The 72,089-nt window shown below is 46.4% G+C and overlaps 3 protein-coding genes and 1 pseudogene across 3 annotated transcripts; 3 read left to right on the top strand and 1 right to left on the bottom strand.

The window, feature by feature from the left end:
• The first annotated feature begins 12,056 nt into the window (after nucleotides 1-12,056).
• LOC4344958 (uncharacterized protein Os08g0218700/LOC_Os08g12160-like) lies at nucleotides 12,057-12,386 on the top strand. Its single transcript, XM_015794083.3, has one exon. It carries the CDS (start codon nucleotides 12,057-12,059, stop codon nucleotides 12,384-12,386), a length of 330 nt encoding a protein of 109 aa, XP_015649569.2.
• Nucleotides 12,387-18,670: 6,284 nt separating this feature from the next.
• On the bottom strand, nucleotides 18,671-27,039 carry LOC136351425 (uncharacterized). Its single transcript, XM_066303526.1, has 4 exons — nucleotides 25,246-27,039; nucleotides 23,923-24,021; nucleotides 22,538-23,643; nucleotides 18,671-18,965 (listed from the first exon to the last, which is right to left on the bottom strand). The coding sequence occupies exons 1-4, from the start codon at nucleotides 27,037-27,039 to the stop codon at nucleotides 18,671-18,673; spliced, it is 3,294 nt and encodes a 1,097-aa protein (XP_066159623.1).
• A 20,947-nt stretch (nucleotides 27,040-47,986) lies between these two features.
• Nucleotides 47,987-50,382, top strand: LOC112939905 (enoyl-CoA delta isomerase 2, peroxisomal-like; annotated as a pseudogene).
• An 882-nt stretch (nucleotides 50,383-51,264) lies between these two features.
• LOC4344957 (Uncharacterized protein Os08g0218700/LOC_Os08g12160) lies at nucleotides 51,265-52,424 on the top strand. Its single transcript, NM_001422503.1, has one exon. It carries the CDS (start codon nucleotides 51,326-51,328, stop codon nucleotides 51,998-52,000), a length of 675 nt encoding a protein of 224 aa, NP_001409432.1. The 5' UTR covers nucleotides 51,265-51,325; the 3' UTR covers nucleotides 52,001-52,424.
• Nucleotides 52,425-72,089: the final 19,665 nt, after the last annotated feature.

Below are 72,089 nucleotides of genomic sequence, written 5' to 3'. Positions count from 1 at the left end.
GTATTGATTATCCATATAAATCAATTGATGTATGGCATATGTTAATTACGCACGATTATTAGAGGTTTCAACAAGTTTAAATCATGTATATGCTAGTTATATGTGATACTTACAATTTTTAAAAGTTTTAAATCACACAGGTGGCAATTTCATATGTATGTTAATTAGAGTTTTTAACATTTAATTTACTAGCATTCATATGCTAATTATAATTGACTAGAGGATTTTTAAAAGTTTTAAATCACGCAAGTGGCAATTTCATATGTTAATTAGAGTTTTTAACATTTAATTTACTATCATTCATATGCTAATTATAATTGACTGGAGAATTTTTAAAAGTATTAAATTTAATATATTTTTAAAACTATCATTCATATATTAGAGTTTTTCACAATTTAATTTACTATCTTTCATATGCTACTTATATATGACTATTCGAATTTTTAAAAGGTTTAAATCATGCATGTGGCATTTACATATGTTAATTAGAGTTTTTAGCATTTAATTTAATATAATTCCTACGCTAAGTATATATGATGATTACAATTTTTATTAATTTTAAATCATGCAGTATGTACATACATATTTAATTAGAGTTTTTACCAATATAATAATATCATTCATATATATGCTAAGTATATATATATATATATATTGGAATTTTTATTAATTATAAGTCATATATTTGCTTATTACGATTTATCCACTTAATTTATTACAGACAAAAATAATTTTTCGAAGTAATTGTCATTAATCTTTGTACTTTAAATAATGTTAATGCATTAACTTCTATTTTATAAACACATATGTAAGCGAAAATTATATGCAGTGCTATAATCTTTAGTCCCGGTTCTTAACCCTAACCGGGTTTAAAAAGAATTTCGAAATAGCGGGAAAAGATATTTACTCCCGGTTGTTGAGAACAACCGGGACTAAAGATATCTTTAGTTCCGGTTGTTCTCAACAACCGGGAGTAAATATCTTTCCTTTACTCCCGGTTGTTCTCAACAACCGGGACTAAAGATATCTTTAGTCCCGGTTGTTGAGAACAACCGGGAGTAAAGATCCGGGGGTATATATATTCCCGGTGCGCCCTCGTCTTCTTCACCAACACTTAGACGTTTTCGGCCGATCGATCTTTCTCGGCCTCTCCTTCGCCGCCACTGCCTAGGGCAAATCCCCGCGCCGACGCCGCCGTATCTCGCCGTCGTCTCGAGCTCGTCGTCCTCGCCGCCGCCTCCGCCTCCTCCGCTGCCGCCGCATCTCTGGGGTGAGAGCCGCCGCCGCCAGATCTCCCTTCATCTCGATCTCTCCGATCTCGATCTCTCTCCGTCGCGCCGCCCGCCACGAGACGCCGCGCCACGACGACGACGCGCCACGCCGACGCCGCGCCAAGCCGCCGCCGGCACGCCACGCCGCCGCCTTCGCCGGCGTGCGCGCAATGCCGCCGCCGGCCCGCCACGCCGCCGCCTTCGCCGGCGCGCGCGCAATGCCGCCGCCGGCACGCCACGCCGCCGCCTTCGCCGCCGCGCAACGCCGCCGCCGCATGCCAACGCCCCGCCGCCGCCGCCGTCGCCACGCCGCCGCCGCCTTCGCCGCCGCGCGCGCAATGCCGCCGCCGCCACGCCACGCCGCCGCCGCCACGGCCCCGCAATGCCACGCCGCCGCCGCCGTCGCCACGCCGCCGCCGCCGCCGCCACGCCGCCGCGCCAACCGCCGCCCCGATGCCGCCAGAACGATCGAACGAACGTGAACGAGCTAGGGAACGTGAACGAGCGAACGAACGAGGACGAACGTTAACGTGAAATGCAATATATATATATATATATATATATATATATATATATATATATATATATATATATATATATATATATATATATATATATATATATATATATATATATATTACTTCACATTTATCCTAATACATCTTTTTGTATCTTGCAGAAAAGACGTGTTGTCGGAGTCGTCCGTCAAGCCTGAGTGGAACAGCTAGCCCTAGAAGGAATTGGAGCAGGCAAGTGACGTAATAATATAAATGATTGTTATATTTGTAATGCAATTAATTAAGATTATTAGACCTGTAATTAGACTTATCATATAAGATTGCGTAGTGTTCTAATATTATTTGAGTTTTAATATAAGATTATTTTATTGCAAATTAGACTTAGTATGACATTATTGACTACGGAATTGGTGCGACTCCTAGCAATTGACTATTGTAGTCTTAATTAGACTTAGCATATACACACGAAACACTTAGCATACATGACTATTTTAGTCTTAGCATGCAATATTATTTGAGTTTTAATATAAGATTACTTTATTTGTAATTAGACTTAGTATGTAATTATTGACTACGGAAGTGGTGCGACAAGTAGCAATTGACTATTGTAGTCTTAATTAGACTTAGCATATACGCACGAAACACTTAGCATACATGACTATTTTAGTCTTAGCATGTAATATTATTTGAGTTTTAATATAAGATTACTTTATTTATAATTAGACTTAGTATGTAATTATTGACTACGGAATTGGTCCGACAAGTAGCAATTGACTATTGTAGTCTTAATTAGACTTAGCATATACGCACGAAACACTTAGCATATACATGACTATTTTAGTCTTAGCATGTAATATTATTTGAGTTTTAATATAAGATTATTTTATTTGTAATTAGACTTAGTATATAATTATTTACTAGCTAGGGTTGTATAATATACGTCACCTAGACTTAGCTTATATCACGATTTGTAATTGGACTTAGCACGTAAGGTTGTGTAGGGTTCTAATGTACGACATTTACACTTAGCATACAAGACTTAGATTGTTAAAACATAAATGTCTCGTGACTTAGCAGATGTTTCTTGTATCAACAGATGGCTGACCGCGATGAGGAACAGATATTGTACGATACAATCGCGGAGGGAAGCAGCCAGTACTGGAATGAAGAAGAGGGGAACGAGGATCCAAACCAGTACTTGAACGAGGAAGGGAACGTGGAGAGGGATGCGGAGGGGAACCAGCAGGGGCACGTGGAAAGGGATGTGGAGGGGAACCAGGAGGAGGAGGCTAGTGGTAGTCAACCCTCCGTTGGACAGAAGAGGGCACGCGGGCAACGAGGTGCAGCGAAGAAGCTTGAGGGTCGGCACATCATAACGGAAGTGGAAGAAGATGGACGTCCTAGTGCCCCGGCCGAAGCCGCCAAGAACTATGTACGTCACAGCGGTTGGGTTGTGCGGGATAACGTGCCTGTCAGTACGGTGTACTGGCGAAGAACAAGTGCACGCGGAGATCATGAGAGCTTTGTCCCAGATTCGGAGAAAGAGATGCTGTGGACCAGAATGCTCGAGACATTCACCCTTCCTGCGGGTACAGAGGACAAAGTGAAAAGGTGGACTCTGAAGAAAATGGCAGAACAGTTTCAGAGCTTCAAGGGAGATCTGTACCAGAAGTATATACTGAAGGGGCAGACACCGAACTTCGACACATTCCCAAAGCTAAGGGATCACTGGGACGAGTTCGTTGCATATAAGACAGGTGAACAAGGGCAGGCGATGATGGAAAGAAACAAAGAAAATGCCGCCAAGAAGAAGTACCATCACCACTTGGGGTCAGGAGGCTATAGCGTCGCGATGCCGAAGTGGGAGAAGATGGAGGCTAGCTTGATTGAGAGGGGTATCGAACCGGCAACAGCCAATTGGCCGGAACGATCGAAGTTCTGGTACTATGCTCACGGTGGAACGCTCAACCCAGCTGATGGCTCACTGGTCTTCGGCGATCAGATACGAGAGGCTGCGCGACGACTAACAGATGCAGTGGAAGCCTCCTCTCAGGGCACGTTCCGACCAGACAGAGATAGGGACGAGCTGACACTCGCCCTGCAGACTCCAGAGCATCCAGGACGAACACGAGGGAAAGGGGTGATTCCTTGGAAGATTGATTTCAAGGAGGACATCCACACGTACAGGAGTCGGATGAGGAGCAAGAGAGATACCGAGGCGAAGATTGCAGACCCAGAGTTCCGGGTATCGAGCTACGAACTCAACATGCAAGAGGAGGTGGCAAGGAAGGTTGATGAACGCATGGCCGCACATCGGTCCCATGATCCCCAGCCGACCATTCCTCCTGCAATGGTGAGCCCGTCAGGAAACCGTAGCAGCTGCGCCTCAACGGGGCAGGTAGGATCACAGAGCATGGACGCCATGCAAACACAGGACGAATCGACCTGTCCCGTTGATGACATCACTCAGCGGACACCATGTGAGCTGCATATTCCTTTCAAGAACTTATCAATAAAGGTAAGATTTAGCCATTCCGCTAGTTGCTGCTTATATATGTTGATTACTAATAAATAATCTCTCACAACATGAAGGTGGCGTCGGGCATGGCCATCCCAACGGACCCTTCAGGTACTTACCACTGCAGGCCGATTCCAGCAGGATACTCGAAGGTCGAAGTTGAGTTGGTCGAAGGCGCGTACGAGGACCTCGAGCTGGATTACCCTGGAGGAGACGGTGAGACGCATCTACGAGACACAAGCCATGCCATTATTCTATGGCGCAGGCGGTACATCATCCTCCCTGGGCGACAAGCGGCGTCTCGTGCACCATCTCCTCCGGCTCCGCCATCTCCTCCTCAGGATCCTGCACCGTCTCCTCCTCATGCTCCGCCAGCACCGTCTCCACCTCAGGCTCCAGCATCGACTCCTCCTCAGGATCCTGCACCGACTCCTCCTCGTGCTCCTACACCTACTCCTCCGCAAGCTCCTCTTCCGGCACCTTCAAAGTCAAAGGCCCCCCCAGCTCCACCGCCTGCCCACACAAGGGCAACGAAGAAGGCAAAAGTTGACGCCGCCAAGAACAAGGACCCGGGGTACGATTGCACGCAAGAGGAGCTTGACGCTTACGTTGCGTCAGAAGTCAAGAGACAATTCAAGCCTCGAAGTCCAGAAAAGAAGATTCCTATAGACCCCAGTGTCATGAACTTCTTCAGGGGTATGTCTGCACTTGTCAAGGAGGCCATCAAGCTATCGGACTATGAGCGAACGCTGAAGAAAGCATCTTCTGGAAAGTCCAAACCAGTCCCTCAGCTTGGAGAGCAACCAAACCAGGAGATCGAGCCGTTGGTGACCGGGAAAGACATGACGATAGAAGAATTTATTATTGACACCGGTCTAACTACGGATCAATTGCTAGGAGTTGAACCAATAGAAAAGGCGGAATTGAAATACATGTACGAACTCGGTAAACCGCTTGTCAAGCCTGAGCTGGTGCAGTCCCTACCCACACAAATGTACAAGTTCCATCAGCTGTACGTGGAGATGAGCGCCACCGGTAGAGAGATGATCGGAGCGAGGATCAGGGACCCGGACTTCTTGCAAGGAGATGATATTCTCTGGATCAATTTCAAGGGAATCTACGAAGTATACCAGCTGGACGCCCTCGATGTCTCTATTATGAGTTGCTGGACTTTGTAAGTATATTGTTCAATTATAATTCTTAATTACTATGTCTCCTTTAATTAATTAGGTCCTTGTATATAAGTAGACTATATAAAATAAAATACTCCCTTTTATCGTTGTAGAATGGAGATTCAAAGGGCCCGACGGCGGAGGGTTTTCGATACTGGATTCATCGACCCTCGGAGAGTAAACGTTGGAATGCTCGACCAATATCCGCAGGAAACAGAGGACAATCTCGTCCATCTCCTGAAGGCGCAGCATTACAAGACGTTCATACTGTTACCGTACAACACAGAGTTAGTTTAATTTTACTGTCTTCCTACATACCAAATTTCATTCCCGTACGAACTTGCTAAGTGTTTCATATGTAATGCATCCCACGCACATTGCAGATTCCACTGGGTGCTTTTACTCTTCGACCTGTCGGCCTGCACCGTCAATGTATATGACTCAATGGATAAAAAAGAGTCTACGTTTGACAAGGTTTTCGAACTTATAGACAGGTACTGGCATAAGTTTCTCTGTTAATTAAGAAATTCTTGTTATGTTAATTATTTCTACTACGAATCATATCTTTAAACTCCATGTAGGGCTTGGTATCGGTTCCGTCATTTGGTCCGCGGCAACTGGAGAGAAAGACTTAGGCGGAGGTTCAAATTTCCTGTGAGTACACATGCTCTACATTTATATTTCTCCGATTCAAATTAATACATACAACTGTATATTAATTAGATCTCACGCCGTTAATTTGTCATTTATTTGTAATGCGCAAAGCAAAAGCAGGGAACTAACTTGTGCGGCTACTACGTGTGTGAGTATTGCCACTGCCTTGCAGACCAAATTATCACCACAAGAGAGCTCGATGTACGTACAAATAAATTCAAAATTTCATTACGTAACGATTTCTTGTTTAATTACTAATCAATTTCATACATTCATATAGTTTATTCGCATGAGGGATAACCTGACCACACACAAGGAATTTATCGCAGCGGTTCAATAACAACTCATGGGATTCATCAACGAAGAAATCCTTGATCCCAAGGGTGAATTCTACTACGACGGAAACACAATTCACCGGTCCTTAGCTTCTGAGCTAGCAGCGACTACTACTACGTCGAAATCGTAGCTAGCTAGGACATATAATGGATTGTAATTAATACATGACTACATATGTTTCTATATGCATGTGTACACATTTTCTATAATGTAAATATATTTTGGTCATATATATATCTATATACATATGCATTTGCATAACATATATATGTATAAATACATATATATTATGCATGTATATACATATAATATAATATAATATATATATATACATATATATATATATGTATGCATATATATGTATTGAAACATATATATACATGGTTTATATATATATATATATATATATATATATATATATATAAACCATGCAGCAACAGGGCCATGCAAAAAAAAAAGGTCAGCTCGATCTTTAGTCCCGGTTGGTAACACCAACCGGGACTAAAGATCGATCTTTACTCCCGGTTATTTCACCCGGGACTAAAGATAGCGATCTTTAGTCCCGGATTGGTACTCCCGGTTTGGAAACCGGGACTAAAGGGGGGTTACGAACCGGGACTACAAAGGGTTTCTCCACCAGTGACTACTGATCTAGAAATAGTGGTATATACTACTGATCCAGAAAAAAGTGAAATATAGTACCGATATAGAAAAAAAAAGTATATACTACCAATAGCCAATGTATGGTGGTACATAGTATGATCTAGAAAAAGCTGTATGAAGTGCTATGCAAATTTTAAACGTGCCCATTCCTCGGCAGTGTGCATGCATGCAAAAATTTGAAAAAATAGAACACCTACGGATGGACATGAAGAAATTTGAAAAAATAATATTATTTATTTCTTTTTAATCTAACTATTCATTATCAACTAATGGATATCCAACAAGGAAGAGGGAGTACATACACATACACCTAGGTATACAGAAGAGTAAATGATTCCATACACCTAGGAGTACGTACTCCACTAGTGGAGAAATCATCTTTGCCCGGTCGAACAAAAACCACAATAGTCTCGGATGCAGTAAAAACCAGGACTAAAGATGGTTTTTAGTCCCGGTTTATAAGTAGAACGGGACTACGTGATCTTTAGTCCTGGATGGTGTTACCAACCGATCTTTAGTCCCGGTTCACATGCTATCAGGTGTTGTCAGGCCTAATCCCGGTTCGTAACACCAGCCGGGACTAAAGATCACGTGATCTTTAGTCCCGGTTGGTGTTACGAACCGGGATTAAAGATCAAAACACACTATATAATCCCTATTATTTATCATCTTTTCTCGTCCACTCTTTTCTCATCCACACCCACTCCTCTCTCCCTCCATCTCTAATCTTATCTCTTCCCTTCCTCCTTATCTCTTTTCCTTCTTATCCCTTCCCAACTCCCCTTCCCAACTCGATCCAGTGTGCGCAGCAGGAGGCGGTGGGCGGCCCGGCGCGGCCGCCGTCGTGGAGGGGCGGCGTGGAGGGCCGCGTGGCGGCGGCCGGGGAGGAGGGGAGGTAGTAGCCGGCTCAGCCGGCCGGCGGCTTTGCTTCGTTTTTTTTCTTTTTTTTTCAAATAATTTGTGATCCATGTGTAGTTTGAGATGAAGAATCTGTGGTTCATTGTATGGATTGAGATGTATATTTTTTTTTTGAATCTTATGGTATGGATCTGAGATGTACATGATTTGTGTATGATTTATATATTTGGGATGTTTCTTTGATTTGGGGTTTGACTTGGGTTGTATAATCTGTAGTGTATATGATTGATTTTTGTACTTGGGATGGTATGCATCCCACCTAATTTGGGAGAAAATAAATTAGAGATTAAATAGTAAGTAAATGAAAAAAAAAACTATTGCCCACTCCCATCTTTAGTCCGGTTGGTAAATCGATCTTTAGTCCCAGATATTTGAACCGGGACTAAAGATTAGGGATCTTTAGCCCCGAATTCGTAGTCCCGGTTTGAAAACCGGGACTATAGGGGGTTATGAACCGGGACTAAAAACGATTTCTTGACTAGTGCTCCCGCTCCCATCTACCGTCCATCATAGCCACCCCGAAGAAGCCCGTTACCGGATTCACAGAACGGACCCGTTTTCATTTTTAACAAGAAAAAAAACATAATCTTAATTAACCCGCGGTAATCGGAAAACCGGATAGATAAATCCCTTTTCCCAGCTCATTAGATCGATAAATCAGTTATCAGTGGAGACCTCGATCTTCGGAGGGGTTGGCATCGTTGCCGACAAGGGCAGCATATCTACATCATTGATTTGGCGTCAACGACGAGTCGGAAGCGACGGCGTGATCCATCGGCCTGGTGTCTTCTGCCCTACCGGCGTCGGAGGACCACGGAATGGCATTGGCTGGCTCCGCTCGACAGAACGAGAATAGGTCTAGGTATTGGCGATGCGCTGATCTACTCCTTTTCTCCAGTTCGTTTTTCTTTCCGTTGTTTCTCGCTTATTAAGCGGAGATCAGAACGGGTTATAGGTCAGCTGCTAGAGTGCCGCAAGGATTAAAACGCACAGAGATCACGGTGGCCAGGTATTTTGTCTAATCCAATTGATCGTCTCGATCTCGATGAGATCCGGTAAGCACCTTTGTTAGTTAATTTCACCATTAGTTGTGATTTGTTTTCATATATGTCTAGTCAAGGCAGCCGTGGCGGCCTATCGCTACTACCAGATCTCCAGGATGGTGGTGTGTACTGTTCTTAGTTTATATATGAAATTCTGAATCACAGATCCACACTCAGATGAGTATACACTATTTCTTATTCTTCTTCCTTTTAATCTCTGTACGTACACGTAGATAAAAATTAATCCTAGAGTTCAGAATGAAAAATACTGTGATTTGGATGAAAAAAATGTCATCAACAGATGGTAGATTAATTGTCCTTTGCATGCGTGAATGTTGTTCCAGGATAGTGGTTTGTGATGGATTTCTTTAGTTCCTTGAAATTTGAATGAATAAGCCCCTAATCTTTTTGTTGCTTGCAGGTGGTGTCCGGCCGCGCCGGCCGTCTGCAGAACATGTCGACTCAACGCCACAATCCAACGGCACCAGCGGAGAGAATATACACGCAAGGGGAAGGATCCTTGTTTGACAAACTGTGATTTGGATGTACATTATTACTTTTCAATCTGCGATTCAGCATGTTCAATTTGTGTTCTTGATCATGTTTTCTCGTCTGTGAGGCTAGTTCTTTTGGAACTACATATATCTTTGAGAATATACTAAAACTTTTGGATCATAATACGTGCATGCAGCACGAACACTGAGTTCTGCGACAGGGTAAAAGCAAGTAATAAAAATAGCATATATACTGCTACTATCTTAAAAAATAGCATATACTGCTACTGCTAAAAATGGTATATACTGCAATTATCTTAACAAAAGTATAAACCTGCACCTTAAAAAGGTATATGTTACTACCACCTTAAAAAGAAGTATATATGTATATTGCTACCACCTAGGAAACAGTATATATACTAGTCTTAACTGAAGCACAGTACTTAAACTACTTTGGTGAAGCACAGTACTAAGTAAAAAAAAGAAGTATATACTATTAAAAAAAATAAGTATATACTGTCATAAAAAACACGTATGTGGGATATTTATCTGTATATATTTCTCTACATCAAAATGAAGTATATGGCAGCTGCCTATAAACTGCTGCCTACTACAAATAAAAAAAAACAGTATATACCGTTGCTTACTAAAAACAAAAACAGTATATACTTTCATGCAGAAATGGCAGCATATACATAGCTAGGAAATATACTGCACGAAAAAAGAGTATAAACTGTTACCTACTACTAATAATAAAAAACAGTTTACTAAAAACAGTATATACCCTATATGGGCTCTTCTGGCCCCAGCTTCCTCCAGGAGACTTCCATGTGGGCCCCTAAATCAGTGACATACATTCTAGGCCCATTTGTGATTGTTAAATTGGACTTTTGGGCCTTCTCATGCAATTGCAGATCACCAGCAGACTTTCGACTGATTGATTGATATATTTCCACATCCTTCTCTTCATTTATGAGTGCTTCTCCTGCATACATGTTAGTAGCATAGCATATAGTGGAAGTAATTATTTTATTTGGGAATTATGCATTGCAACCATAGGTAGTCTTCATATATTGGATAATATTGACGGTCGAAACTGGTCGACAACGACCGCTTGTTCTTGTACATAAGCGAGGTTGACACCGGCCTCAACATCATCGACGTCTTCGCCAAGCTAATCCTACAGAAGTTCACCGACACGATGAACAGGAGGGAGCTACTCCTCCAGAGCGACAAGAAGGCAGTTGCGGAGGCCTTCTGGCGGGGCATCATGGATGGAAGGGTCGATGACATGGTCCCCACGGAAACGATGAGGACTCCGTGGCGTAGTGGCAGCCTTTTACCTCACACGCAGGGGTACACACATGAGGAGCAGCAGCATGATTGCGCAGCTTTGGCCGTGGAGCCCTCGCGGCGGAGCGGTGTAGCAGTGAGGACGGGGCAGCGGGGCACACGTGCGTGGTCTATGACCTTACGCACAACAGGGGGCGCGTGAGAACTGAGAGGAGCGTCGGAAGAAGACCGGAAGAAGGGAGAAACACAAGCACAAAACTATTGTTTTATGTGGTTTCTCTCTCATCAATTGGGTTGATATTATATTGGCAGGGCCAGAAAGTTTTACAATATAGAACGGAGGGAATAAAAAAAATTGATAGATGGAAAATAAATTGGTAAAAATTAGTAGATGGGAAAAAAGTAGCACTAAGTTGATAGGTTGGGTATAAAATATCGTCGCGGATCACAAAATATATATCTTACATTTGGGACAAATTTAAAGGGCAAAATCATTTATATTGTGGGACGGAGAGAGTAGTTATATAGCTGAATTTTGCTTCTGGCCTGTGGTGCAGTTGCTTCCAAAATAATAATTCTCTCCGTCTAACAATATATTTGGAGCTTTTTTTCTGGATATTAACAATGAGTATGTGAATAAAGAGTTAGTATTGAATGAGATGAGTAGTTATGTGAGAAAATTAAACGAGCAGTAGTAGTTGTGATTGGTTAAGATAAATAGATTGTTGTAGATATTCGTATATTATATTAAATAAATTTTAAACTATATATCATTATATTTCTAGACCTAATGATTAACCAAGGAAAAATGCAAGGATTTGACAAAAATATAGAAGCCAATGCTAGGCGCCTAAGTGAATGGATATGAAACAAAAAGCGAGCAGGCTGTCTATATATGGGCAATTAGTTGCATTAATATAGTAGTTTATAATTGCAAGCATGGCACTACATCACAACACCAAAAAGACATGCCGTGATGCTAGAACAGCCATTGAATAAATTAGAAAGAAAGGTTGTGGTTAATTAGTTAACGACCAATCGAGCCTACTAGTATAAATTGTACCTCGTTGTTATGAAGTAATTCATCCTGTAGTAACGAAACAAGCAGAGAGAGAGAGAGAGAGAGAGAGGGAGAGAGATAAATAATATACAGAAATGAGCAGGTCGAGCTCGAGCATGGCCACCGTCCTCGTGGTGTTGATGGTCGTCAGCGCCGGCGGCTTATCCCCACCATGTGCGGCCGCTGCGAAGGAGGAGAAGCCAGTGGTGGTGCTGCCACCTGCGGCGGCGCCAGGGGAGGCGCCCTCCGCGGACGCGGCAGCGTTCGTCCGCTCCTGCTGCGACACCGCCCTGCAGGCCGACCGCGACGGCTCCAGCTTCTGCTATGACCATCTCCTCCCCTACGCTGCCTTCTTCGAGGGCAACCAGGTGAAGGTCGCCGAGGTGGCCGCCACCATCCTAAGCACCAACCTCTGGGTCTACGCATGCTCTCTAGCTACCTACTAAGTGGAAGTACATTATTTTATTTATTATACTTGTTGTTAATTCCCATGATCGATTAGTGGTGTTGTCCACGATTTTTGGTAACATTGTTTTTCTCAATTTTCTATTTCATATATTCCCAACTCTCAATTCTACATTATATATCATTTTTTCATTCAACTTCATACATACAATTCCTCAGTTCTTTCTTATATATAGGCCTTACGCTAAATTTCTTTTGGATACACACCACCGTCGATTATATCGTGCATACTTTTGTATTTCAATTAATTAATTGTGATACTTGCTTCCCACACATTGATCGCATGCACGCCACATTTGTAACATTGTTATCAAATTTCGGAAATAAATTTATCTATCGTGTGAATTATTTCAGCTTGCATGAATCTTTCTTTTTATTTTAAGCAACCTTTTTCTGGTCAAAACAAACTACACAAAAAGATGACAACCAAAATATGTTGATATATTATTAGGAGTATCCTGATTCACACCAATGCTAAAACAAAAACATAAAATTACAATAGAAAAATGTAAGTAAACATCAAGGCTAGAGCTAGGCATTTAATGCTAAAAATAAATGTCAATGTGTAGCTGTGTGAACCAAAATAGAAAAGAGAAAACAGATAGTTAGTTATTGATCGTCCTTGTTCCTGTAGAGAAACTTGTGGAGAGTATGCGTACCGGGTACCGACACGGCCTCCATATTCGACTAGAGATAGGAGTGGGCCGGATCCATCTATTATGTACTAGAGTGGGCTGTCTGGCTTGTTTTCTACTTTGTAACCCTGCCCCCCAACCTATATAAGGCGGGCAATGAGCCCCTACAAGGGCATCAGCACGGATAACCACAATCAGATCATCAGATCAATATCCACCTGGCGGATACAAATCCCCAAACAGGTGTAGGGTTTTACCTCTCATCGAGAGGGCCTGAACCTGTCTAAATTCTTGTCTTCACATCCATCCACTTTTATGTCTCGTGCGATACTCTTTTTCATATTGCCGAATTCCAGTTTAAACAGTTGGCGCGACAGGTAGGGGAAGCGTCGAATTATCCATCAAGAAGTGCAATGGAAACAACTTCAGGAATCAAAGGCATTGTTTTTGCTCGAGGGCAATCTCAATGAGATCGATGATTCTAATCTCTGACGTCGATTGGTTTGTCGTTTCAATCTATATGAAATCTTTTTTGACCTGAAATACTGCCAGGGCTTTGCCGAGCAGTGTAATTTTATATAACTCAAAAAATATTTACAAAGTTACAGTCGAAGGAGTTAAATAAAACTATAAAGCTTGCAACCAATCAAAAACAATTTGCTTTAAGGGATCCTTCATTCTGCACATATACAGAAGAACTTCTTTCACAATCTATATAATATTATTAGCTTGATTTATAATCATGGATTGATCTGTCGTACGATGTCTTCTTTGCATGCATGTACGGGTGGCTGATGAGGTCCATGGGCCGCCGAACCAGCACGTCTGCCCGGGAGGGAAAGCGAAGTCGGTGATGCCCGAAATGAATCCCATCGCACTAGTCGGCGAAAAACATGGCGCAACCCCTACCTGACGCGCCAACTGTCAAAACAAGATTCCGGCAATACTAAAAGGGGTAGCAATCAAGCTGGAAAAGTGGATAGGTTAGGACGTAGGAGGCAAAGGTTTATACAGCCGGGGAATTATTCCACCGAGTGTATTATTGATCTGATGATCTGGGAGAAAAGTTATGCCCCTAGGTACACTTGGACCCGACCTTATATAGGGGGAGGAGCCAAGATTACAATGTACAGCCCATATGGCTTACGTACTAGGCTAACGAATATGTATTACAACTGTAACTAACTGGCACTATTGGATATTTTCTTGACATACAAGTTAACATAATTCCCGAGTCATTTCCTAAACATATTCTATCTGTACAAGCTATCACCTATAACCAGTCGGATATACGTGCCATGTGGGTATGTGGTACCCAACTACCCATAATCTCCACACTGCGTGTAAGATGAATCCCTTCATTTGTAGGAGTCAAGTCACTATCTTTCTTCTTGTGATTTCTTCTAGCAGTCTTTGTCACATCCTTATTTTCGTATTAGGATTTATAAATTATTTAATAAATTATTATTAAAATTTATATTAAATGTACATTAATAAACAAGTGAAGTTAAATGTGGGAAATAAAATTTCCTAAATATAAAGCATGGATGGATTAAATTTTATTAAATTCTACATGGTTAATTATACTCTCTGAAATTTTCTCGGATTTTTTAGAGCTCAATTACTAATTTTAATAATACAAAGAACATTTTAGGAATTATTTAAATATTAAATTAGTCATTAAATGATCTTATCTTAAGTTTGTTAAATACTCTAAGTGTCCAAGTAGTTGCGAGATTTTTCTTGAACATATTTCAGTATTTGAAGTATTTTTAACAATTCAAATATCATTTCAGTGATTAATTTAGTTGGAAAAGTAATTAAAATCCTTTCGAAAGCTCAGGTCTTAATCTGGCCCATCTCTCCCCTTCAGCCCAGCCGATCCAGCAGCCTCTTTCTCTCTGTCGAAGTCTGCTTTGGGGCTATTTGGGGGAGCTTTAGATTCTGAGAAGCAGCTGTTTGGTAGCCAGCTTCTGAGAATGTGGAAAAGCTCTGAAACCCATCTTCTCCAGCTTTTGGCTTCTTAGTTCATTTTTCAGAATCTGTAACTACAGATTCTCAGAAGCTATGGACAGTTTGAGGCAGCTTCTAACAGAAGCAGCTTTTGGGAAAAGCTGCAGCTGGGAGAAGCTCCCGTAAACCGGGCATTTGCTTCCCTCTTTAATCAGGCCTTGGAATATGAAGCCCAGCTGAAAGTCTATACTTTTTCCCTCCAGCTACAGTGTCGTCTTCCAGCTCCAGATAGAGCCCGTGCAGCTGCCGAGACGCTGCCGTTTCCTCCGCCCGATTCGCTCGATTCTCTCAGCCGTTTCTTGAATTGGTTCTCTTCCGTTTCCCTAGACTTTATCCCTTTTAATTCGACACGGAATCGAGCTCGGATTGAGTTTATCTCTGCAAAAACAAACCCTAATTTTCCTTCAACGAATCCATCCGTTCCCGAGCCGATCTCTCTTTCCCACTCCTATAAATAAAGTCCCCTCCCTCTCCTCTTTCGGCCGCCACCTCTCCCTATCTCTGCCGTCGCTTGTAGCGCTGCCGCCGCGTTCGCCTACTCAGTCTACCGCCGACCGCCGCTCCAGCCGCATCTCGCCGTCGCCCTGGCCGTCCTCGGTCTTAGCTGCTTCCTCCCTCGGCTCCGCAAGGTCAAGAGCAAGCCCGGCAGCCATCTTCCCGAAGCTGAAACCCATTGGAATCCCCTCATCGACGTGAAGCCGATCTACTCCACCTCCGGTCGAGCCCTGTCGATGACTCCGTGGTGGTCGGTTTTCGCCGTCGTCTTCCTCAGCATCGCAGCGCCAAGCTGAAGCCCGGCCATCGGTTTTCCTTCGCCGAAGATTGCCAAAATGTCGCCGTCGTCTTCTCTTGTCCCCAAAGCAGTTGTTGCTTCTATGGTGGATGCTAGTTGTTGAGCTGGAAGTAGTGGGTTCCTAACAATCTGGTATCAGAGCCAGCCTGGTTTCCCCCATCTAGCTCTTGGTCTAGTTGAGAAAGTTCTCATCAAGTAGGGTGCCATGGCAATAGAAGACAAATTGGACTTGCTGTTGAGGCGGATAGAGGAGTACGAGCTGAGGCGAGAGGAGGCTGATCGGAGAACTAGAGCTGATATACGGTCTCTCATAGATGTGGTTGAAGCATGCACACCGGAAGTTGGGAAGAAGGCAAAAGACTTGCCAGCGTCAATTAAGAAAGAGCAGTCAAAGGTGACGCCCACCACATGTTTGACGAAATGCTCTAGTCCCGACATCGAGCCCAAACTCACACTGGTTGCGATGGTCAAATGTGCCGCCACTGCCATGGCCTCCATGAAGTTGGTAGCTGATAATGGTGCAACCAGCACCACCAAAATTCCCACCACTGACTATTCCAAGGAGACGCACGCCAAGTGTTCGATGTTGGGCTTCGATGTCAAGTGGGACGCCAACAAAGCCGACATCGCGTTCCTGACCAAGACGGTTGTACTTGAGACCGTTCCAGCATCCATTGCATCATTGAGCGCCTTCTCACCAAGGATGATCGCCGACATCAAGCATTACACATTGATGCCCACCAGGTATTCAGCGAAATGTTCTGGGTCTAACAACTCTCAAGTTGTGTCTTATTTGTCCTTCTTAAGCACCCCAGTGTTAGTGGAATCAGTTGAAGGACATTTGTTAGTTCCATGGCAACTGCTGTTGCAACACTTTGAGGTTGATCCATGGCCACCCATAACATCAAGGGATCAAGAGTTGATCATATTGGAGTCACAGTTAATGTCATGGCTGGCATTCAACTGCAGCTGTTGTAAAGTACATATACTGCCACCTTGGCCCCCTCCAACCGAAGCGAAATGGTTTCAACTCTTTGTGGGCAAGCAATTTTCATTGGTAAACTCGCTGAACATTATACATGTCATGTTTGGGCCACTAGAGTGGGATCCAGGTGATGGAAAGGTCCACCTTCGCAAAATATTAATATGGATGGATGATTGGTTCCCACAACATTATTTTCATTGGAGGTAAATTTTGTGGAGCAATAAGCTGAAATTCAATGTTGGAGTGAAAAGTGAGTTGTCCTTTTTGATCAACCTTATAGCAGCCACTAGCAAGGAAGGTATCTATGCTGCTGGTGAACCTGAATATTTACTTTTGGGGCTATCTTTTGTTGAAATGGAAAGAAAGGGCAACTGCTACTTAAGTTGGAGTCACTTACTTCTTGCAAGAGTGATGGTTGTGGAGCTGAGCAGTACTGGGCAATTTGGTTCTGTGAACTTTTCCTTCAAAGGAAAACATGTTGACAAGCTCAGACTATTTGTCATGCCACCTTGGCTGCCATTAGTTTGTTTGCTGGAAGTTAGAGAAGGGAAATGTTGCACTACTGATTCTGCTGCAAGTATAATTCCTTGGAATGAGCAAAAGAAAATGATGATTACTGAAACTTGCACTTGCTTTGAGCAAAAAATGCAGAAGTTTTGGGATCTGACTTTCCAGGTCAGTTTGACATCACTTGATAGCAAGGAAAGCAATCTAGTTATTTGTGATCCTAAATCATTATCTGTTTGGTTATCATCTGTTGATCTTCAGGGGATGTTGCTCAACTACTACCAAACTAGAGTGGAGAAATGGAATATGAGAATAATTTGCATGGTGATATCAGAATCTGAGTCATGTTTGGAATCAAATTACATTGGTTTGAATGTTGAAGGAGATTTGCTATATGTGATTGCTGATGAAAAAGGCCGCAAAAGGGTGAAAGAAATGGAAGAAGATGCTAATTCAATTCATGATGAGAAGTATACTTTTGGGTTAGTTCCTATAGTGGTGTTGATCAAGCGAGGTTGTCACTGTTTGCAGCATATCAAATTGTTGGGAATCAATGTTGGCAAGCGATTCGTAACAGTGCTATTGTCATGCATCACCCAGGTGTACTTTACATGGAGTAAGCAGTTATTCAAGCTAAAGCTACTTGCTCTATTCTTCTTCAATGATGGTTCATTGTCTAACACCAAATATTTGGAGGAACCATGGGATCCGAGAGGTGTATTCCATCGGCTTTTGGACAAGCCAAATTTCAAGAAGAGGGGATTGTCAGGATCCCGGGTGGGCCGCACACGGGCTGGTCAGCCCATCGCCATGAGGCCCAAGCAAACGGAAGGGAGCAGCATATAAGCAGCAGCATCGACAACACCAGGGGGCATCGAAAGATCATTTGGACTTGGCAGAGCAGAACCTCCCGGCGGCGGAGGCGACTTGGGTGGCCGGTGGGCACCCTCGTCGATCTCTCTCCCCTACCTCTCCTCCGATCTCCAGCCTTCCCTCTCCCCTCGGTTCTAGAAGTTTCCAGCACTTGTATTCCATAGCTTCTTCTTCTCTTGTCCCCAAAACAGTTGTTGCTTCTATGGTGGATGCTTGTTGTTGAGTTGGAAGTAGTGGGTTCCTAACAATGTATAACAGAGAATGTTTCTTTAGAACACTCACTTCTATATATGTATAGATCTTTTAAAATTTCCAATTATGATATTTCCAAAGAGAATGACCATATATGCAATGTAATAGAAAAAAAAAATGTTTCTGCAGCCTACCAAGTAATGCAAATAGACATGGCGAGCTTGTGCACTGTGGAGAAGTGCAGCCCTGTATGTCCACGTCATCACCCTAACTGGTGCTGGCGAGCACTGCCTTGGCCTGGCCCTCATGTCTGCGCCACTGTGGGTGCCAGTGCACCAGCGATTGCCACCATGGAGAAGTGCTTCTCCAACGGCTTTGGCCTGCCTGGGCGCGCATGCGCCAGCCGAGCTGCACGCCTCTATAGGCGGTGCCCCTCGGGACCTCGTTGCCGACCTCGTCGCTCTCCTGATGCCAACCGTTGCCGCCGTCACCGGCCACACGTTCGCAATCGCGCATGACGCGGTGGACATGAGCGCCATGTTGGTATTTCTTAGTAACACTACTGGAAATATAATTCCCAGCAATAGCATTAGAAATAATCCTGGTATATTATGGTTACAAATATGATCCGCAAACGCACGGATATACCATTGTAGCATTTCACCCGGGAGTATTCGAAGATATCGTATTTATTTTATCCCAAGGAAATATATGATAAAAGAGTACTATGCTAATAGTTTATGTATTACCTGTATACATTAAGGTCTATGCAGGGGTAAGTTAAGCTTAAGGGTAGAGTGACACACAGCCAAGGATTCCGCTAACTCCTCCTTATCCTAAATATGAATAAGTGGAAATAGAATAGAAATGTCTCACTCATGTACTTCTAGTATACAACATCCTAGTCTATTCTAGCTAGTATACTCTATGTAGTATATTCCCTTTAACAATGCAGCATAGCTAAGCCGGAACTCAGCTATTGTCACGCCCAGAAATTCACGAACCAGAATTTCTAAGCTGAATGTGCATTAAACCCCTGTCCAGGACCAGCCAGGGTACACAAACGACAATTGTTGACATACAGATCCACGTCTTACAAAAATATAAAAGATTACAAATGCAGCGGAAAAAGATAAAAGCGAGCTAAGCCTGAAGACTTGACTCCTGCAGCGGGCGACTCCATTCCACAGGCAATCCTTGACGGCAGCGACGAAACCAACCTCTTCGAGACATCTTCAACTGGGAAGGACTTCAACTCTGGTGTGGGGGAAAAGAGAGCAAGACTGAGTACTACCCACTGTACTCAGCAAGTCACACCGGAAGAGGAGGTATGATGCAAGATATATCCAAGGGAGGCTAAAGGTTCTTTTGCATAAAGCCGGCATTTCAAAGCAGTAGTTGAAAGCAGTAAAACAGTTGTAGTAATTAATCCATATTAACCAATCACTGTCCAACGTTACACCACGTTGCAACAGGCCCAAACCACCACCTGAACTAACCAGTTCCAAAAGCTAACTAGGGTGAAACTAATCACGGTGAATCTGGTCGACCGCCCATAACCGCGGGCACGGCTATTCGAATAGTTTTACTCTGATCAGAGGTGTACAACTGTACCCACAAGACACAGCCCCACGACACGTTCCCGTGCGCCGACATGCCACCACGACATACCGGAAAGAGGCCGTGACAGGACCCTTCGCATAACCCTCTCTAACCGATCGCACCACACCTTAGGGTTCGCCCCCGTCCCCAGCAGGCAACGGGCAGCCCCCCTTTCGTGCCGCGGTGAATCCAGCAGCCGATCAACCGGACACCCCGGCCGACCCAACTCCATCACGCCCACCCTCGCCTGGGTACGTCGGCTAGAGAAAAGCTACACTACAAGCCCAGCCGTTGCCCACGCTAGCTTGTGGTAAGTACGATAAATTCTTCCAGGGCATCCCGCGAACCGGTCCTTAATCGCCATGGGCACGTCTAGCAAAACCATGCACCCACAGCCCACCATGTAGTGTATTTTAATTAGCCAACACCATTGCGGTGGCACTAATCCAAAGCTATTGCCAATAATCAAGTCTATGCTTTAATGTGGTCCCCTTTTGTGCACTAGTTGAACTAAGCATGGCTAAGCATCTCCTAAACCAACATCTAGTCATTTTAATACCCAAGTTATCAATGGCATAAGGGAAACAACATATAGCTGAGTAATAGGACCCATCCCACATGATATTGTAAAACAATGCAATATTTAATAGAAATGCGGGACATTTGTAAATTAGGTACAATATGATCAATTGCAATGTATGACTTGCCTTGCTCTCGCACTGATGGAACCACAGCAACGTCTTCGAGAAACCACGAATCGACGAAACGGCCGAAATCTACGCGACAAACAAAGCACACAAGCAAAACATGCTATAAGACTACTGAAACAGGAAGCAAAACCATTTTTAATGGATTCTACACATTTTTATGAATTTACTGAGACTTGAATGGACTTAATCGGAGCTCGGATGAATTAGTTATGATTTTTAGAAGATTCTCTGTGTTTTTACTATAAAAGAAAAACCCTTAATCGATTTATTGCGCAATATTGCCCCAGGGCTGACGTCAGCAAGGGGTGGGGCGGCGCCGACATGCGGGACCCGCGGGTCAGTGACTCAAGGAGAGAGAGGGGCGGCTGGCAAGCGGGCCCCACCGAGCGGCGGCTCAAGAGAGAGAGGGAGGGGCGCCGGCACGTGGGCCCCACTGGCAGTGGCACAAGGCGGGAGGGGCGCCGCTGGTGGCTCGGCTTGGCTTCAAAGCCGGCAGGCCAAGCATGGCGAGCGACGGCGGCACGCGCGGTCACCGGCGACGGCAACCGGCGGCGCGGACGGCGACGGCAGACGGCGCGAAAAGCGGCGTCGGCGGCCGAAGACGACGGTGCGCGCGCGGAGGACGGCGACGCACACGGGAGAGAGGGAAAGACGGAGGAGGGGGAGTTTTTCACCGAGGTTGGCCGGCGCGAGTGGAGACGACGGCGAACGACGACGACGAGCGACGGGAGGATGACGGCGACGGGCGAACGATCTCCGGGGCCTCCTAGGGAACAAAATGGAAAGGATTAGAGGGAGAGGGGTGGTCTACGGCGAGCGGATTCGCCGGTCGAAGGCGGCGGCCATGGTGGTACTCACCGGCGCGCGGGGAGAAGCGGGTCCCGACGGCGGGATTGGATGGGGATGCGGCGGCCGGGGTAGCTTTGGCGGCGGCGAAGCTAATGGCGGCGGCAGATTGGCTCGGCGGCGGCTCCAGCGGCGGCGAGCGGCGACCGGAGGAGTGGAAAAGGCGGCGGCGGCGGGTGTAGCGGTGCGGGAGTGATGGAGGGCTCGGGAGGGCTCGGCCGAGAAAGGAAAAAGAGAGAGGAAGGTGCGGGCGTGCTTAAATAGGAGGGGAGGCGGCGAGTCGTGGCCGGGAATGGCGCAATTTCGCCGGAGTAGTGGAGGAGGTGGAGGAGGAGAGAGAGAGAGGCGGGATTCAAATTTGAATCCCGGCCATCTCGCGGGCGCGGGGTGAGCGGGAGTGGGGCGTGGGCGCGGGGAGTGCGGGGCGCGCGGGGGAGTGGGCGACGTGGCCCGGGGCGGCAGGGAGCGCGGGGCGGTAGGGAGGAGGGAGGCCGTCCCTCCGGCTGGAGGTTGGGGAAGGTGCTGACAGGTGGGCCCCACCTGTCAGCGCCCGAGGGAGTGAGGGGGAGGCGACCTGGACTTCGGGAGGGGGCGGGAGAGATGGGCCGGCGGCCCAAAGGAGGAAAAGAGGGGGAAAAAGGAAGGATAAAAAGGAAAAAGGATTTTCCCAGCGATTTAATATTGCACTTTGCTTATTTTAATTGGTTAAAATTATTTCCAATGCTCTGAAAATTCCACTAAAAATCCTGTTAGCGTATTTTGACATGTAGAACCCAAGAAAAATTCCACATGCCGATTCCGATTATTATTTGCATTTATTAATTTAGGGTTTCTCTCTAGGTTAAATTAAACAATTTCTTCGAACGATTTATTTTATGAATTTAGAGCAAGGGAGGGGTACTTCAGGGCGTGACAAACCTACCCCCCTTAAACGGAATCTCGACCCCGAGATTCGGAAGAGTTGGCGAAGAGGTGCGGATGAGCGGCCTTCAATTCATCTTCTCTTTCCCAGGTGGCTTCTTCTTCCGAGTGGTGGCTCCACTGAACTTTGCAAAACTTGATCGCCTTGTTTCTGGTCCTTCTCTCACTAGTCTCGAGGATACAAATCGGCATCTCCACATAAGTCAGATCTTCCTGGATGTCAATGTGCTCTGAGCTAGCTTGTTCCTCAGGTACCCTCAAACACTTCTTCAATTGAGATACATGAAACACATCGTGGATTCCAACCATATTAGATGGGAGCTCAAGCTGGTAAGCGACTTCACCTCTGCGTTCCAAGATCCTGTATGGTCCCACAAAGCGTGGTGCCAATTTGCCTTTGGTTTGGAAGCGGTGTACTCCCCGAAGCGGAGTGACACGAAGGTACACATAATCCCCTGCTTCGAAAGTAAGCTCTCTTCGGCGGTTATCAGCATAACTCTTTTGCCGAGACTGGGCGATTCGCAGTCTTTCCCTGACGGTCCTGACTTTCTCCTCTGCTTCGGTTAACACTTCTGTCCCAAACAGTTGGCGCTCACCTGTTTGATCCCAGAAAAGTGGTGTGCGGCACTTTCGTCCGTACAATGCTTCAAACGGTGCCATTTGCAAACTGGACTGATAGCTGTTGTTGTAAGAGAATTCCGCATACGGTAGACTTTTATCCCAGGCTCCACCAAAGTCAAGTGCACAAGCTCTCAACATATCTTCCAAGATTTGATTTACTCGCTCGGTCTGACCATCTGTTTGTGGATGATAAGCCGTGCTGAAATTCAAACGAGTCCCCAATTCTTCTTGCAGTTTCTGCCAAAACTTTGAAGTGAATTGACTTCCTTGATCAGATACAATCTTCTTAGGTACCCCATGCAAACACATGATTCTTGAAAGATAAAGCTCTGCCAACCTTTTCCCAGTATAGGTAGTGTGTACTGGAATAAAATGAGCAACTTTGGTGAGTCGATCCACGACCACCCAGATTGAATCGTGCCCTGACGATGTTCTGGGCAAACCTGTTATGAAATCCATTCCGATTTCTTCCCATTTCCATTCCGGGATCTGAAGGGGTTGTAGCAGTCCTGCGGGCCTCTGATGTTCTGCTTTGACTCGCTGACAAACATCGCAGAGTGCGACGAATTCGGCTATTTCTCTTCTCATGCTAGCCCACCAGAATTTCTCTTTGAGGTCTTGGTACATTTTAGTACTGCCGGGATGAATTGAATACTGGGTTTGATGAGCTTCTGTGAGTATGAGATCCTTCAGTTCTTTGTCGTCAGGCACACACAATCTTTCTCCCAACCAGATTGTGCCATGCTCATCTTCATGGAACTCTCGGGCTTTTCCGACCCTCATATTCTTTTTTAGCTCAGCTATTTCAGGATCATTTACCTGAGCTGCTCTGACTTGATCCACGAGCGTAGGCCGTGCCTCTAGGGCAGCAACGTACCCGTGTTCCACGATGCCCAAATTTAGGTGCTCAAGATCTTGCTGCAATTTGTCACACATGCCTTCGGTGCATAAGGCATTGCAATAGCTTTTTCTGCTCAAAGCATCTGCTACCACATTTGCTTTGCCTGGATGATAGTGTATCCCCATGTCATAATCTTTAATCAACTCCAGCCATCTTCGTTGCCGGAGATTTAAGTCGGGCTGGGTGAAGATGTACTTCAGGCTCTTATGATCAGTGTAAACTTCACAGCGGTTGCCAATAAGATAGTGCCGCCAGATTTTCAGAGCATGAACCACTGCTGCCAACTCAAGGTCATGAGTGGGATAATTGGTCTCGTGTGGACGCAACTGTCGCGAAGCGTATGCGACCACTCTGCCTTCTTGCATCAACACACATCCCAACCCTTGGCGAGATGCATCACAGTAGACTTGGAAGTCTTTTGTCTGATCTGGCAGAATTAGAACTGGTGCGGAGACTAACTTCTTCTTGAGTTCTTCAAAACTTTGGTTGCACTCAGCTGACCATTTGAATTTTTCATCTTTCTTTAGCAACTGTGTCATGGGCCTGGCAATCTTAGAGAAATTTTCGATGAACCGATGGTAATAGCCCGCAAGTCCAAGAAAACTCTGGATCTGAGAAACTGTCTTTGGTGGGGTCCACTTTGTAACTGATTCCACATTTGATGGATCCACTACCACGCCTTGAGCAGAAATGACGTGACCCAGAAATTTGACCTCCGATAACCAGAAGTCACACTTGCTAAACTTGGCATATAACTGGTGCTCCTTCAATTTCTCAAGTACCAGACGAAGATGTTGCTCATGTTCCTCTTCTGATTTTGAATAAATAAGTATGTCGTCAATGAATACCACGACAAACTTGTCAAGAAACTCCATAAACACTTTGTTCATCAAGTTCATGAAGAAAGCCGGTGCATTGGTGAGTCCAAATGACATAACCGTGCACTCAAACAACCCATACCGAGTGATGAAGGCTGTCTTGGGAATATCCTCTTCCCGAATTCTCAACTGATGATAGCCTGATCGCAGGTCTATCTTGGAAAACACCTTAGCTCCTTTTAGCTGATCAAACAGGTCATCAATTCTGGGCAACGGATATTTGTTCTTGATTGTGACCTCATTAAGGGCGCGATAATCCACGCACATCCTCTTGGTCCTGTCTTTCTTCTCCACAAAGATCACCGGAGCACCCCAAGGTGAAGTACTCGGTCGGATGTACCCTTTCTGCAGCTGTTCGTCAACCTGCTTCTTGACCTCTGCTAGCTCATTAGCTGCCATTCTGTACGGCCTCTTGTAAATTGGAGCAGTCCCGGGTGCCAGATCAATTCGGAACTCGATTTCTCTCTTCGGTGGCATTGTAGTGAGGTCTTCTGGGAACACCTCAGGATACTCTTGTACTATAGGAATATCCTCCAACTTCCTGGGACTTTTCTCCACTGTTTCTGTCTGACCCTCAATAGCAGCCTGATTCAGACTCGCTACGGACTTCTGCGACGCTGGGGAACGGAAGGTGATCTTCTCCCCTTTGTCGTTGGTTAGGGTGATGGTGCGGCTTGCGCAGTCAATCACTCCCTTGTTTCTGGTCAACCAATCCATTCCAAGAATGACATCCAGGTCTTTAGATTCGAGAAGGATGAGGTTGGATAGAAACGGTGATCTTTTGATCTCTATAGTCACCGAGGGGCAGTAGTGTGCTGTCCTCATATCATTTCCAGGGGTATGAACCTGCATCGGTATTTTAAGTTCCACTACCGATAATCCATGTGTCCCAGCAAATCTTTTGGAAATGAAAGAATGCGAGGCACCTGAATCAAAGAGAACTGTTGCTGGATATGAGTTCACTGGAAACGTGCCCAACACGACCTCTGGTGCTGCCTGTGCTTCCTCTGCAGACACATGATTGGCGCGGGCCTGGATGAACCTGGGTCCAGTGCGATTCAGCTTCGGACACTTGCCAGCAAAGTGGCCGTGCTTGCCACAGTTGAAGCAGGGTCCTGGCTTTCCTACAGCCCCCTTCTTGGGTTGTTCTGACTGAACTGACACAGCTGGCGGATCTGACTGAGCTGGTGCCATTAGTGGGGGTGGAGTCGAGTTGTGGTTGTGCTGCTTACTGTTGTTGTGCCTGCCACCGTTGTAGTCGTTGTCGAAGTTACTCGGGTGATAGGGACGGTGCTGACAGACGATCAGGGTGGAAGGCCCACCTAGCTGTCCCGTCATGAAGCGAGGCTTCTGATTGTTCCCCTGAGGAAAGCTGATCTGAGCTGCCTTTCTTTTTCGGTCCATTTTGTTGCGTTGCTCTTCCTGACGAATAGCCTTGTCCACAAGCTTCTCAAAGTCCTCATAAACTCCGGAGATTAGCTGGTTGGTCAATTCATCGTCGAGCCCAAATAAAAACTTCTCCTGCTTCTCAGCATCGGTGCGCACGTCCTCAGGAGCATAGCGTGCAAGGCGGTTGAACTCATGCAAGTACTCTGTAACTGACATGGTTCCTTGTTGGAGCGCACGGAACTCTCTCTTCTGTTGTGCCATAATCCCTTCAGGAATCTGTGCCTTCCTGAAACTTTGACAAAACTCTGCCCAAGTAACCTCCGTTGCATCTAGACGGGTCGCCACGTAGTTATCCCACCAGGCAGAAGCGGGACCTTGCAACTGGTGTGTAGCAAAAGCAACTTTCTCTTGGTCGTTGCATTGCAGTAGGTTCAGCTTCTTCTCAATAGCACGGAGCCAGTCGTTGGCCTCCATTGGGTTGGTGGTGTTTGAGAAAGTGGGTGGCTGGATACAGAGAAAGTCTAACAGTTTGGACACGTGTGATGGTGGAGGACCAAACTGCTGGTTCTGTTGCGCCTGCTGCAACATCTGATGGTAATGTTGCTGCATCTGTTGCATCATCATTGTCATCATTTGAGTGACTGTTGGGTTTTCGGGCGGTGGAGATGATCTGCTGCCAGATGCACCACTGACATGAGCTCCATCGGTCTGCTCTTCGCTGCCACTGGCGTCGTTGGAGTCACGGGGATCATTCCTTGTCTTCACCATCTGGAGGAGGATAGGTAGAAATAAGAGAAAGGAAGAAAACAGACGGCTCGGAAACTAATCTTTCTTATAAGATTAAGTGCAATTATCTTAATCTTGATTAAAACACTGAAAAAGAGGCACACAACTCCTAATAAAGGCTGTCATACCACTCACACATGATATCGACCGCCGACTAACCCACAAGCAACAAACCTAAGCACGGAAACTAGCAAGCAAACAAAACTAAGAAGACGATAAAGCTAAGGGCGGCGACTCTGAAGCTTGGAGCGGCGCTTGCGATCGAAGAACATGTCTGACTTCTAAGGTAGACAAGGGATAGGAATCAATGCATGCTCAAATCCAAATTTAAACCAAGCAACAACTGGCCCAAACAACTAGCCAAGCATGATGATTTTTATGCATAGAACATTTTTCATGAACCCGGATAAAGACACTAATGCGACTGACTAAACTATAGCTTAATGCATAAACTAGATGCATGAAAAATGGTGCGCGTAACATTGCCCCATCGAACATAGACACGACCTAATGCATATCACCCGATAAATTCCCAACTGACTGTCAAATAAACTCCAAATAAACTTTTACCAAACCCTAGACTGTCCCTAGTCGAGAAATCCAATTAAATAAGCGACCAAGATTTTTCCCACAAACTCAAAAGAACAAAACCCCAAAATTTTTCCCGAAACAAATCCAAGTGCAAAAAGCATATGCAGATGAAAAGGTTTCAGAGGGCTCTTAGGGTTTCCATTTGGCTTGTCCTACGGTCAAGGTCGGCTCTGATACCAACTTGTCACGCCCAGAAATTCACGAACCAGAATTTCTAAGCTGAATGTGCATTAAACCCCTGTCCAGGACCAGCCAGGGTACACAAACGACAATTATTGACATACAGATCCACGTCTTACAAAAATATAAAAGATTACAAATGCAGCGGAAAAAGATAAAAGCGAGCTAAGCCTGAAGACTTGACTCCTGCAGCGGGCGACTCCATTCCACAGGCAATCCTTGACGGCAGCGACGAAACCAACCTCTTCGAGACATCTTCAACTGGGAAGGACTTCAACTATGGTGTGGGGGAAAAGAGAGCAAGACTGAGTACTACCCACTGTACTCAGCAAGTCACACCGGAAGAGGAGGTATGATGCAAGATATATCCAAGGGAGGCTAAAGGTTCTTTTGCATAAAGCCGGCATTTCAAAGCAGTAGTTGAAAGCAGTAAAACAGTTGTAGTAATTAATCCATATTAACCAATCACTGTCCAACGTTACACCACGTTGCAACAGGCCCAAACCACCACCTGAACTAACCAGTTCCAAAAGCTAACTAGGGTGAAACTAATCACGGTGAATCTGGTCGACCGCCCATAACCGCGGGCACGGCTATTCGAATAGTTTTACTCTGATCAGAAGTGTACAACTGTACCCACAAGACACAGCCCCACGACACGTTCCCGTGCGCCGACATGCCACCACGACATACCGGAAAGAGGCCGTGACAGGACCCTTCGCATAACCCTCTCTAACCGATCGCACCACACCTTAGGGTTCGCCCCCGTCCCCAGCAGGCAACGGGCAGCCCCCCTTTCGTGCCGCGGTGAATCCGGCAGCCGATCAACCGGACACCCCGGCCGACCCAACTCCATCACGCCCACCCTCGCCTGGGTACGTTGGCTAGAGAAAAGCTACACTACAAGCCCAGCCGTTGCCCACGCTGGCTTGTGGTAAGTACGATAAATTCTTCCAGGGCATCCCGCGAACCGGTCCTTAATCGCCATGGGCACGTCTAGCAAAACCATGCACCCACAGCCCACCATGTAGTGTATTTTAATTAGCCAACACCATTGCGGTGGCACTAATCCAAAGCTATTGCCAATAATCAAGTCTATGCTTTAATGTGGTCCCCTTTTGTGCACTAGTTGAACTAAGCATGGCTAAGCATCTCCTAAACCAACATCTAGTCATTTTAATACCCAAGTTATCAATGGCATAAGGGAAACAACATATAGCTGAGTAATAGGACCCATCCCACATGATATTGTAAAACAATGCAATATTTAATAGAAATGCGGGACATTTGTAAATTAGGTACAATATGATCAATTGCAATGTATGACTTGCCTTGCTCTCGCACTGATGGAACCACAGCAACGTCTTCGAGAAACCACGAATCGACGAAACGGCCGAAATCTACGCGACAAACAAAGCACACAAGCAAAACATGCTATAAGACTACTGAAACAGGAAGCAAAACCATTTTTAATGGATTCTACACATTTTTATGAATTTACTGAGACTTGAATGGACTTAATCGGAGCTCGGATGAATTAGTTATGATTTTTAGAAGATTCTCTGTGTTTTTACTATAAAAGAAAAACCCTTAATCGATTTATTGCGCAATATTGCCCCAGGGCTGACGTCAGCAAGGGGTGGGGCGGCGCCGACATGCGGGACCCGCGGGTCAGTGACTCAAGGAGAGAGAGGGGCGGCTGGCAAGCGGGCCCCACCGAGCGGCGGCTCAAGAGAGAGAGGGAGGGGCGCCGGCACGTGGGCCCCACTGGCAGTGGCACAAGGCGGGAGGGGCGCCGCTGGTGGCTCGGCTTGGCTTCAAAGCCGGCAGGCCAAGCATGGCGAGCGACGGCGGCACGCGCGGTCACCGGCGACGGCAACCGGCGGCGCGGACGGCGACGGCAGACGGCGCGAAAAGCGGCGTCGGCGGCCGAAGACGACGGTGCGCGCGCGGAGGACGGCGACGCACACGGGAGAGAGGGAAAGAGGGAGGAGGGGGAGTTTTTCACCGAGGTTGGCCGGCGCGAGTGGAGACGACGGCGAACGACGACGACGAGCGACGGGAGGATGACGGCGACGGGCGAACGATCTCCGGGGCCTCCTAGGGAACAAAATGGAAAGGATTAGAGGGAGAGGGGTGGTCTACGGCGAGCGGATTCGCCGGTCGAAGGCGGCGGCCATGGTGGTACTCACCGGCGCGCGGGGAGAAGCGGGTCCCGACGGCGGGATTGGATGGGGATGCGGCGGCCGGGGTAGCTTTGGCGGCGGCGAAGCTAATGGCGGCGGCAGATTGGCTCGGCGGCGGCTCCAGCGGCGGCGAGCGGCGACCGGAGGAGTGGAAAAGGCGGCGGCGGCGGGTGTAGCGGTGCGGGAGTGATGGAGGGCTCGGGAGGGCTCGGCCGAGAAAGGAAAAAGAGAGAGGAAGGTGCGGGCGTGCTTAAATAGGAGGGGAGGCGGCGAGTCGTGGCCGGGAATGGCGCAATTTCGCCGGAGTAGTGGAGGAGGTGGAGGAGGAGAGAGAGAGAGGCGGGATTCAAATTTGAATCCCGGCCATCTCGCGGGCGCGGGGTGAGCGGGAGTGGGGCGTGGGCGCGGGGAGTGCGGGCGCGCGGGGGAGTGGGCGACGTGGCCCGGGGCGGCAGGGAGCGCGGGGCGGTAGGGAGGAGGGAGGCCGTCCCTCCGGCTGGAGGTTGGGGAAGGTGCTGACAGGTGGGCCCCACCTGTCAGCGCCCGAGGGAGTGAGGGGGAGGCGACCTGGACTTCGGGAGGGGGCGGGAGAGATGGGCCGGCGGCCCAAAGGAGGAAAAGAGGGGGAAAAAGGAAGGATAAAAAGGAAAAAGGATTTTCCCAGGGATTTAATATTGCACTTTGCTTATTTTAATTGGTTAAAATTATTTCCAATGCTCTGAAAATTCCACTAAAAATCCTGTTAGCGTATTTTGACATGTAGAACCCAAGAAAAATTCCACATGCCGATTCCGATTATTATTTGCATTTATTAATTTAGGGTTTCTCTCTAGGTTAAATTAAACAATTTCTTCGAACGATTTATTTTATGAATTTAGAGCAAGGGAGGGGTACTTCAGGGCGTGACAGCTATGCCCTCCCGATATGATGCATCGCAAAGTTACCCTGGGTTGACGAGTTTCTTATGACAACCTGTCATAACCCTCAAACCAAAGTAGGATACAAAGGTGTATCCTACCCAAGGAAATTGTACGTAGAAATATAAACTGTGGGGAAGACGCACGTATTAAGCTGTCACCATCAGCGGCCTGCTACTCTCCCGGTGAATATATCCCAAAATAATGATAAGTGATAACCTAAACCCCATGCTTAAGTTACTACTTATTACTCTACAGCCTTGCAATCGGTGTAGAGCATCTGAGTCCCCGGGGCATAGTTCTCGGCCTAGCCAGAGCAGACTTATGACCTGGTAATCAGACATTATACCAGCATCAATGCAAATCCCAGAAGGTTTAACTACTAAGATTATACTGATTATAAATAAACTAATGTCACACCCTGAAAATTCAAAATATATAAATTGTTGTTTAAATGGAATTTTTTTAGAAATAATTTTAAAAGTCTTGAAAAGAAGATTTAATTTTAATAAATAAATTCCAATATAAAATGGGGCAAGATAAAATTTCGTTAAATACTTTGCTTAATTCTATAATTCCTAGATTTTTCTGGGGTTTATTTGAGCTAAGAAAGTATTTTTAATAAATGGAATTGCATTTAAGAAATAATTTAAATTGAAAAAGGTTTTAAAAAGTCTTCTTTTGGCTTTGGGCCGAAAGTCGGCCCAAAACCTCTCTTCTCTCTCCTCGGCCCAGCCGGCCCAGTCCGCCGCCCGCGCGCGCGCCCTCGCTCGCTGACAGGTGGGGCCCACCTGTCAGTCGTCGTCTACCTTCGGCCGCCGCCGCCGAAACCCTAGTTTCGCGCCGCCGCCGTTTCCTTTCCAAATCCGGCCGTTCCTTTCCTTCTCCGGCCGAATTGTTAGAGGGGAAACAATCTCCGGGATCTCCTCTACCTTTTCTCCTTTGGAATCATCGGCTAATTCGTTTTGGAAGTTCGTGGAATCGAGTTCGATTCGGATCGGCCTCTTTCCTTCAAGCCCGAGCTTTCCTTCGCCGTTGCCGTCGCCGTGGGCCTTTGCCGCCGCCTCCGAGCCCCTTTAAAAGGACCCCCGGTGTCTCCTCTACCCGTCGCCACCTTCGCCTTCGCCTCTCGTCGTCGGAATCGCTCTAGCGCCGTGTGCCCTAGCTTCGCCGTCGCCGCCGCCGCTCCAGCCGTGCGCCGCCGTCGTTTCAGCCGTCGCCGTCGCTCGGGAAGACCGCCGTCGTGATCGCCAAGTCGTCGCCGTCCTTGTCCGCTCCTTCGTTGCCGTCGAAGACCGCCGGAGCATCGTCGCCGTCGTCAAGCCGAAGAGCGCCGTCGCTTTGCCGAGCAGTGTAATTTTATATAACTCAAAAAATATTTACAAAGTTACAGTCGAAGGAACTAAATAAAACTATAAAGCTTGCAACCAATCAAAAACAATTTGCTTTAAGGGATCCTTCATTCTGCACATATACAGAAGAACTTCTTTCACAATCTATATAGTATTATTAGCTTGATTTATAATCATGGATTGATCTGTCGTACGATGTCTTCTTTGCATGCATGTACGGGTGGCTGATGAGGTCCATGGGCCGCCGAACCAGCACGTCTGCCCGGGAGGGAAAGTGAAGTCGGTGATGCCCGAAACGAATCCCATCACACTAGTCGGCGAAAAACATGGCGCAACCCCTACCTGGCGCGCCAACTGTCAAAACAAGATTCCGGCAATACTAAAAGGGGTAGCAATCAAGCTGGAAAAGTGGATAGGTTAGGACGTAGGAGGCAAAGGTTTATACAGCTAGGGAATTATTCCACCGAGTGTATTATTGATCTGATGATCTAGGAGAAAAGTTATGCCCCTAGGTACACTTAGACCCGACCTTATATAGGGAGAGGAGCCAAGATTACAATGTACAGCCCATATGGCTTACGTACTAGGCTAACGAATATGTATTACAACTGTAGCTAACTGGCACTACTGGATATTTCCTTGACATACAAGTTAACATAATTCCCGAGTCATTTCCTAAACATATTCTATCTATACAAGCTATTACCTATAACCAGTCGGATATACGTGCCATGTGGGTATGTGGTACCCAACTACCCATAATCTCCACTCTGTGTGTAAGATGCATCCCTTCATTTGTAGGAGTCAAGTCACTATCTTTCTTCTTGTGATTTCTTCTAGCAGTCTTTGTCACATCCTTATTTTCGTATTAGGATTTATAAATTATTTAATAAATTATTATTAAAATTTATATTAAATGTACATTAATAAACAAGTGAAGTTAAATGTGGGAAATAAAATTTCCTAAATATAAAGCAAGGATGGATTAAATTTTTATTAAATTCTACATGGTTAATTATACTCTCTGAAATTTTCTCGGATTTTTTAGAGCTCAATTACTAATTTTAATAATACAAAGAACATTTTAGGAATTATTTAAATATTAAATTAGTCATTAAATGATCTTATCTTAAGTTTGTTAAATACTCTAAGTGTCCAAGCAGTTGCGAGATTTTTCTTGAACATATTTCAGTATTTGAAGTATTTTTAACAATTCAAATATCATTTCAGTGATTAATTTAGTTGGAAAAGTAATTAAAATACTTTCCAAAGCTCAGGTCTTAATATGGCCCATCTCTCTCCTTCAGCCCAGCCGATCCAGCAGCCTCTTTCTCTCTGTCGAAGTCTGCTTTGGGCCTGTTTGGGGGAGCTTTAGATTCTGAGAAGCAGCTGTTTGGTAGCCAGCTTCTGAGAATGTGGAAAAGCTCTGAAACCCAGCTTCTCCAGCTTTTGGCTTCTTAGTTCATTTTTTAGAATCTATAACTACAGATTCTCAGAAGCTGTGGACTGTTTGAGGCAGCTTCTAACAGAAGCAGCTTTTGGGAAAAGCTGCAGCTGGGAGAAGCTCCCATAAACCGGGCATTTGCTTCCCTCTTTAATCAGGCCTTGGAAGATGAAGCCCAGCTGAAAGTCTATACGTTTTCCCTCCAGCTACAGTGTCGTCTTCCAGCTCCAGATAGAGCCCGTGCAGCTGCCGAGACGCTGTCGTTTCCTCCGCCTGATTCGCTCGATTCTCTCAGCCGTTTCTTGAATTGGTTCTCTTCCGTTTCCCTAGACTTTATCCCTTTTAATTCGACATGGAATCGAGCTCGGATTGAGTTTATCTCTGCAAAAACAAACCCTAATTTTCCTTCAACGAATCCATCCGTTCCCGAGCCGATCTCTCTTTCCCACGCCTATAAATAAAGTCCCCACCCTCTCCTCTTTCGGCCGCCACCTCTCCCTATCTCCACCATCGCTTGTAGCGCTGCCGCCGCGTTCGCCTTCTCAGTCTACCGCCGGCCGCCGCTCCAGCCACATCTCGCCGTCGCCCTGGCCGTCCTCGGTCTTTGCTTCTTCCTCCCTCGGCTCCGCAAGGTCAAGAGCAAGCCCGACAGCCATCTTCCCGAAGCCGAAACCCATTGGAATCCCCTCATCAACGTGAACCCGATCTACTCCACCTCCGGTCGAGCCCCGTCGATGACTCCGTGGTGGTCGGTTTTCGCCGTCGTCTTCCTCAGCATCGCAGCGCCAAGCTGAAGCCCGGCCACCGGTTTTCCTTCGCCGAAGATCGCCAAAATGTCGCCGTCACCGTGGACCAGTACCTCCACGCCAGCGTGGGCAACAGCTTTACCTTTTGTATAGCATAGTTCGTTGCGGGGCACCAGACTGTGAAGTAGCGAGAAGTCCATGGGGATCGCTGCGGAGTCCATGCCTCTGGTTATTGAGGGGGTGATTATGATCCAGGTATGGTGCGCTGTGGTGGATTGTGTTGTATGAGGGGTATTGTCACAGTCCCGTTTCGAGGTACCGTGGTGATACTGAGGGCATGGTAACATGTTTTGGGGCTGTGTCTTGTGGGTACAGTGGTACATCTCTGGCCAGAGTAAAACTATTCGAATAGTCGTGCCCGCGGTTATGGGCGGGTTGAGCAATGTTTTTCGTTATTAGTCTCACACCTCTCATAATAATTATTGATGCTATAGCAGGTAATAATTTGCTTAGCTCCTAGTTTGGAATTAGATCTGTACAGCTGGGTATGGTTGTTTAGGATGGTTGGGCCTGTGCAGCATGGTTGTGCTGTTCAGTGTTGATTAATATTGATGATTAATTACTCTATTGTTTTACTACTCCTAAATGTTTGCTAAATGCTACTTTTGCAAATGAGCCTATATTATGCCATCCTTCGGAATCCTTGTGCACTCACATATTTGCTGTGTGGCTTGTGGAGTATTCCACGTACTCATCTTGCAATAATCAATCAACCTCAGTTGAAGAAATTAAAATGATCCAGAGGGAGAAAACGTTTGGCTTATACCCCAATTGAGCTGCCTGTGGGAGTGGAGCCGAACCTTCGCTAGACCGTAATTCCGCCGCAGCTTTTCTTTTCTTTTGTAAGTATGTAACGATATTATTATGATGGATTGGTATATTAAATTGTCAGTTTATGTACCTCAGCTGATTCCTGGACGAGGATTTTATGCACAAATAAGTTCAGAAATTACCAGAAAATTTCCGGCAAGACGGTCTTGCTGCTCCTTTTCATCTTATGATTCCATCCAGTTGTGTTACCACACGACAGGATATGGACCTGTTCTGAAACAACAGTTTCGCAGTATAAATTAATTCGTTACTCCTTTCGATAAAATGATTAGATTAATGGGCACACCATTTTTCCATATCCTACACGGCCTGTTGTCTTTGTGTTTGATCTGAGTGAACTAATTTGATTACTCTCTACGATCTCAATAACCATGAAATGGTCATCTCTGCTCATGATGAATGGGTTTACTGTATCTTCCTACTTCCCCCATCTTAATCGAATTGCTTGACTTACGGCCTCTTCTTGCACCTAATCCACAATGAATGTATGTCAGGATCCCGGGTGGGCCGCACACGGGCTGGTCAGCCCATCGCCAAGAGGCCCAAGCAAACGGAAGGGAGCAGCATATAAGCGGCACCATCGGCAACACTAGGGGGCATCGAAAGATCATTTGGACTTGGCGGAGCTGAAGCTCCTGGCGGCGGCGGCGACTTGGGCGGTCGGTGGGCACCCTCGTCGATCTCTCTACTCTACCTCTCCTCCAATCTCCAGCCTTCCCCCCCCCCCCTCGGTTCTAGAAGTTTCCAGCACTTGTATTCCATAGCTTCTTCTTCTCTTGTCCCCAAAGCAGTTGTTGCTTCTATGGTGGATGCTTGTTGTTGAGTTGGAAGTAGTGGGTTCCTAACAATCTGGTATCAGAGCCAGCCTGGTTTCCCCCATCTAGCTCTTGGTCTAGTTGAGAAAGTTCTCATCAAGTAGGGTGCCATGGCAATAGAAGACAAATTGGACTTGCTGTTGAGGCGGATAGATGTCACGCCCAGAAATTCCCGAATAGAATTCCAAGCAGAATGTGCATTAAAATCCCCGTCCAGGACCGGCCGGGGTACACAAACGACAATGTTGACATTCAGATCCACGTCTTACAAACATCATAAAAGTCTCACGTAAATGCAGCGGAAAGAAAGAAAGAAAACAGGAGCTAAGCCTTGACTAGAACTGCAGTGGGAACACCACTCCACAGGCATCCTTGACGGCACGGACGAAGCCTACTCCTCAGAGAAACCTCCATCTGACACATACTCGTACTCTGGGGTTGGGAAAAATAGAGCAAGACTGAGTACTACCCACTGTACTCAGCAAGTCATACCGGAATAGAGGCATGATGCAGGGAATTATCAAAGAAGAGCTAAAGTGGTTCGTTTGCATAAAGCGAGCATTAAAAAAAACAGAAGTTGAAAGATTTAAACAGTTGTAATAATTAATTAATATTAACTATCCACTGTCCAACGCTATCCCACATTGCAACAGGCCCAAACCTCAACCTAAACTATCCAAATTCAAAAGATTACACTAGGGTGAGACTAATCACGGTGAATCTGGTTGACCGCCCATAACCGCGGGCACGGCTATTCGAATAGTTTTACTCTGATCAGAGGTGTACAACTGTACCCACAAGACACAGCCCCACGACACGTTTCCGTGCACCGACATGCCACCACGACATACCGGAAAGAGGCCGTGACAGGACCCTTCGCATAACCCCCTCTAACCAAGCACACCACACCTCAGGTTTCACCCCCACTCCTCGCAAGGCAGCGGGCAGTCCCCTCTCGTGCCTAGGTGAATCCGGAAGCCGCATAGGCCGTCGCAGGGCCCATCCAAACTCCATCACGCCCACCCTTGCCTGGATGCGTCGGCTAGAGGAAAGCTACGTTACAAGCCCAGCCGTTGCCCATGCTGGCTTGTGGTAAGTACGATAAGTTCTTCCAGGGCATCCCACGAACCTGTCCTTAACTGCCATGGGTGCGACCAGCAAAACCATGCACCCACAGCCCACCATGTGATTTATTTTAATTAACCAACACCAAAGCGGTGGCACTAATCCAACAATACCATTAGAACCAACAGTCTAAACATTAATAGGATTCTCCCCATTGTGCACTAGTTGAACTAAGCATGGCTAAGCAATCCCTAGTCCAATCTCTAGTCCAAACGGCCTAGATCGCCCTCGGGGTCGATCGGACGGGCGGCGACGACCCGGCTCGGCTTGGCTCAAGGCCGGCCTACCGGCCGCGGTGATGGCGACGGCGTGCGCGCGCGAACGCGTTGCCGGCGACGGCATCAGGCGGCGGAGGCGACGGCGCAAAGGCGACGCGAAGGCGGCGGCACTAAGCGGCGGCTAGGAAGGAGAGGGAGGGGAATGGATGGGAGAGGAAACCTCACCGAGGGTGGCCGGCGCGGAGGAAGACGACGGCGAACGGCGGCTGCAAGCCACGGGAGGACGACGGCAACCGGCGGACGGGTTTCGGGGTGCCCTAAGGAAGGAAGAGAGAGAGATTAGAGAGAGGGAGATGAACCACGACGACCGGCATTCATGGCCGAAGGCGGCGATAGCGGTTGAACTCACCGGAGCGCGAGGGGGTGCGAATTCCGGTGACGAAACTCAACGGGGAAGGAGCGGCCGGGGTAGAGCTTAGCCTCGCGAACCCGACGGCAGCGACGGCGCGGCACGGCGGCGACCCTAGCGGCGGCTAGCGGCGGCCGGAGTAGCGGAAACGGCGGCGGCGGGTGGTTGCACGGCGCGGGAGCGATGGGGAGCACGAGGGAGTTCGGCGAGATGGGGAAAAAGCGAGAGGGGGTGACGGGGAAGCCTAAATAGGGGAGGGGAGCCCCGGATGTGGCCGGAAGGGGCGGGATTTCGCCGGCCAACGTGGGGAGTGGGGGAGGAGAGAGAGGCGGGATTCGAAAATCGAATCCCGGCCATCTCGGGCGCGGGGCGCGGGCGCGGATGGGAGTGAGAGGGGAGAAGTGGGTGCGGGAGATGCGGCGCACGCGCGGACGTGGCTGACGTGGCCCGGAGAAGGCGGAGGCGTGGGCGCGGCGGCGGTTGCAGGCGCGGCGGCGCCGGCTGGAGGAAGGGGACGGGTCCAACAGGTGGGGCCCACCTGTCGGCGTCCCGGGGAGAGAGGGAGGTGCGGCTTGGGCCGGCCCACAAGGAGGAGGACGCGCGTGGCGGGGTGGACTGGGCCGACGGCCCAAGAAGAGGAAAAGGAGGAAAAGAATTTCCCTGGAATTTAAAATATTGCAAGCTCAATTTTAAATGGTTAAAATTATTTCGAGAGCTCTGAAAATTCCACTAAAAATCCTATTAGTGAATTTCGACATGTAGAACTCAAGAAAAATTCCACATGCCAATTTTGATTATTGTTTGCATTTCTTTAATAGGGTTTACTCTTGCTTTGCACCGGTATTTTCTTAGGGTCTCTTATTAATTCACTTTTAGGCTTAGGAGGAGAACTTCAGGGTGTGAGAAACCTATCCCCCCTTAAACGGAATCTCGGCCCCGAGATTCGGAGGAGCTGGCGAAGAGGTGCGGATGGGCGGCTTTCAACTCATCTTCCCTTTCCCAGGTTGCTTCCTCTTCTGAATGGTGACTCCACTGAACTCGGCAAAACCTGGTGACCTTGTTTCTAGTTCTTCTTTCGCTGGTATCAAGTATATGAACCGGCTTCTCCACATAGGTTAGATCCTCCTGGATATCAATGTGTTCCGAATCAGCCTGTTCTTCATGTACCCTTAAGCACTTCTTTAATTGGGACACGTGGAACACGTCATGGATGCCGATCATATTGGATGGAAGTTCTAACTGATAAGCAACTTCTCCCCTTTGTTCCAGGATTTTGTAGGGTCCCACGAAGCGTGGTGCCAACTTGCCTTTCGTCTGAAAACGGTGTACTCCCCGGAGCGGAGTGACACGAAGATACACGTAATCCCTGCCTCAAAAGTGAGTTCCCTTCGGCGGTTATCCGCGTAGCTCTTCTGTCGAGACTGGGCAATCCTAAACCTTTCCCTGATGATTCTGACTTTCTCTTCTGCTTCCGTTAATACCTCTATCCCGAACAGTTGACGCTCGCCTGTCTGATCCCAGAAGAGAGAGGTGTGCGGCACTTCCGGCCGTATAAAGCTTCAAACGGTGCCATCTGTAGACTGGCCTGGTAGCTGTTGTTGTACGAGAATTCCGCATATGGCAAGTTTTTGTCCCAAGCTCCACCAAAATCAAGAGCGCAAGCTCTCAACATATCTTCCAAGATTTGATTGACTCGCTCGGTCTGACCATCAGTTTGCGGGTGATAGGCCGTGCTGAAATTTAAACGGGTCCCCAATTCTTCCTGCAGCTTCTGCCAGAATTTTGAGGTGAACTGACTCCCTCGATCAGATACAATCTTTTTGGGTACTCCATGTAGACACATGATTCTCGAGAGGTAGAGCTCCGCCAACCTTTTGCCCGTATACGTGGTATGTACTGGTATGAAGTGAACAACCTTAGTGAGTCGATCCACGACTACCCAGATTGAATCGTGACCCGATGATGTCCGGGGCAGTCCTGTTATAAAGTCCATTCCAATCTCCTCCCATTTCCATTCCGGGATTTGAAGAGGTTGAAGTAAACCTGCTGGTCTTTGGTGCTCTGCCTTCACTCGTTGACAAACATCGCAGAGTGTGACGAATTCAGCTATTTCTCTCCTCATGCTGACCCATCAAAACTTTTCTTTGAGGTCTTGATACATTTTGGTGCTGCCCGGATGAATGGAGTACTGGGTCTGATGAGCCTCGGTGAGTATCAGATCCTTCAGTTCCTTGTCGTCAGGTACACACAATCTTTCTCCCAACCAGATTGTGCCGTGTTCATCTTCGTGGAAATCCCGGGCATTTCTGACTCTCATGTTCTTTTTCAGCTCTGCTATTTCAGAATCATTTACTTCAGCTGCCCTTACTTGATCCATGAGCGTAGGCCGTGCCTCCAGAGCGGCTACGAACCCGTGTTCAACAATTCCCACGTTGAGATGCTCAAACTCCTGCCGCAATTCCTCACACATGCCCTCGATGCATAGGGCAGTGCAGTAACTTTTCCTGCTTAATGCATCTGCCACCACATTGGCTTTACCCGGGTGGTAGTGAATGCTCATGTCATAGTCTTTGATTAGTTCCAACCATCTTCGTTGTCGGAGATTTATGTCCGGTTGGGTGAAGATGTATTTCAGACTCTTATGGTCCGTATATACTTCGCAGCGGTTGCCAATCAGATAGTGCCTCCAGATCTTCAAAGCATGAACCACTGCTGCCAATTCCAGGTCATGAGTTGGATAATTCCCTTCGTGTGGACGCAACTGCCACGAGGCATATGCAACCACTCTGCCCTCTTGCATTAGGACACATCCAAGTCCGTGGCGGGATGCATCGCAATAGACTTGGAAGTCTTTCATCTGGCCGGGCAGAATCAAAACTGGTGCGGATACTAATTTCTTTTTGAGCTCCTCAAAACCCCTGTCGCACTCGGCTGTCCATTTAAACTTCTCATCTTTCTTAAGCAACTGAGTCATGGGTCGGGCGATCCTGGAGAAGTTTTCGATGAATCGGCGGTAATAACCTGCAAGTCCAAGAAAACTTCGAATCTGCGACACGGTCTTCGGTGGGGTCCATTTGGTAACTGACTCTACGTTCGATGGATCAACTGCCACACCCTGAGCTGTAATGACATGGCCCAGAAATTTGACTTCCGTCAACCAGAAGTCACACTTGCTGAACTTGGCGTATAGCTGGTGGTCCTTCAACTTCTCGAGTACCAGACGGAGATGTTGCTCATGTTCTTCTTCGGACTTTGAATAGATAAGTATGTCGTCGATGAATACCACAACAAACTTGTCCAGAAATTCTATGAACACTTTGTTCATCAGATTCATGAAGAATGCAGGTGCGTTGGTAAGTCCGAAAGACATAACCGTGCACTCATATAGCCCGTACCGAGTGGTGAAGGCCGTCTTTGGAATATCCTCTTCCCGAATTCTCAACTGGTGGTAGCCTGATCGCAGGTCTATCTTAGAAAACACTTTAGCTCCTTTCAGTTGATCAAACAAATCATCGATTCGCGGCAAAGGATATTTGTTCTTGATTGTGACCTCGTTGAGTGCGCGATAATCAACGCACATCCTCTTCGTCTTATCCTTTTTCTCCACAAAAATGACCGGAGCACCCCAAGGTGAAGTACTTGGTCGAATGTACCCTTTCTGCAGCTGCTCATCAACCTGCTTCTTGACCTCTGCTAGTTCGTTGGCCGCCATTCTGTACGGTCTCTTGTAAATTGGAGCGGTTCCCGGTGCCAAGTCAATCCGGAATTCAATCTCTCTCTTGGGTGGCACGGTAGTGAGGTCTTCGGGGAACACTTCTGGATACTCGCAGACTATGGGGATATCTTCCAACTTCCTCAAATTCTTCTCCACGGTGACCACTGGGATTTCCGCTTCAATCTGATTCAAGGAGACCCCTTGCTTTGGTGAGTCTGGTGATTTGTACACTACTGTTTCTCCCTTCTTGTTGGTCAAGGTGACTGTGCGATTCGCACAATCAATGATTCCCTTGAACTTGGTTAGCCAATCCATCCCAAGAATGACATCTAGGTCTTTGGATTCGAGAAGAATGAGGTTGGCTAGAAATGGTGATCTTTGGATTTCTATTAGCACTGAAGGGCTAAAACTGACTGAGGTTGAACTATTTTCCGGGGTATGAACCCTCATTGGTGTGCTAAGCTCTTCTTTCCTTAACCCATGCATCCCGACAAACTTCTTTGAAATCGACGAGGGTGAAATCGGTACGCCGTGTCGTGGAAGATGTAGTTGTGGCGCTCCCGTAGTCTGGCCATCATCAGGTATGCTGCCTCCTAACAGGCGTGATCTGCTGTGCCTCCGGATGCCTCAACCACCATATTAGCTAGGCAGGTACCCACGTAGCCGTGGACCTCCAGGCGAACACGGTGAGGAAGCTCGCCACTGAGTGGTGGAACAGTCGTGTACTCTGGCGCGTTGGGGTAGCCCACCACCAGCGTCATACGTGCCAACTCTGCCACAAAGTCAATCATGCCTTCTCCGCGGTGGTTGGGTGGGTGGCCGGCCATCTAGAGAAGACAAAGGAGTAGGATCAATGCATGCTCAAATCCAAATTTAAATAAAGCAATAAAGGACTCAAATAAGAGAATCGAATAAGAGCGAAATTTTATGCATAGATCCTTTTGCATGAGAGCGAATAAATAAGACAGACTCACATAACGATAAAATATTGGGGAAATTAGATACATACTAATAATAACAGTAAGAGCATAAATACCTTGCAACCCATGTTCCCGAGCTAGGATCTAATGCATTTCACCCATCAAATCCCAACTGACTGACGAATAAATCTCAATAGTTTTACTAAAACCCTGGACTGACTTGTTTTGACAAATCTCACTTAAACGAGCGACCAAGATTTTTCCCCTTGAACCACAAGAACAGATCCCAATTTTCCCGGAACAAATCCAATTGCAAAGAACATATGCAATGAAAAGGATTCAGAGGGCTCCTAGGTTTTTCCATTTGGCTTGTCCTACGGTCAACCTGGCTCTGATACCAACTTGTCACGCCCAGAAATTTCCAAATAGAATTCCAAGCAGAATGTGCATTAAAATCCCCGTCTAGGACCGGCCGGGGTACACAAACGACAATGTTGACATTCAGATCCACGTCTTACAAACATCATAAAAGTCTCACATAAATGCAGCGGAAAGAAAGAAAGACAACAGGAGCTAAGCCTTGACTAGAACTGCAGCGGGAACACCACTCCACAGGCATCCTTGACGGCACGGACGAAGCCTACTCCTCAGAGAAACCTCCATCTGACACATACTCGTACTCTGGGGTTGGGAAAAATAGAGCAAGACTGAGTACTATCCACTATACTCAGCAAGTCATACCGGAATAGAGGCATGATGCAAGGAATTATCAAAGAAGAGCTAAAGTGGTTCGTTTGCATAAAGCGAGCATTAAAAAAACAGAAGTTGAAAGATTTAAACAGTTGTAATAATTAATTAATATTAACTATCCACTGTCCAATGCTATCCCACGTTGCAACAGGCCCAAACCTCCACCTAAACTATCCAAATTCAAAAGATTACACTAGGGTGAGACTAATCACGTTGAATCTGGTTGACCACCCATAACTGCGGGCACGGCTATTCGAATAGTTTTACTCTGATCAGAGGTGTACAACTGTACCCACAAGACACAGCCCCACGACACGTTTCCGTGCACCGACATGCCACCACGACATACCGGAAAGAGGCCGTGACAGGACCCTTCGCATAACCCCCTCTAACCAAGCACACCACACCTCAGGTTTCACACCCACTCCTCGCAAGGCAGCGGGCAGTCCCCTCTCGTGCCTAGGTGAATCCGAAAGCCGCATAGGCCGTCGCAGGGCCCATCCAAACTCCATCACGCCCACCCTTGCCTGGATGCGTCGGCTAGAGGAAAGCTACGTTACAAGCCCAGCCGTTGCCCACGCTGGCTTGTGGTAAGTACGATAAGTTCTTCCAGGGCATCCCGCGAACTGGTCCTTAACTGCCATGGGTGCGACCAGTAAAACCATGCACCCACAGCCCACCATGTGATTTCTTTTAATTAACCAACACCAAAGCGGTGGCACTAATCCAACAATACCATTAGAACCAACAGTCTAAACATTAATAGGATTCTCCCCATTGTGCACTAGTTGAACTAAGCATGGCTAAGCAATCCCTAGTCCAATCTCTAGTCTAAACGGCCCAGATCGCCCTCGGGGTCGATCGGACGGGCGGCGACGACCCGGCTCGGCTTGGCTCAAGGCCGGCCTACCGGCCGCGGTGATGGCGACGGCGCGCGCGCGCGAACGCGTTGCCGGCGACGGCATCCGGCGGCTGAGGCGACGGCGGAAAGGCGACGCGAAGGCGGCGGCACTAAGCGGCGGCTAGGAAGGAGAGGGAGGGGAATGGATGGGAGAGGAAACCTCACCGAGGGTGGCCGGCGCGGAGGAAGACGATGGCGAACGGCGGCTGCAAGCCACGGGAGGACGACGGCAACCGGCGGACGGGTTTCGGGGTGCCCTAAGGAAGGAAGAGAGAGAGATTAGAGAGAGGGAGATGAACCACGGCGACCGGCATTCATGGCCGAAGGCGGCGATAGCGGTTGAACTCACCAGAGCGCGAGGGGGTGCGAATTCCGGCGACGAAACTCGACGGGGAAGGAGCGGCCGGGGTAGAGCTTAGCCTCGCGAACCCGACGGCGGTGACGGCGCGGCGCGGCGGCGACCCTAGCGGCGGCTAGCGGCGGCCGGAGTAGCGGAAACGGCGGTGGCGGGTGGTTGCACGGCGCGGGAGCGATGGGGAGCACGAGGGAGTTCGGCGAGATGGGGAAAAAGCGAGAGGGGGCGACGGGGAAGCCTAAATAGGGGAGGGGAGCCCCGGACGTGGCCGGTAGGGGTGGGATTTCGCCGGCCAATGTGGGGAGTGGGGGAGGAGAGAGAGGCGGGATTCGAAAATCGAATCCCGGCCATCTCGGGCGCGGGGCACAGGCGCGGACGGGAGAGAGAGGGGAGAAGTGGGTGCGGGAGATGCGGCGCACGCGCGGACGTGGCTGACGTGGCCCGGAGAAGGCGGAGGCGTGGGCGCGGCGGCGGTTGCAGGCCCGGCGGCTCCGGCTGGAGGAAGGGGACGGGTCCGACATGTGGGGCCCACCTGTCGGCGTCCCGGGGAGAGAGGGAGGGGCGGCTTGGGCGGCCCACAAGGAGGAGGGCGCGCATGGCGGGGTGGACTGGGCCGACGGCCCAAGAAGAGGAAAAGGAGGAAAAGAATTTCCCTGGGATTTAAAATATTGCAAGCTCAATTTTAAATAGTTAAAATTATTTCGAGAGCTCTCAAAATTCCACTAAAAATCCTGTTAGTGAATTTCGACTTGTAGAACTCAAGAAAAATTCCACATGCCAATTCCGATTATTGTTTGCATTGATTTAATAGGGTTTACTCTTGCTTTGCACCGGTATTTTCTTAGGGTCTCTTATTAATTCACTTTTAGGCTTAGTTGGAGAACTACAGGGTGTGACAATAGAGGAGTATGAGCTGAGGCGAGAGGAGGCTGATCGGAGAACTAGAGCTGATATACGGTCTCTCATAGATGTGGTTGAAGCATGCACACCGGAAGTTGGGAAGAAGGCAAAAGACTTGCCAGCGTCAATTAAGAAAGAGCAGTCAAAGGTGACGCCCACCACATGTTCGACGAAATGCTCTAGTCCCGACATCGAGCCCAATCTCACCGTGGTTGCGGTGGTCAAATGTGCCGCCACTGCCATGGCCTCCATGAAGTTGGTAGCTGATAATGGTGCAACCAGCACCACCAAAATTCCCACCACTGACTATTCCAAGGAGACGCACGCCAAGTGTTCGATGTTGGGCTTCGATATCAAGTGGGACGCCAACAAAGCCGACATCGTGTTCCTGACCAAGACGGTTGTACTTGAGACCGTTCCAGCATCCATTGCATCATTGAGCGCCTTCTCACCAAGGATGATCGCCGACATCAAGCATTACACATTGATGCCCACCAGGTATTCAGCGAAATGTTCTGGGTCTAACAACTCTCAAGTTGTGTCTTATTTGTCCTTCTTAAGCACCCCAGTGTTAGTGGAATCAGTTGAAGGACATTTGTTAGTTCCATGGCAACTGCTGTTGCAACACTTTGAGGTTGATCCATGGCCACCCATAACATCAAGGGATCAAGAGTTGATCATATTGGAGTCACAGTTAATGTCATGGCTGGCATTCAACTGCAGCTGTTGTAAAGTACATATACTGCCACCTTGGCCCCCTCCAACCGAAGCGAAATGGTTTCAACTCTTTGTGGGCAAGCAATTTTCATTGGTAAACTCGCTGAACATTATACATGTCATGTTTGGGCCACTAGTGTGGGATCCAGGTGATGGAAAGGTCCACCTTTGCAAAATATCAATATGGATGGATGATTGGTTCCCACAACATTATTTTCATTGGAGGTAAATTTTGTGGAGCAATAAGCTGAAATTCAATGTTGGAGTGAAAAGTGAGTTGTCCTTTTTGATCAACCTTATAGCAGCCACTAGCAAGGAAGGTATCTATGCTGCTGGTGAACCTGAATATTTACTTTTGGGGCTATCTTTTGTTGAAATGGAAAGAAAGGGCAACTGCTACTTAAGTTGGAGTCACTTACTTCTTGCAAGAGTGATGGTTGTGGAGCTGAGCAGTACTGGGCAATTTGGTTCTGTGAACTTTTCCTTCAAAGGAAAACATGTTGACAAGCTCAGACTATTTGTCATGCCACCTTGGCTGCCATTAGTTTGTTTGCTGGAAGTTAGAGAAGGGAAATGTTGCACTACTGATTCTGCTGCAAGTATAATTCCATGGAATGAGCAAAAGAAAATGATGATTACTGAAACTTGCACTTGCTTTGAGCAAAAAATGCAGAAGTTTTGGGATCTAACTTTCCAGGTCAGTTTGACATCACTTGCTAGCAAGGAAAGCAATCTAGTTATTTTGTGATCCTAAATCATTATCTGTTTGGTTATCATCTGTTGATCTTCAGGGGATGTTGCTCAACTACTACCAAACTAGAGTGGAGAAATGGAATATGAGAATAATTTGCATGGTGATATCAGAATCTGATCATGTTTGGAATCAAATTACATTGGTTTGAATGTTGAAAGATATTTGCTATATGTGATTGCTGATGAAAAAGGCTGCAAAAGGGTGAAAGAAATGGAAGAAGTTGCATTAATTCAATTCATGATGAGAAGTATACTTTTGGGTTAGTTCCTACAGTGGTGTTGATCAAGCGAGGTTGTCACTCTTTGCAGCATATCAAATTGTTGGGAATCAATGTTGGCAAGCGATTCGTAACAGTGCCATTGTCATGCATCACCCAGGTGTACTTTACATGGAGTAAGCAGTTATTCAAGCTAAAGCTACTTGCTCTATTCTTCTTCAATGATGGTTCATTGTCTAACACCAAATATTTGGAGCAACCATGGGATTCGAGAGGTGTTTTCCATCGGCTTGTGGACAAGCCAAATTTCAAGAAGAGGGGATTGTCAGGATCCCGGGTGGGCCGCACACAGGCTGGTCAGCCCATCGCCATGAGGCCCAAGCAAACGGAAGGGAGCAGCATATAAGCAGCAGCATCGACAACACCAGGGGGCATCGAAAGATCGTTTGGACTTGGCAGAGCTGAAGCTCCTGGCGGCGGCGGCGACTTGGGTGGCCGGTGGGCACCCTCGTCGATCTCTCTCCCCTACCTCTCCTCCGATCTCCAGCCTTCCCTCCCCCCTCGGTTCTAGAAGTTTCCAGCACTTGTATTCCATAGCTTCTTCTCTTGTCCCCAAAACAGTTGTTGCTTCTATGGTGGATGCTTGTTGTTGAGTTGGAAGTAGTGGGTTCCTAACAATGTATAACAGAGAATGTTTCTTTAGAACACTCACTTCTATATATGTATAGATCTTTTAAAATTTCCAATTATGATATTTCCAAAGAGAATGACCATATATGCAATGTAATAGAAAAAAAATGATTCTGCAGCCTACCAAGTAATGCAAATGGACATGGCGAGCTTGTGCACTGTGGAGAAGTGCAGCCCCGTATGTCCACGTCATCACCCTAACTGGTGCTGGCGAGCACTCATGCCTTGGCCTGGCCCTCATGTCTGCGCCACTTTGGGTGCCAGTGCACCAGCGATTGCCACCATGGAGAAGTGCTTCTCCAACGGCTTTGGCCTGCCTGTGCGCGCATGCGCCAGTCGAGCTGCACGCCTCTATAGGCGGTGCCCCTCGGGACCTCGTTGCCGACCTCGTCGCTCTCCCGATGCCAACTGTTGCCGCCGTCACCTGCCACACGTTCGCAATCGCGCATGACGCGGTGGACATGAGCGCCATGTTGGTATTTCTTAGTAACACTACTGGAAATATAATTCCCAGCAATAGCACTAGAAATAATCCTGATATATTATGGTTACAAATATGATCCGCAAACGCACGGATATACCATTGTATCATTTCACCCAGGAGTATTCCAAGATATCGTATTTATTTTATCCCAAGGAAATATATGATAAAAGAGTACTATGCTAATAGTTTATGTATTACCTGTATACATTAAGGTCTATGCAGGGGTAAGTTAAGCTTAAGGGTAGAGTGACACACAGCTAAGGATTCCGCTAACTCCTCCTTATCCTAAATATGAATAAGTGGAAATAGAATAGAAATGTCTCACTCATGTACTTCTAGTATACAACATCCTAGTCTATTCTAGCTAGTATACTCTATGTAGTATATTCCCTTTAACAATGCAGCATAGCTAAGCCAGAACTCAGCTATGCCCTCCCGATATGATGCATCGCAAAGTTACCCTAGGTTGACGAGTTTCTTACGACAACCTATCATAACCCTCAAACCAAAGTAGGATACAAAGGTGTATCCAACCCCAGGAAATTGTACGTAGAAATATAAACTGTGGGGAAGACGCACGTACTAAGCTGTCACCATCAGCGGCCTGCTACTCTCCCGGCGAATATACCCCAAAATAATGATAAGTGATAACCTAAACCCCATGCTTAAGTTACTACTTATTACTCTACAGCCTTGCAATCGGTGTAGAGCATCTGAGTCCCCGGGGCATAGTTCTCAGCCTAGCCAGAGCAGACTTATGACCTGGTAATCAGACATTATACCAGCATCAATGCAAATCCCAGAAGGTTTAACTACTAAGATTATACTGATTATAAATAAACTAAGAATGGTACTCATATTCTATGATTGGAATAAAGTACCGAACTTGTATAAAGAAGAAATATTATATTAATAAAAAGGAAGTCTTATAAAAGAAGAAAGGAAAAGCTAAGAACTTTACCGAACTTCCTAAAGCTTCCGCAACTCGGAACTACTATAATTCTATTCCACTAGTACTATACTAATTCTAACTTTGGAGAAATGGAGCTTCAATCCTTACTTGAGCTTGTGTTGAAAGTGAAGGAGGTGAGGTCCTTTTATAGCTCCCAATGACGGTTGTAGAGCATGGGAATTGTCAGAAATGCCCTGCAACCGCCATCAGGAGTTAATCCGGAGCGTCCACGCCAAAGGGGAGAGCCAACGGCTAAGATCAGGGTTCGGCCGAACCCTAGACTGGCCCAACAGGCCTGGTTTCTGGCCTGCTGCTTCCTCCTCGGCCTCCATTATCTCCTGGCCAAAATGCGGCTGGATTGGGCTAAACAAGGGGTCGGCCGACCCCATATGGGCTCTTTTGGCCCCCAGCTTCCTCCAGGAGACTTCCATGTGGGCCCCTAAATCAGTGACATACATTCTAAGCCCATTTGTGATTGTTAAATTGGACTTTTGGGTCTTCTCATGCAATTGCATATCACCGGCAGACTTTCGACAGATTGATCGATATATTTCCACCTCCTTCTCTTCATTTATGAGTGCTTCTCCTGCATACATGTTAGTAGCATAGCATATAGTGGAAGTAATTATTTTATTTGGGAATTATGCATTGCAAGCATAGGTAGTCTTCGTATATTGGATAATATTGACGGTCGAAACTGGTCGACAACGACCGCTTGTTCTTGTACATAAGCGAGGTTGACACCGGCCTCAACATCATCGACGTCTTCGCCAAGCTAATCCGACAGAAGTTCACCGACACCATGAACAGGAGGGAGCTACTCCTCCAGAGCGACAAGAAGACAGTTGCGGAGGCCTTCTGGCGGGGCATCGTGGATGGAGGGGTCGATGACATGGTCCCCGCGGAAACGATGAGGACTCCATGGCGTAGTGGCGGCCTTTTACCTCACACGCAGGGGTACACACATGAGGAGCAGCAGCATGATTGCGCAGCGTTGGCCGTGGAGCCCTCGCGGCGGAGCGGTGTAGCACTGAGGACGGGGCAGCGGGGCACACGTGCGTGGCCTATGACCTTACGCACAGCAGGGGGCGTGTGAGAACTGAGAGGAGCGTCGGAAGAAGACCGGAAGAAGGGAGAAACACAAGCACAAAACTATTGTTTTATGTGGTTTCTCTCTCATCAATTGGGTTGATATTATATTGGCAGGGCCAGAAAGTTTTACAATATAGAACAGAGGGAATAAAAAAAATTGATAGATGGAAAATAAATTGGTAAAAATTAGTAGATGGGAAAAAAGTAGCACTAAGTTGATAGGTTGGGTATAAAATATCGTCGCGGATCACAAAATATATATCTTACATTTGGGACAGATTTAAAGGGCAAAATCATTTATATTATGGGACGGAGAGAGTAGTTATATAGCTGAATTTTGCTTCTGGCCTGTGGTGCAGTTGCTTCCAAAATAATAATTCTCTCCGTCTAACAATATATTTGGAGCTTTTTTTCTGGATATTAACAATGAGTATCTGAATAAAGAGTTATTATTGAATGAGATGAGTAGTTATGTGAGAAAATTAAACGAGCAGTAGTAGTTGTGATTGGTTAAGATAAATAGATTGTTGTAGATATTCGTATATTATATTAAATAAATTTTAAACTATATATCATTATATTTCTAGACCTAATGATTAACCAAGGAAAAATGCAAGGATTTGACAAAAATATAGAAGCCAATGCTAGGCGCCTAAGTGAATGGATATGAAACAAAAAGCGAGCAGGCTGTCTATATATGGACAATTAGTTGCATTAATATAGTAGTTTATAATTGCAAGCATGGCACTACATCACAACACCTAAAAGACATGCCGTGATGCTAGAACAGCCATTGAATAAATTAGAAAGAAAGGTTGTGGTTAATTAGTTAACGACCAATCGAGCCTACTAGTATAAATTGTACCTCGTTGTTATGAAGTAATTCATCCTGTAGTAACGAAACAAGCAGAGAGAGAGAGAGGCGGAGAGATAAATAATATACAGAAATGAGCAGGTCGAGCTCGAGCATGGCCACCGTCCTCGTGGTGTTGATGGTCGTCAGCGCCGGCGGCTTATCCCCACCATGTGCGGCCGCTGCGAAGGAGGAGAAGCCAGTGGTGGTGCTGCCACCAGCGGCGGCGCCAGGGGAGGCGCCCTCCGCGGACGCGGCAGCGTTCGTCCGCTCCTGCTGCGACACCGCCCTGCAGGCCGACCGCGACGGCTCCAGCTTCTGCTACTACCATCTCCTCCCCTACGCTGCCTTCTTCGAGGGCAACCAGGTGAAGGTCGCCGAGGTGGCCGCCACCATCCTGAGCACCAACCTCTGGGTCTACGTCGACCAATTGCGCAAGGTCCAGGGAGGGGCCGGCAAGGGGGACCCGAACCTGAACGCCTGCGTCGATGACTTCAGCGTAGCCGCCGGCGAGAACATCACCAGGGAGGCGCTGCAGAGCCTCGGCCGCCTCGCCGCCGCCGGAAATGGCAAGCGCAGCAAGGAGGATCTGGAGAATGCGCAAAAGTGGATCAAAGGGGTGGAGAAACCCTACAACGGTGGGATCGGGAAAGCATCCGGTTGCGAGATAGGTTACCTGTTCACTTATAGCGATGATCTCCCCGCCCAGAAAACCCTTGGATATACTTTCGACACAGCTAGCTCCCTCATCAATCACATAAAGCTTTAATAATCTAGCTATATATATAGCCTTCCATGCATGCTCTCTAGCTACCTACTAAGTGGAAGTACATTATTTTATTTATTATACTTGTTGTTAATTCCCATGATCGATTAGTGGTGTTGTCCACGATTTTTGGTAACATTGTTTTTCTCAATTTTCTATTTCATATATTCCCAACTCTCAATTCTACATTATATATCATTTTTTCATTCAACTTCATACATACAATTCCTCAGTTCTTTCTTATATATAGGCCTTACGCTAAATTTTTTTTTGGATACACACCACCGTCGATTATATCGTGCATACTTTTGTATTTCAATTAATTAATTGTGACACTTGCTTCCCACACATTGATCGCATGCACGCCACATTTGTAACATTGTTATCAAATTTCGGAAATAAATTTATCTATCGTGTGAATTATTTCAGCTTGCATGAATCTTTCTTTTTATTTTAAGCAATCTTTTTCTGGTCAAAACAAACTACACAAAAAAATGACAACCAAAATATGTTGATATATTATTAGGAGTATCCTGATTCACACCAATGCTAAAACAAAAACATAAAATTACAATAGAAAAATGTAAGTAAACATCAAGGCTAGAGCTAGGCATTTAATGCTAAAAATAAATGTCAATGTGTAGCTGTGTGAACCAAAATAGAAAAGAGAAAACAGATAGTTAGTTATTGATCGTCCTTGTTCCTGTAGAGAAACTTGTGGAGAGTATGCGAACCGGGTACCGACACGGCCTCCATATTCGACTAGAGATAGGAGTGGGCCGGATCCATCTATTATGTACTAGAGTGGGCTGTATGGCTTGTTTTCTACTTTGTAACCCTGCCCCCCAACCTATATAAGGCGGGCAATGAGCCTCTACAAGGGCATTAGCACGGATAACCACAATCAGATCATCAGATCAATATACACCTGGCGGATACAAATCCCCAAACAGGTGTAGGGTTTTACCTCTCATCGAGAGGGCCTGAACCTGTCTAAATTCTTGTCTTCGCATCCATCCACTTTTATGTCTCGTGCGATACCCTTTTTCATGTTTCCGAATTCCAGTTTAAACAGTTGGTGCGACAGGTAGGGGAAGCGTCGAATTATCCATCAAGAAGTGCGATGGAAACAACTTCCGGAATCAAAGGCATTGTTTTTGCTCGAGGGCAATCTCAATGAGATCGATGATTCCAATCTCTGACGTCGATTGGTTTGTCGTTTCAATCTATATGAAATCTTTTTTGACCTGAAATACTGCCAGGGCTTTGCCGAGCAGTGTAATTTTATATAACTCAAAAAATATTTACAAAGTTACAGTCGAAGGAACTAAATAAAACTATAAAGCTTGCAACCAATCAAAAACAATTTGCTTTAAGGGATCCTTCATTCTGCACATATACAGAAGAACTTCTTTCACAATCTATATAATATTATTAGCTTGATTTATAATCATGGATTGATCTGTCGTACGATGTCTTCTTTGCATGCATGTACGGGTGGCTGATGAGGTCCATGGGCCGCCGAACCAGCACGTCTGCCCGGGAGGGAAAGCGAAGTCGGTGATGCCCGGAACGAATCCCATCGCACTAGTCGGCGAAAAACATGGTGCAACCCCTACCTGACGCGCCAACTGTCAAAACAAGATTCTGGCAATACTAAAAGGGGTAGCAATCAAGCTGGAAAAGTGGATAGGTTAGGACGTAGGAGGCAAAGGTTTATACAGCGGGGGAATTATTCCACCGAGTGTATTATTGATCTGATGATCTGGGAGAAAAGTTATGCCCCTAGGTACACTTGGACCCGACCTTATATAGGGGGAGGAGCCAAGATTACAATGTACAGCCCATATGGCTTACGTACTAGGCTAACGAATATGTATTACAACTGTAACTAACTAGGACTACTGGATATTTCCTTGACATACAAGTTAACATAATTCCCGAGTCCTTTCCTAAACATATTCTATATTCTATCTGTACAACCTATCCCCTATAACCAGTCGGATATACGTGCCATGTGGGTATGTGGTACCCAACTACCCATAATCTCCACTCTGCGTGTAAGATGGATCCCTTCATTTGTAGGAGTCAAGTCCCTATCTTTCTTCTTGTGATTTCTTCCAGCGGTCTTTGTCACATCCTGATTTTCGTATTAGGATTTATAAATTATTTAATAAATTATTATTAAAATTTATATTAAATGTACATTAATTAACAAGTGAAGTTAAATGTGGGAAATAAAATTTCCTAAATATAAAGCATGGATGGATTTATTTTTTATTAAATTCTACATGGTTAATTATACTCTCTGAAATTTTCTCGGATTTTTTAGAGCTCAATTACTAATTTTAATAATACAAAGAACAGTTTAGGAATTATTTAAATATTAAATTAGTCATTAAATGATCTTATCTTAAGTTTGTTAAATACTCTAAGTGTCCAAGCAGTTGCGAGATTTTTCTTGAACATATTTCAGTATTTGAAGTATTTTTAACAATTCAAAGATCATTTCAGTGATTAATTTAGTTAGAAAAGTAATTAAAATCCTTTCCAAAGCTCAAGTCTTAAATCTGGCCCATCTCTCTCCTTCAGCCCAGCCGTTCCAGCAGCCTCTTTCCTCTGTCGAAGTCTGCGTTGGGCCTGTTTGGGGGAGCTTTAGATTCTGAGAAGCAGCTGTTTGGTTGCCAGCTTCTGAGAATCTGGAAAAGCTCTGAAACCCAGCTTCTCCAGCTTTTGGCTTCTTAGTTCATTTTTCAGAATCTGTAACTACAGATTCTCAGAAGCTGTGGACTGTTTGAGGCAGCTTCTAACAGAAGCAGCTTTTGGGAAAAGTTGCAGCTGGGAAAAGCTCCCCTAAACCGGGCATTTGCTTCCCTCTTTAATCAGGCCTTGGAAGATGAAGCCCAGCTGAAAGTCTATACTTTTTCCCTCCAGCTACAGTGTCGTCTTCCAGCTCCAGATAGAGCCCGTGCAGCTGCCGAGACGCTGCCGTTTCCTCTGCCCGATTCGCTCGATTCTCTCAGCCGTTTCTCGAATTGGTTCTCTTCCGTTTCCCTAGACTTTATCCCTTTTAATTCGACACGGAATCGAGCTCGGATTGAGTTTATCTCTGCAAAAACAAACCCTAATTTTCCTTCAACGAATCCATCCGTTCCCGAGCCGATCTCTCTTTCCCATGCCTATAAATAGTGTCCCCTCCGTCTCCTCTTTCGGCCGCCACCTCTCCCTCTCTCCGCCATCGCTTGTAGCGCCGCCGCCGCGTTCGCCTTCTCTGTCTACCGCTGGCCGCCGCTCTAGCCGCATCTCGCCGTTGCCCTGGCCATCCTCGGTCTTAGCTGCTTCCTTCCTCGGCTCCGTAAGGTCAAGAGCAAGCCCGGCAGCCATCTTCCCGAAGCCGAAACCCGTTGGAATCCCCTCATCGACGTGAAGCCGATCTACTCCACCTCCGGTCGAGCCCCGTCGATGACTCCGTGGTGGTCGGTTTTCGCCGTTCCCTTCCTCAGCATCGCAGCACCAAGCTGAAGCCCGGCCACCAGTTTTCCTTCGCCGAAGATCGCCAAAATGTCGCCGTCACCGTGGACCAGTACTTCGCCGCCTTTTTGGAGCTCGTCGCCGGCCGTTTTCGTCGTCGTCCTCCGCCGCGCTGCCCGCTTGGTGAGTTCCCCGCGTCGTGCTCGTCGCGATGGTGCCCTCGGTTTGTGCCGCTGCGCCCTAGATCACCGGCTACCAAAGGAGTCCGAGCCACCGCCGGTCATGACGTCATCAGTGATGTCATAAAGCCCTTTTCCTTTCTAACATAAATCATTAATCCTTTTCTGTTCAAGGCTAAAATCAGATTATTCTTACAAAATTCATAAATCGGATTAATGTGATTTAAGTTGTAAAAGTTGCATAAAATAAAGATCTATATATTAAAAATGTATATAAATTGTGTTATAAATTTATTTAATTTATTTAATAGGTTTAATTGGAATTAATCTTGTAAAATTCATATCTAATTCATATGAAGTCGGAATTAAGTGGTTCAAGTCTCTAAATTCATCTAAAATCATGATCTACATGTTTGTTTATTTTTATGTACTGTTTCTTCAGATTTTCTTAGTCTTTTCTTCGTTTTGCGTGTTAGCTTGTCGTTTCCGTCGTTGCGAAGGTTCGTGAGTGCGTCAGAAGTGTTCAAGAAGACTAATTGAAGACCGATTATTGTAAGGCAAGTCACACAGATCACAAATAACCCTTTCAGCATGTTGAACCGTTTAAAGCTATTGTTTTATTTCAACTTATACATTATTTTCGAATGTCATCGGTGGATTGTGTTGTATGAGGGGTACTGTCACAGTCCCGTTTCGAGATACCGTGGTGGTACTGAGGGCATGGTAACATGTTTTGGGGTTGTGTCTTGTGGTTACAGTGGTACATCTCTGGCCAGGGTAAAACTATTCGAATAGCCGTGCCTGCGGTCATGAGTGGGTTGAACAATGTTTTTCGTGATTAGTCTCACACTTCTAACAATAATTATTGATGCTATAACCGGTAATAATTTGCTTAGCTCCTGATTTGGAGTTAGATCTGTACACCTGACTATGATTGTTCAGGATGGTTGGGCCTGTGCAGCATGGGTGTGCTGTTCAGTGTTGATTAATATTGATGATTAATTACTCTATTGTTTTGCTACTCCTAAAAGTTTGCTAAATGCTACTTTTGCAAATGAGCTTATATCATGCCGTCCTTCGGAATCCTTGTGCACTTGTATATTTGCTGTGTGGCTTGCGCAGTATTCCATGTACTCATCTTGCAATAATCAATCAACCTCAGTTGAAGAAAAATGATCCAGAAGGAGAGGACGTTTGGCTTATACCCCAGTTGAGCTGCCTGTGGGAGTGGAGCCGGAGCTTCGTTAGTCTGTAATTCCGCTACTGTTTTTCTTTTATTTTGTAAGTATGTAACGATATTATTATAATAGATTTGTATATTAAATTGTCAGTTTTTTACCTCGGCTGATTCCTGGATGAGGATTTTATGCACAAATAAGTTTAGAAATTACCAGTGAATTTCCGGGCGTGACAGTCTCGCTGCTCCTTTTTATCTTCTGATTCCATCCAGTTGTGTTACCACACGACAGGATATGGACCTGTTCTGAAACAACAGTTTCGCTGTATAATTTAATTCGTTACTCCTCTCTATAAAACGAATAGATCAATGGGTGCACCTTTTTTTGCATATCCTACACAACCTGTTGTATTTGTGTTTGATCTGAGTGAACTAATTTGATTCCTCTCTATGATCTAAATAAGAATGAAATGGTCATCTCTGCTCATGATGAATGGGTTTACAGTATCTTCCTACTTCCCCCATCTTAATCGAATTGCTTGACTTATGGCCTCTTCTTGCACCTAATCCACAATGAATGTATAAGAGAGAATGTTTCTTTAGAACACTCACTTCTGTATATATACAGATCTTTTAAAATTTCCAATTATGATATTTCCAAAGAGAATGACTATATATGCAACATAATAGAAAAAAAAATATGTTTCTGCAGCCTACCAAGTAAGGCAAATGGACACGGCGAGCTTGTGCACTGTGGAGAAGTGCAGCCCCGTATGTCCACGTCATCACCCTCACTTGTGCCGGCGAGCACTGCCTTGGCCTGGCCCTCATGTCTGCGCCACTGTGGGTGCCACTGTGGGTGCCAGTGCACCAGTGATTGCCACCAAGGAGAAGTGCTTCTCCAATGGCTTTGTCTCCATAGGCGGTGCCCCTCGGGACTGGTTGCCGATCTCGTTGCACTCCCAATGCCCACTGTTGCCGCTGTCACCGGCCACGCGTTCGCAATCGTGCAAGACGCGGTGGACATGAGCGCTTTGTTGGTATTTCTTAGCAACACTATTGGAAATATAATTCCCAGCAATAGCACTAGAAATAATCCTGGTATATTATGGTTACAGATATGATCCGCAAGCGCACGGATATACCATCGTAGCATTTCACCCGGGAGAATTTCAAGGTATCGTATTTATTTTATCCCAAGGGAAGATATGATAAGAGAGTACTATGCTAATAGTTTATGTATTACATGTATATATCAAGGTCTATGCAGGGGTAAGTTAAGGATAAGGGTAGAGTGACACAGCTAAGGATTCCGCTAACCCCTCCTTATCTTCAATATGACTAAGTGGAAATAGAATAGAAATGTCTCACTCTTGTACTTCAAGTATACAACATCCTAGTCTATTCTAACTAGTATAATCTATGTAGTATAACTGTTGACGTAAAACACTATGCCTGGGAGATCTGCTTAACTCCAGTGCAGGTCCAAAACTCGCCTTCGGATATGCTAGCGTGCCAGTTGATTTGATCCTGCAATCAACAAGAAACAGAGACAAAGAAACCGTGGTTAAATCCATAAACGATAGCCGATCGGCTAGGTGCCGATGACATATCATCTATCTTTGAGCCGATGTCATTTATGCATCGATCGGCGAGCGTTAATAAGTAGGAAAGAACTAAATCTACTCGATCGGCTGTAGATATTAACAATATATAATCCTTATGTCGATATATACTTAAATCAAGTGATTGGGATAGATCGGTTGCCATGCCGAGACAGTATAAATCACTTAGAGCGAAATATATATTAACAATAAGACTATATACGTTCATAGCATAGCTGATCAAATAGATCTAACATGTATCGGCTAATACTCCGATACCACTCTATATTAAGATATGAAAGCAAGTAGAATATACTAAACAAAACCAAAATATACTTAAAAGCAACAAGATCTTAACATAAAGGGAAAATTTAACATATCAATCAAGCATATAGAATAGATGTAGTTAAACCAGGTAAGATCGGCTGAAACCCCGATACTACCCTAATTGGCAACCAATGAGCATGCTAGAGATAGAGATTCTAATCACGACTCATAAGATCAAACTCAACTGATGCAGCTATAAATATGAAAAGAAGGACAATATCTAGACAATCAAGCCATTGGAAGTTTCATAAAGTGGTGGATATCCTATATAATCTGAGTCAATATCGATATTTAACCTAATCGGCTGCCCTCTTCTGACAGATGTTAGCCGATTATAGGTTAGATAGCGATATTGCCAGAGATTATGTAAGATATATGATAACTCGACGAATTACATAAACAAGATTAGAGTATCATAAAGATGGAAGCACTAATTCCATGAACGCAAGCCGCCATAACAAGTTTTACCTCTTGTTGAAGATCGAAATCGATGCAGCTCAACCCGAAAGCAAGAACTCGTCGAAACAAAACGAAAGTAAAAAGGGTGGCGATGCGCCGAGATTGTATTGAACTTGTTTTAATTGATTACATGGGGTTCGGTGTCTATTTACACTAGACAATTACAAAACATGTCCATATCGGACACGACTCTTATCTCTAACAAACTCTAAGACACCATAAGTCTTTGCGACAGACTTTTGCCCACACTTATCTCTAAGGAAATTACATAAAATATCCTACTTAATAGATACAATTGCCTTCTCAGGACTCTATCCATGCACGGCAATCATCATGAAGCACATCAACCTAAACCGACAACGTATGCCGTGTCATATTGTCGGATTTGGCTCAATCGGCTAACCCCATCCGACTCGAACTCTGCCGATCTTAGCCGTAGTCGATTCGGATTCCAACCGATCCTTACTCTGTTTCCGGGACGATTTCTCGATTTCTTCTTCATCTCCGATCCCTGAATTACCAAATTTGGTCGTTAACACATGCCCCCCAAGTCCAGAATATTGGATAATGTTTCAGATTTGCCATATGTCGATTCCGAGAGAAATCCGCTCTTGCCGTTTTTTGACTGTTATTCCAGCGCTTTAAATACTAACCATTACCCCCGAGAAATCTCACACCATCTTCTTCCGTTTTCACCGCCGAAGTAAACTCTGTCTTCTCTTTCCTCGGCGATTTCTCTGACGCACAAGGCGATCCTCAGACGACTTCGTCTCCGGCTAGATCGTCGCCCGCGGCGATGTCGTCCTCCGCCAGCCCTTCTGCCGCACCGTCGGTCGAGTACGATGAGGTAAGTTCTCATCGGCTAGATCTCTCTTCTTCACAACAGATCGATTTTCCAACTCCTCATCTTGTTTTCCTCTTCTCGGTTCTTCTGGATTTGTAGCATCTCTCCAACCTAGTTGCAATTCCCAGCCTGTCACATGAAAATTACTACTTCCTTGGCCCAGTCGGCAACATTGATCCTACCGAGTTCATCATTGGCGAAACCAATAGGATTCCCTTTAGATTGGCCAACCCAGATCTAGGTCACTGGAAGAACACCTTTAAATCTTGGCCATCTATTGAGAAAACCCCACCCAAGAGGAGCTGGATTACATGGTACAAGCGCGTGTCGGCCAGCAAAAAAGTTCACTGGGACGATAGCCAATTCAGCCAAAGATGAACCTCTGATGTCCGCCGCCACCTATTTCTGGTCCAAGACCATCAATGCCTTTTTGTTCAACCAAGGGCCGATGACTCCAACTCTAATTGACATCACCATGATCACTGGATTAGATGTAACCTCATCGACTAACCCTATGAGCATGAACACCAAAAATCAATTTGATTTCAAGACCAAAAGCATAGGCGGTTGGTCTGGCTATGTGGCAGCATATATGGGTCAAGGATCGGTTACTCCTCGAGAACATGTGGCCTTTTTGCTCATGTGGCTAGAAAAGTTCCTTTTCTGTGGATCCAGTTGTGGCCCTACAACCAATTGGCAGTTTACAGCCGAGGCTCTGGAATCAAAAAGAGAATTTCCCTTAGGCAAGATCCTCCTCGGCTACTTATACCAAATGCTGAACAATGCATCGGCCAAAATAGCTGTTGGCTCAGTAGTTGGAGCAGGCTGCTGCAGACTTGGCTAAACCTGATGGTCATGAAAGTTGTCAATCCGCCATCTGTAATAGAAGCCGAATTCCCAAGTCTAGAGCCGATTATAGAAGATGATGGAGAAGAGCGCACTCATCGCAGATGCATGTCATATGAAGAATATGCATCCACACCAGCCGATATTGGAGCAAAATTATCGGCTGAACTGCTCAAGGACTGGTTCTGCAGTTTCTATGAGGGCTTTCAGAATGATGCTCGAGTTTGGTTTCCTTATGAAGATTGGGCAAACCTTGAGCTCCCATCGGACTTTAGATTTGAAGACATAAATCATGAAAGATACCAAAAGTCCAGGGAAATTTTCTCAGCTGCAATCAGCCCATGCATCCTTCCTGTCGGTATCCATCAGGGAAGAAACATCCAAGTTTCTTATGAATTCTATCATCCAATGAGCTCAGCCAGACAACTTGGAATGGGTCAACTCCTAATCGGCTTATTCTTTGCCGATAAGATCCAGTGCCGAGGGGAAATTTCATCAACTTTGATGATGGATCGGCAGCTCAATCTCCAAGGACCTCCTCTGGGTAGCATTGAAAATATAGAGCTGGCAAAGTTCAGGAGCAAAACCATTGACAGATGGTGGGGTGAATGGAAACTGCATCTATTCCATAAATCAGCTTCCATGTACAGGATAGACCTCTTTCTAGTTGTTATCCCTCAGGTATGCCTTGATTTAACTAACTCTGTTTGAATAATTGCTTAGCCGATTCATAACTTGACTAATTTTCTTTTGGACCTGCAGACGACAGAATTCTCCCCTCCTCACCAGAGCAATAGTGGTAGGGACATAGAGTATGCTCCAGGCCTTATTCCAAATGGAGGTGGGCCATCTCCCCCTGTCATCGGCTATCATGCCCCTAGGACTTCAACTCTTCTCCAAGGGCTCATCAGAGAACCAGCCGATGCCGGCAAGAAGGGAAAAACCAGATCATCGGCTGTAGATACTTCGGCCCCAGCTCCAAAAAAGAAAACCAAGCCAAAGAAGACCAAGGAAACCGATGACTTGCCTGCCCTAGATCCATCCATTAAGCAAGCTCTGGATGAAGTAGAGATCGGAGAGGATGTTGATCAAGCTGCAGACAAGGTGAGTGATACAGAGAAAACACCATCAGCTTCACCCAAGCAAACTCCTCCAACTCCTTCTGCCACAGTTCATTTTTCCAGGGTAAACAACTCTCCTTGATCCCTTTCGTAATCAGTTCACTTTATAGCCAATAACTCAGAGATTTTATAGTTGCAGAAGAAAAAAATTGCTGTGAAGAAGAAATCTGCAGCAACAATTCTCAAACCGGCTCCACCAGTAAGATATCCTTAATTCTTCCATTAGTTGATCTCAGCAGATTTTATCTAACACTTGTCTCTTTTATAGCCTCCTCCTCCTTCTTCTCCTGTACAACAATCATTGAGTGACTGTCACGTCCTGATAAATTCATCCCGAAATTAAAAAAAATCATTTTCTAAAAGGAATAATAGAATTAATTAAAATTCGAAAAGAAATTGGCAAACACTGAAATACGTACAAGAAAAATCCAAATGTGACCCGGAGAATTTTTGTTAAATTCTCCTTGGTCAAAAAGGAGCCCTCAAATTTTACTTGAATTTTCAGAGTACCGGAAATAATTATTAAGCAACAAAAACAATTATCAAAGTTTACTAAAAAGAAAAGCTAAAAATAAATCCCCCTCCTCCCTTTGGGCCAAGTTTGGCCCAAAGTCCTCCCCTCTCCCTCTCGGCCCGCGGCCGAAGTCCTCCTCTCCTCCCTCTTTTTCTCTCCCTCTCCCTCCCCCTCCCCTCTCTCTCTCGGGCTGTTCCTCCCTCCCCTCCCGGCCTGCCCGGCCCAGGCCGCCCTGCCCCCTCCCACCTGGGCCATGTCCCGGCCCAGCCGAGCCTCCCCTGCCCGAGCCGCCCCTCCCTCCCGCGCACGTGCGTTGCACGCGCGCTGAGCGCGCGCCCGCGTGGGGCCCACGCGCCAGGCCGGGCGTCGTCTCCCTCCTCCAGCCGCCCGGCCACCTCTCTCTCTCTCTCCCGGAAACCTAGCTCGCTCCCTCCTCCAAATCCGCCTCATTCAAACCGGGGATTCCAAAATTAAATAGGGGAAATTAAACCCCATTGAATCCTCTTCAATTCCCCCCAATTTCCCCCTTGAATGGCGCCCCCAATCGTCGGGAACGGCCGCGCTTTTCCCGGCCACCAACCATGGCCGCCGGCCGCCATTCCCGTCGCCGTTCTGCCCTCTCCCGTGCTCGGTTCGCTTCCCTCCACTATAAAATGTGATCCTCATCCTCCGTTCTATCGTTTTAACCCCATCCCGAGCCTCCCCGTGGTCCCTAGCCATCTCCCCGCCGTCCTCCTCTCTCTCCCGTGCCGTCGGCAGCCTCCAGCCGCCTCTCCCTCCTCGCCGGAGCGCCGTCCGGCCGTGCCGTCGCCTCCTCCAGCGTCGCCGCCACCTCCTCCTCGCCGGCCTGCCCTCCGTTTCGCGCGGTGACTGCCGAAGGCACGTTCCCGCCGTCGCCCTTCTCTTTCCTCCGCGCCGGCCACCTCCAGCCGCCTCTCCCTCCTCGCCGGAGCGTCGTCCGGTCGCGCCGTCGCCGCCAGCAGCGTCGCAGCTGCTTCCCCTCCACCGGCGTCGCCTCCGTTTCGCGCGGAGACCACCAGAGGCGCGTCCCCGCCGGCAACCGGTGGCATTGCCGCCACCCACTCCCTCCAGCCGGCTGCTGTTCGTCGCCGGTGCGCCGATCGACGCCACCGTCTCCTCCTTCGACACCGTGGCATCGTCTCCTTCCCCAGCATCACCTCCTTCTCGCCCGAAGTTCGCCGGAACGCCGCCGCCGCGCCAACCACCCATTCCTCCTCGTCGGCTCGTCGCCCCGCTGCACCACCACCTTCTCCAACATCGCAGCAGCGCCTTCCACGCCGTCCCCTCCTCCGCTCAGCCGCTGCTGCCTGCCATCATCGTTTCCTCGTCACCGTTCGTCCTCGCCGATCGACGTCCCGTCGGTCGCCCGGCTCGTCGTCTCGCAGCGCCGCCTCCGTCATCATCATCGCTGCGGCGTGTTCCACGCCGTCCTCGTCCCCGTGCAGCCACTGCCGGCTGTCCTCGTCGCCTCCTCGCCGGTCCCGGTCGTCGTCGTCGTCGTCCTCTCGTCGTTCCCGGTCGTCGTGGCGTTCGTCCCTCCGTCGAGCCGTTCTCGTCCGTCGTCCGCGTTCGTCAAGCGAGCCGCTGCAGCCCCGTCCTCGTCTTCGTCCTCGGCTCCGCGTCGTCAAGCCTCGTGCCGGCCGCGTCTCGCCTTCGTCCAAGGATCGCCGCCGAAGCCGTCCCCTCGCCGTTCGTCTCCGTTGTGCCCGTCTGTCTCCGCCGCGCCCGTTCGTCGTTGTCGTTCCCGCGCCTCGTCGCGTGGTGGTAAGGATCCCTCTCCCTCGCTGCCCCGTCCTCGTCCTTTCGGTGTCGCCCGTGCTCGTTGTGCGGTTGTCGGCCCCGGTACCCGTGTACCGGTGTCGGTAGTCGTTCACGCGTGCGGGTGGTGACCGTGTAGTGTCCGTGTTAGTGTGCCCGCTCGGTAGCCACGTGGTTTCCACGTGTGCAACCCGTGTGGTGTCTAGTGGAGTCCGTTTGTCGGCCACTCGCCTCGGTTGACACACGGGATCCGCTTCCGTCGACCCGGGGACCGTCTCTGTGTACTCGGTCTACCGCGGTTCTTTAGGTTGACATCTGGGGTCCGCATGTCAACGGCGCAGCCCTCCTGTCTTTTCCAGGCTAGCGCTTATACATGTTTTATAGTTGCAAAGCTTAATTATAATAATCCGCAAATCTCCATATAACAGCATTAAACTTCGGATGATCATATCTTGGTCATACGAGCTCCGAATCGACCCGTTCAAGTCTCTTAATGTTTGTTATAACCTAAAGAACCCTGTGCTTTGTTTTTATGTATTGTTATTGCTTCTTTATAGGCTTGTAGCTTTGCTTGTGTGCTTCGCGTAGCTTTCGTCGTTCCGGAGGTTCCAGAAGCGTGGTTCGCGGTCGTCGCCGAAGGTTCGGAAGGCCGTTCTCTCTGAGCAAGGCAAGTCACGTCATCCTTGAACATATTGAATCCCAGTTTATAAAATTATGTTGCTTTAAATTACTGCATTACCGCTTTATTTAAATTCCCGCGTTATCACTATTTTATTTAGCCATGCCTATTTACCTTTGTTAAGACATTATTATTGCTATTGTTATTATTACCTTGTTCACCCTAGGATAAACAAAACCCCAACTAGTGGGTACTCTATTCATGGTTCCACTAGTATGAATTTAGGTAGATGCTTCGCTGATTAATTAGGCAACATTAGGTGGTTTTATAACTTTAGACTTTGGGAATATTCATATCACCTGGACACTATGGAATTGTTGGATTATGGTGGAATTGGACATACACCTCTCTTCCTCTTTCAAAGCCCCTAAAACCTGTTTTTCGGTGGGGTTTGGGTGCATGCCAGTTGTGGGAAGTAGCACTCCGGCCAATATAAGGATTAAGCTCGGGCCTCTGTTGCAAAGCACTACCGTACTTCCACATGTCTAGTGGGTAAGGCTTAGTTTGTGGCTCAGTCTGGTTATAAACAAAAGTACACGGATGGAGATGGACGAAGTCGGGGGTCGATGGACATCTCTGGGACAAATGAAGGCTACACGAGCTGCGGTCCGGTAGTCGAGATGTCATGGCACAGGGCTGGTGTCCTGCTGCTAGGGGGCTCAATCCTGCCTACCTGTCCCGGAGGTTCCGGCCGTAGGTGGGGTTGGGTCGGTACTCTTGTTAATGGCTAGGATGGGTTGGGAACTATGTCACGTCTTCCGTCCGTATACCGTGGTGGTATGTGGCACGTGGTTACACGTGAGGAAGATGTGTCTTGTGGGTAAAGATGTACACCTCTGATCAGAGTATAATCTATTCGAATAGCCGTGCCCTCGGTTATGGGCAAGCCGAGCAATGTACCCAAGTTAGTGTTTTAATTCTTAAAATTTGCTTAACAACTAAAATGTGGAATGGTTGGCCTGGGTTGGCTTGGGACGAGCTGGGACCCAGGGTCGGGTTGCCAGTTCGGTCTGAATCATCGTAGGCCTTGGGTTAAGGTAGGTTCGTGAGGGTTCACGGCCTTGATTAATAATACTGTGTAGCTCTAGGATCGTCTTTATAAAATGGCTTTGGGCAACTAAGTGACTTTTAAATGCTGCTTTCTGCAAAACTTAACCCCTATATTATTACCCCTTGTACCCCCTTGCATTAATCATGCATCTGCCGGTGTGGCTTGCTGAGTACTGTGGTTGTACTCATTCTTGCTCAATCTTTCCCCTCTTCAGTAAGAGAAGCTTTGGAGAAGATGTCTTAGGTGAAGTCCTGGCTTATACCCCAGTTGAGCGCCTGTGAAGATGGAGCCATAGGCCCGCTAGTCCGCTGCTGTTTATTTTTTATTGCCAGGCCTGAAGCGCCTTTGTAATAGTGTAAATATTATCGATATAATAAAGATGTGTCTTTTATATCATGTTTGTGTGGTGTACCCCGGCTTTTCCTGGGACGGGGATTAATACACTAGCGTTCGGGAAAAGGCAATTCTCCCGGTCGCGACAGTGACCAAACTCCATCGGCTGCAGAGAGCCATCATATTGAAGAAGAAGAACAACCAGCTGCTCCTGCTATACCAGTAAGTTTCCCTTTGACACAAGAATTTAGATCGGCTATATCTATTTAGCTCTAACTCCCTTTAAATAATTACTGTAGGTCTTAGCCGATCTTTTCTCTTTCGACATTAGAGATTATCTTGATGAGACAGAAGGGGATACCACAAGCAAAGCTTTAGCCCCATTATCCGATGATGAGAAGAAAATTCTTGAAGATATCTCTCATCGGCTAGAGGCATCATCGTTAGACAGCTTAGTGGTTGATTGTGGCTCAATTAGGACTCGGCTACATGAGGTTCAAGCTCTGATCCCAGATGAGCTAGCCGATGTCCTTACTCTAGCCGTCTATGTCGACCAACATTAATTCAAGCTGGAGAAAGCCAAGCTGAGACTAGCCGAACGCCAGGAGCGCAAAAATATTGAAGCCACAATCCAGGCCAATCAGCAACTTGTTCATGAAGAGAAGGCCAAACTTGATCAGCTATCTGAGGGCCCGATCAAATCTAATATTGATCGGCTCGAAGCTCACCAAATTGAGCTCTTGGCACAACTCGAAGAATGCAATGCCGAGCTGGATATGGAACATAAAAAGCTAGGCGATCTCCCAAAGTCTGTTGAAGAGCAGAAGGCAAGACTAAAATCGGCTATCTAGAATATTGCTGATCTGACCAAGTCTTTAAAAGTCATCCCTGGAACAGATGCTCAAGATGCCCAAGCCATTGAAGAAGTAAAACAAATCAGACAAAGAGCTATTTCGGCTATCCAGCAATATTTGTCTCAGTGATATCTTGTGTAATAGATCTTAGAAATTTTTTGTAATCGGCTAAGAAACTCTGACTCTTTATGTAACTCATCTCGACAATCTTTATGCCGATTCAAAAATTTGTAATTTTTCATATATATGTGCCCCTCTAATTTTACAATGTCACAAGCATTGATAAAATTATAAAAATGGCTAAGGGCGATATAACAATATCAGCCATTGTACATCGGCAAACCATAACCGATTAGAATATGAAAAACAACTAAGGGCGATATAACAATATCGGCCATTGTACATCGGCAAACCATAACCGATTACAATATGAAAAACAACTAAGGGCGATATAACAGTATCAGCCATCTCAAGACGATGCAAACACATCGGCTATCATGTATCGGCAACATCAGCTGATCATGCATTAACCCAAACACTTGGGTAATATTTCTTCAGGTACTTGCCATTTAGCGCTCGTCCATAGACTTCTCCATCGAGTCCTTGCAACATGTAAGCTCCCTTAGACACAACCTTATAGATTTGGAACGGTCCTTCCTAGTTCGGTGACCACTTGCCAAATTTGTTATCCCGAGAACCAATCGGCAAAATCAACTTCCATACAAGTTCACCTTCCGAAAAAGTCTTGGGCACCACTTTCTTGTTATAATGTCGAGCAACTCGTTCCTTATCCTTGGTAACCTTTGCAAGGGCTCGCATCCGTGATTGAACCAAATCCTCCCTTTCATCGGCCATAAGGTTATAATACTCATCGGCTGTCAAATCATCTTGCAAATCCGTTCTCCCTGAGCCGATTCTAACTTCCCATGGTAAAACAGCCACATGTCCATAAACAAGCTTATAAGGAGGGACTTGAATCGACCCATGAAAAGCCATCCGATAAGACCACAATGCTTCGGCTAAACGAGTATGTCACTGCCGAGGATAATCAGAAATCTTTCTCTTAATCAATTTGATCAAACTCTTGTTAGATGCCTCGGTCTGCCCATTAGCTTGTGCATAATATGGTGAAGAATTCAACAATTTAATACCCATGCTATCGGCAAACTGAACAAACTCATCATACACAAAAATTGAACCTTGATCGGTCGTAATGGTTTGAGGAATACCAAATTGATAGATTATATGCTCTTGAACAAATTGGATAGCATCCCCATAATCAACCTTCTTCAAAGGAATCGCCTCTACCCATTTGGTAAAATAATCGGTGGCCACCAATATAAACTTATGTCCTTTACTCGATGGTGGATTAATCATGCCGATCATATCAATTCTCCAACCTCTAAATGGCCATGGATTTATGATAGGATTCATAGCCGATGCTAGTGCCCTCCTAATTGCTTCAAATTTTTGACAATCTTGACATCCTTTGTAATATTTGAAACAATCCTCTAGCATTGTCGGCCAAAAATACCCTGGACGTCGAAGCAACCACTTCATCTTATGAGCCGATTGATGAGTGCCGCAAATCCCTTCATAAACCTCGCCGATTGCAACCTTAGCCTGATCGGCACTCAAACACTTAAGCAATACCCCATCAATTGTCCGATAATAAAGCTTATCATCTAATAAAGTATACTTCAACGCTTTATATCTCAATTTCCGAGAAGCCGATTGAGACGGATTCTGTAAATATTGATATACATCATATCTCCAATCATCGGCTGTTATTGCAGCAACTTCAACCTTAACATCTTTGATCATCGGCTTATACCCCGATGCCTCTTGGGCCAAATCATTAGCTTCAATATTCTGCTCTCGAGATACATGCCTCAAAGTAACCAGCCGAAATTCCTTCATTAGTTCTTGGCACTTCTCATTATAAACCATTAATGTATCATTCTTGCACTCATATTCTCATGCCAATTGACTGATTACTAGCAAAGAATCCCCTATAATTTCGATAGCATCGGCTTCAACTTCCTTGAGTAACTGCAACCCTTTGAGAACTGCTTCATACTCAGCTTAATTATTGGTCGCATAAGGTTTAATAGTATAAGCAAACTCAAAACATGCCCTCCGAGGGGAAATTATAACTAAGCCGATACCACAACCATGAGTACATACTGATCCATCAAAGAATAAAGTCCATGGCACAATCTCAACTGAGCCGATTGAATCATCACGATGATCAACAATGAAATCGGCTATAGCTTGCCTTTTGACCGCCTTCGGTGACTCATACCGAAGATCAAACTCGGTTTAGGAAAATATCCATTTTCCAACCCTTCCTTTCAAAATTGGAGCCGATAACATGTACTTGACAACATCGGCCTTGCATATGACAGTGCATTCATTGGACAATAGATAATGCCTTAACCTTGTACATGAAAAATATAAGCACAAGCACAAATTCTCCACAGGGGAATATCTAGTTTTTGCATCCAAGAGCCGACTACTTAGATAGAACACAACTCTTTCTTTTCCTTCAAGCTCCTGAATCAAGACCGAGCCGATTGACTTCTCACCGGCCGACAGATATAACCAAAAAGGTATCCCTTTCTGTGGAGGAATCAAAACTGGAGGAGAACTCAGATATTCCTTAATATTATCTAAAGCTTTCTGTTGCTCACCCCCCCAAGTAAACTGTTGATCATCTTTCAACCTTAACAATGGTGTAAAAGGCTCTAACCGTCCAGACAAATTAGAAATAAACCTTCTAACAAAATTTATCTTGCCGATCATCTCCTGCAACTCTGTCTTGTTCTCCGAGGGTTGAATCTTCTTGATTGCATTAACACTCCTTTTGGTAATCTCAATTCCACTCTCATGAACAAGAAATCCCAAAAACTGGCCAGCCGATACGCTGAAAACACATTTTGTTGGGTTCATTTTCAAGCCATATTTCCTAGTCCTCTCAAAAACCTTCCTCAGATCGGCTATGTGGTCCTCCACCTCTCTAGATTTAACAACCACATCATCAATGTAAACCTCAACCAACCAGCCGATCAGATCATGATATATATAATTCATGGCTCTTTGATATGTAGCCCCAGCACTTTTCAAGCCGAAAGTCATCACAATCCACTCAAACAAGCCAATTGCACCGGGACACCTAAAAGCTGTCTTACGGATATCCTCTTTGGCCATAAAGATTTGATTGTATCCTGCATTACCATCCATAAAACTTAAAATCTTGTGTCCTGAGGTAGCATCAACCAGCTGATCGGCTACTGGCATTGGATACTCATATTTTGGGGTAGCTTTATTTAAATCCCTGAAATCAATGCACACCCGGACCTTGCCGTTTTTCTTAATAACAGGAACTATACTAGAAACCCACTCAGCATATCGGCAAGGATGAATAAAACCAGCATCATATAAACGTTTAATCTTAGCCTTGACAGGTTCGAGCATATCGGCTTTGCATCTTCTAGGCAGTTGTTCGTGTGGCCTAACCCCTGGTTTGATAGGTAGCCGTTGTTCAACAATCGATCGGCTAAGTCCAGGCATCTCATAATATCCCCAAGCGAATCAATCTCTGAACTCCTTTAACAGCTCTATCAACTTGGTTCTGAATTCCAAAGATAAATTCTTACTAATAAATGTCGGCCTTGGTCGATCACCTGCACCTATGTCAATTTCTTCCAAGTCTTCGACCGACATGAAACCCTGTCCTTGTTTGTCATCGAGATCATCTACTTTGTCCTTGGTGTAGACGTTTGAACCCTCCACGACGCCCTCAAAATAATAGCTTGGGCTCTCCATCTTCAATTGGCTATATATCAAAATCGGACACTTTTAGAAAATCTCCATTCCAAACTTTTCCAGATAGGCAATCAAGACCATCCATCTCCCAAAGAACTAAATCAGCACTGACAACATTGACTGACCTGTCGGCTGGCACGATCTCAACCTTGTTGCCTTGCCACTGAATCAAGCATTGATACATGGTTGAAGGAATACAACAATTAGCATGAATCCAATCCCTTCCAAGCAACAAGCTGTAGGAACCCTTCCCATCGATGACAAAAAAACGTTGTCGGAATAGTTTTGTTGCCGACTGTCAGCTCCACATTCAAAACTCCTTTGGTTTCTAACGGATTGCCACCAAAATCCTTGAGCACCATATTTTTCTTGATGATATCTTCAGCGTTTCTGCCCAACTTCCTGAATGTAGCGTAAGGCATCAAATTCACTGCAGCCCCACCATCGACCATCATCTTAGACATCGGCTTCCCATTGACATAGCCATTTATATACAATGATTTAAGATGCCGATTCTCTGTCCCTTCAGGCATCTCGAAGACTGCTTGTTCTGGTGATAAAACCAACTTAGCCGATTCTTCTTCAACTTCATCAACATCGGCTTGTTTAACCCCAAACTCAGCAGGCAATGTGAAAACCATGTTAGCCGATGCCGTAACAACACTTTTTCCTTTGGCTAATCTCTTTGCTTCATCGGCTGTGGCCTCATCAGCTGCAGGAGCTTGATTCATAATGTGCCATTCCTGCCTCGGCTTTGTCTTCTTCAGCCGATGATTGATTTCTTGTTCAACCTCCTGAAATCGTTCTCTGTTCCTCAACCTCTGAACCCTTCTCTTTTGGTTCTTTATAAAGATACCAAAAGGACACCATTGAGTCTTCCTGTCTTCATTGTCCTCTTGGTTACACTCTTGATTCACCGGGCCCAACCTTTGATGAACAGGAACTCTCGTTTGCTTCAGCCGATTGCCTCTATTATACGATCGGCTTTAACTTTCTGCAACATTACTGCACCCAGGACAGTCCTCG

Source organism: Oryza sativa, chromosome 8 (assembly GCF_034140825.1).
Source record: "Oryza sativa Japonica Group chromosome 8, ASM3414082v1".
In the NCBI taxonomy this organism is placed as follows: Eukaryota; Viridiplantae; Streptophyta; class Magnoliopsida; order Poales; family Poaceae; genus Oryza; species Oryza sativa.
Note: the sequence above shows the minus strand (reverse complement) of the source record. Positions and strands in the feature narration are given on the sequence as shown.

What these genes read in the sequence shown, in the direction of transcription:
- LOC4344957 (NM_001422503.1), top strand. Translation starts at nt 51,326, where the DNA reads ATGAGCAGGTCGAGCTCGAGCATGGCCACCGTCCTCGTGGTGTTGATG.
- LOC136351425 (XM_066303526.1), bottom strand. Translation starts at nt 27,039, where the DNA reads ATGGTGAAGACAAGGAATGATCCCCGTGACTCCAACGACGCCAGTGGC. An exon ending in ATCAAGTCAGAGCAGCTCAG is followed by an intron (nt 23,644 to 23,922) that starts GTAAATGATCCT and finishes GATGTTTGTCAG; the next exon opens with CGAGTCAAAGCAGAACATCA. An exon ending in GAATTGAAGGCCGCTCATCC is followed by an intron (nt 18,966 to 22,537) that starts GCACCTCTTCGC and finishes TTATATTTCCAG; the next exon opens with TAGTGTTACTAAGAAATACC.
- LOC4344958 (XM_015794083.3), top strand. Translation starts at nt 12,057, where the DNA reads ATGGCCACCGTCCTCGTGGTGTTGATGGTCGTCAGCGCCGGCGGCTTA.